The following is a 72,089-nucleotide window of genomic DNA, read 5'->3' as shown; positions in this document are numbered from 1 at the left end:
ACAGTGGAGGTGGTGCTACTGGTTGTAGTGGTGGTGGTGATGGTGGTGATGATAATGGTGGTGGTGGTGTCAATGGTGGTCATGGTGGTGGTGGTGGAGGTGTTGTTGTTGGTGGTGGTGGTGATGGTGTTGGTGGTGATGGTGGTGATAGTGGTGGAGGTGGTGTTGGTGGTGATGATAATGGTGGTGGTGGTGTCAATGGTGGTCATGGTGGTGGTGGTGGAGGTGTTGGTGGTGGTGGTGGTGGTGATGGTGTTGGTGGTGATGGTGGTGATAGTGGTGGAGGTGATGATGGTGGTGATGATAGTGGTGATGGTTGTGTTGTTGGTGTTGATGGTAGTGGAGGTGGTGGTGGTGGTGGTGGTGGTGGTGGTGGTGGCAGCAGCTGGCAAGGTAGGAAGTGGTAATGCAATTGGGCAGGCTCACCTTCTACTCACCTATAGTCTCCGCTCCCCTTTCTGGCATGTGGCTCCTGCCCATTCTGTTGGTTGGGACTCAGTTGCATGGCCACAGCTAAGTGTGAGGAAGGCTGAGAAGGGTAGCCTGGTTTCATGCCCAAGACAAGAAGACAGGCAGGTGAACAGCTAGCCATCCCTGCCCCGGTGGCCATCTGTAATCTGGCCTGGCCTTCACCTACCTTTTCAGGTTTCAATCCCACCACACCACTCCAAGCTCCCTATGCATTTCCCAAATTGGAACAGCTGCTATTATCCCAAAAAGCGTTTTCCTGCCTCTGTGGCTGCCCCTGTTGGAATGTCCCTTTCCTTATCTCCACACATCCAATTTCTGTGTGTTCTTCAAGACCCATACTTTGCCACAAAGGATTCTTTGGGTTGAAATGTATCTCACTCCCTTCCCATTCTTCATCTATGTGTCTTTCAGAGACCATGCCACTTTTACCTTCTTTGTGGGCATGTCCATCACATCCATTAAAAATCAAGCTTCTTGCTGACAGATGGTCATGTCTTAACATCATGCTTAATCAAAGCAGACATGAAAGAAAGATTTGTACCTAATTACATCATTCTCTCTATGTTCCTGTAGAATTGATACAATGCCTGCTATATAGCATATACCAAGTAAACTGATGCCAACTCAGACCCTCAGGTGCCCTCTTCCCCCATCCATGGATGGGCCACGGCACTCCAGCTCCAAGGATGAAATCTACTGCATCTACAGTAACTGAGAGCAGATTTGCCATATCTTTTAGCAGGCATGTCCCCTAACTTTGCCTTTGTCAAGGGCATGGGGAGAAGTACTCTCTCTTACCGCAAAACCAAGATAGAGGGAAATTATTTTCTTTCCTCCTATTTTTCTCTTCCCTTCCTCTTTTTCCCTTTTTTTTTTTCTCTTGGATTTTTTTTTTTCAATCTTACCCTTCCTTCAATCTCACTCCTCTCCTGGACTTTATTTCCTTAAACAAATATTTATTTCTTTGTGTCTATGTGTACAAGACAGATCTGGATCAATAATCGTAATGAAGTACAAAATTACACAAGCATGTTTTTCGCTCTTTGGACTTCTGCAAGCCAGCAGAAAATTTTCCAGAACAGACAGGACAACAGGGAGAGAGACAGTAACCCTGGTCCCCTCCTCCCCACCCTCCATGAATCCAAGGCCCTTTTGCTTACAGATATGCTGCATGGCTCTATTCAGACAAGGTAGTTTGGATCCACCTCAAACAAGCTGCCAACTGACGTTTTGCAGGTTGATGCAGATTATGCTAGAGATGCTGAAATGCAGTTCTGTGAGCAACCAAAATAGAAATAAATTTTCAGTGTCCTCTCACCCGAAGGTCAATAATTGTGCTTGAGGAACATATCATGCTCCACTAGCCAGCTTTTCTTCTTTGACAGATGATCTTGTTAACATTTACTTCAATCAACTTGGGGTATCTGCATTGTCATCCTCGTGGATTGATGTCATCCGGTTGCGGACCTAGACGGTAAGAATTTTGGCTGTTTCATCATTGTCCATTGAGGTGTCCTTGAACAAGTCATTGTGGGGAGAAGAAAGATGAGACCCTTTCCAGAGTGAAGGAAAGAGCATGTCACCCTCTAAGCACTTTGCTCCAGACAAGTCAGTGCCCAGTGATGAGTACGGGTCTGAGAACAGACTAGGGGACGTGTGAGAGAAGGTAACAATTGTGCCCACAAAGACCAACAGCCAGGCATCAGGGCTGCTAGAGTCCTTGTCATAGGAGCTAAAGGCACAGACCCTGAAAACAGTCTGCTCAGATGAAAACAGCAGTTCTCCCATTTACAAATGACATGGGACATTGTTCAGAGGACTCTGTGCTTCTGTTTACTTACCTGGATAACAAAGAGCATCAACCTCAGAAGTTTCTTGTGAGAATTAAGATGATTAAAATGAGATTGTCCTTGCAAAGCCCTTAGCAGGACACCTGGCTCAGAGGAAGTGCTCCCTTGAGTATTAGCCAATGTTGGGGACTGGCCAGATGCCCACCACCCCTGTCTCCTCCCTCTGAGCAAACAGAACAACTATATTTCCCAGGCTCCCTTGCAAATAGAGCTGTACTGTGCAACTAGTTCTGGGAAATGGAATGTGGGTGGACTCTTGTGCCAGTTCTAGGGCTGACAGTAAAACAAACCTTGTGTAGTGCGTTGAAGAGTGGCTCCCAAAAAAGACATATCCAAGTCCCCAACCCCCAGAGCCTGTGAAGATGTCCTTATCTGTGAAAAGGGGTCTTTGCAGATGTAATGAAGTCAAAGATCTTGAGATGAGATAACCTTGAGTCTAGGGTAGGCCCTAAATCAAATGACAGGTATCCTCGTAAGAGGAGAGAAAGAGAAAGAGAGAGAAAGAAAGAACACAGATACACAGTGAAGAGGTTTAAGTGTAGATAGAGGCGGAGATTGGAGTTATGTGTCTACAGCCCAAGAAACTCAAGAATTGTCAGAGGCACAAGACGCTAGGAAAGAGGCATGGAATGGATTCTCCCTCAGTGTCTCCAGAAGGAACCAACCCTGCCAACATCTTGATCTTGAATTCTGGCCTCCAGAGCTGTGAGACAATAAATTTCTGTTGTTTTCAATCCCCAGTTAGTGTCAATTTTTTATGGAAGCCCTAGGAAACTAAGACACCAGGTAAGCACTCAAGCTCTTTCTCTCACAAGCAAATGACCCAAGGAGAGCAGACTCACCCAAGAGATGGAGCCTGAATCCCTGAGTCACCACCTGGGTGGAGAGCTGCCCGGGAGAGCTGACAGTGCTCATCAGATTGTACAGGAGTGAGAAACACGCTTCTTGTATACTGAACTGCTGAGATATGGGGTTGTTTGTTACAGCAGCTAGCATTAATTACCCTGAGCAATACAACTATTATGATGAAGAGAGCAAAAGTAGGAATCCAGGTGAGACAGAAAGGAAGAGCAACCCAAGAGCAGGAAAGTTGAACAGAAGAGGAGGCAAGTGGTTCTCCCTCCTCACCCCCAGTGGTATATCAAGTTCTGGGTCTTGGGGATTCCTTGGCAGTCATTGCCAAAAAAAAAAAAAGTTCTGGGTCTTTCTCGTTCAGTTGCACTCAAAACTCTGCTGGTCCCACCTTAACCCCAAAACCTGCTGGAGCTATTGTTGGCTCAGAGACATAGTCAGACCCCTTATTACAGAACAGGGCTGTCAAGTCCAGGACCCCATGGAGAAACACTGACATGATGTCCTGGGGAGACCTCACATAGAGGAGGAGTGTGGTCTCAGGCCAAAACCAACCCAGGAGCACACACAGGACTGAGCCAACACTGCTCAGGCATCCAGGTTAAAGCAAGATAAAGATGGTATAATCTGTCCAGAAGACAACTCAGTTTGTCAGATCATCCATTAAGAAAACTGGCGAATCATAGCCTGGGGCTTAGAAATTACAGGAAAAGATGAGAGATGGTGTTCAGGAAATTCTGAGGGGCCACAGTGCAATCCGTGTCATCCCAAATGGAACTGATTTTAACTGGAACAGCTTATCATGGTCCTAGGACAGCATAGGTGCAGGGAGACAGGCTCTGTTCTGTGCAGCCAGGATGCCTAGATCTTGGGTCCATCAGAGAATTATTTGTCACAGGCATCAAGGACCCTCCTGGAAAGCAGTAACCCTCTGGCAGAGGGCCTTGAGGCAGCAAGACTGGACCAAATGCAAGGGAACGAGGATCATTTGGAGAGCAGCCTGGAGGGTAAGGGGGCCGAGCGAGACTCCACAAAAACAAGGAAGGGAACATCTGGAAGGAGCAGGGAGAGTGGGCCCTGGGGAGCATCCCTGGGGGGAGGGATGGATGCACACATGCAGAGAGCATTACCCCTGTTCATCCTGAGATGCAGAAGCCATGTCCCAGAGACCTGAGCGCCAAGTCATAACAAATCAATAAAGAAGGCAGCATCCCTGAAACGACCTGAATTTCCTGTTCTCTGACCTGAAAAAGCAGAGGAGCATTCACAGGAAATTCCCAAGGACAAGAGGGAGGGTTTCTTGGCTGAAGTTCCAGTGATGAAGCGCGTGATGTTGCTCCAGAAACATAAGTCAATTCTTCCCATTTTTTAATTCTTAAGAAGCTGATTTCTTCATAAAAGGAGGTTGTAAAACTTATAATATAAACAAAACATATCTTCCATGTGGTCCAGAATTCTTGGAACCTGGACTTTTGGCTAAAAATGCCCACACGTCTCCCTTGTCTCACAGTCTTGGCTTGGATTCCCCCAGAAGCAAACTTTAAGGCAAGGATTTGGATGAAGGTGGTTTGACGGGTTGGTTATCAGAGGGAGCATGGGCGGGGAAGTGCTGACATGAGGCAGGAAGGGAGTAAAGCCAATAAAGAGCATGTAGTCGAGCAGGTCACTACGTGCTATTGGGGGTCACCTCCACCAGGATCTCTGGAAGGCAGGATGGTACAGCCTCGGAGTGACCCCACCTGAGGAGCAAGGGAGCCAGGATGGTTGTCCTCTAGCCCCCCACTGGGCATTGGCCAGGGACTGCCTTGAGTAGCAGTGATGTCCCATCACCACCGAGACCTGCATGCAGGCTGAGACAAGCCCCCGGGGAGTAGCAGAGGCTTGCAGGAGGCCATAAGCATTAACTGGAGTGACCAGGGCCAGGGGACACGGGAGACACGCAGACCATTTGTCTCACCACATCAATCCCAACTCTCCAGACCAGACATACCAAGAGAAGTGGACAGACAGCAACTGTCCAGGGAACTTGGTCCATAGACGATGCCCATCTCCGTAGTTAGACCACCAAAGGTGACCCTTGTGTGGCAGAGAATGTACCACCCCTCTATATCCATCCTCCCAGGTGTCTGTCCCATGTCCCCTTCCTGGAACTGGAATGTGGACATCATGGTGATCCATCTTAAACCAGAAGGGAAAGGGCAGGTCCTCAGGATGGAGTCAAATGAGACAGAAGGAACGTGTTTCTGATCCCAGGAGCTGCTCTCCCAGCCCTGGAAGGCTTCACCCAGACTGTCACAGGTGAGACAAGCCTGTTGTTGGAGCCACTTTTACTGGGGGTCTTGGTTAAAGCAGCTGAGCTCAAATCTTGTCTGCCACCCCCTACCCTCTGCTTTTCTGAGAGCTGGACTGTAATAGCGATGGAGAGGCACCATATTTGTTTGCTTCCGAGCTATCTTCCACTTCCATTCCCAGGGAATTTTAGCAAAAGACTGTGCAGCCTAGCAAGTAGGGGGCCTCCTGAGACCTGGCTGGAGGAAAGCACAGCCTCGTGTCTCTGATGGAAAGTCGGGGATGTGTTGAATCAGCCCTGTTTGTGGGTTGGCCCTTTAGGACTCTGGGCCAGGTCCAGGTGGTGCAGCCATGGACCAACCACTCCATTTCTCGGAGCCTTGCTTTATTTGTTTATGAAATGCGGGGGTGGATGAGATCCCACCTCCGGCCCACCCCCGGTGGCTTGAAGCATTGGACCCTTTTTGATTTATGAACAGGAAGGCACATAAGGGAGCGGTAGATGGGGGTGAGAGGACCGAGTGAGTGAGTGCTGGATTGAGAGCCCGCAAGTTCATTTAGACCCAGACAGTCACAAAACACACTCCACAAACAGCTCCCTGGAATCACCATCACACACCCCCTCGGAGGTTATCACATTAATAAAGGATCCCGAGTCCTGCTTTCCCATCCAACATTCAGCTCCACCAGGAGGATGCACTTGGAGCTACACTGCAGTGGGAGGGCGGTGATGCTGGGGGAAAATTACAAATGCTGCAGAGTCTGCACTGCCCCCTCCCCACTCACAGCTCTGCAGCAGCAAAGCCATTCCCATGGCCACTGTGCTCGTCAGCTTGGCACAGTGCCCTAGTGCTGCAAAGGCTGCCAGCTAGCTGGGTTGCAAACAGATCACGCCCAAAAGAGCCTGAGCAACACCTGAACCACGAGAAGATCTGCGATGACAGCCAGCGCTGGCCCCAGGCCAACCTCTGCAGCAGGACACGCCTATATGTGGTCTTTGCCCACAGTTCTGCGGTCTTGGCAGTTGTTGATGCCATGATGCTGCCAGGTCACTTCAGCCATCAACACCTCCCACCTTGGGGGATCCCACAGAAAATATGGGTGTGACGATGCTATGCAGCTTCCATCCACAGAGACTCACCCTGGTGACACGGTGATCTGCCGGTCATCTCAATGGCCTCATCACTGGGCCACCATCTTGGACCTCAACAGATTTCTACTCGACGCACTGATGTGTCTGCACTGTCCTTATGGAGAGGGGTAAACTGTGGTCTCCCCCTGCCAAGGGATTCTCCATTAGCTAGTGCGATAATAACACATGCATAGCAGGTAAGTTACAAGACCACACCAAGTGCTAAGGTACAAGAGATACAGCACAGAAAACACCACTGTATGAATTTCCTATTGCTGCTGTAACAAAATACAGCAAACCAGTACCTTGAAATAACACAAATTTACTATTACAGCTGTGGAGGTCAGGAGTCCAAATTGCATCTTAAGGATTGAAAATCAAGATTTGGGCAGGGCTGAGTTCCTTTTAGAGGCTCTGGTGGAAGAGCTGTTTCCGCCTTTTCCACCTTCTGAATGCCACCTGCATTCCTTGGCTCACAGCGCCTTCCTCCGTCTTCAAAGGGCATCACTCCAACCTCTATGCCATCATCATATCTTTTTCTAACATGATCCTCCTGCCTCCCTCTGAGAAGGACCCCATGCTTATGTTGGGTTCTCCCAGACAACCAGTATGATCTCCCTACCTCAAGATCCTTAACTTAATCACATCTGCAGAGGCCCTTTTGCCATCTAAGGTAACATATTTATATTTTCTGGGGCTTAGAACATGGGCATCATTGGGGGCCATTATTTTATCTACCACCCCTGTTGGAATTCGGAGGCAAAAGGAACTCCTAAGGGCTTGAATGAATGAGGGAGGCATCATGGGGACCACTAAAGATTGTAGACCCCTAAAGCCACCCTATGTGCATAAGAAATTGGTATTTGATGCCTCGTACTGAGTGATACAGATGTCAAGGACCCCAGGCTCTCAAGTCAGACACAGATGAGAGATTCCACTTCACCCCTCACTAACTGCATGACCCTAAGCATTTCCTGATCCTCTCTGAGCCTTAGTTTTCTCATCTGTAAAATGGGGATAAAGCACCTACTTTATAAGATTAATAAGATTCAATGAGATAATATATGTATAAAGTGCTCAGTGGCTTGCTTCAGCTTGACACACAGAAGGGACTCTGTTCCCTCCCTACCACCCTGGGGACTTTATTATACCCACTTTACAGAGGGGTAAATTGAGGCCAGTGGAAGTTATGGTTCTTGCCCAGGACAACACCAGTGGAAGTAACTGAGTTCGAGCCAAAGCCTGGCTCTGCTGACCACAGGTGCAGGGCAGTCTGCTCCCCTGAGAGGGGAGGTTGAGAGGAGGAGCTTCATTCCACATGGAAGGAATGACAGAAAATATGCTAAGCAGGATCCTGGATTTGCAGTGTACAGACACCTGCTGTCTTTGCAGCCACCACAGGCTTGGGGATTTGTTTGCTTTTTTATTTTCATTTTTTGGAAGGAAGTGTCCTAGAAATGTACATGTCTTGGTGCCCATCTATCCTGATTCTATTGTATGTCTACGCATTGTCAGCTGGGCTGACTTAAAAAATCCACCACATGACTGCCTTTCTAAGACCCTCTTAAGAAAGAAAAATGAAGCATGAAGGCTGATTTTGAACTCTGACCAAATCAAGGTCTTACTTGGCTGTTGACTGAATGAAAACACAGGGTCCCTTTATGTCTCTCAAATATGGATCTTCATGCCCTCAAATACAATGGGAGTTGATTTCTTCAGAGTATATGCAACATAGATATGTATTTATTCATTCACTCTCCCAGCAAATATTTAGCAAGCCAACTTGCCATCAAATGGATGTCCCTGACCTCACGGAGCTGAGCAGAGGATGTGACACTGATCAAAGAAGCACATAAATGCATGTGAAAGTGAAGCTGTAATAAGAGCCTTCAAGAACAGGACCTTATGTGTGGGGTGGGGGTGTGAGGGGAGGAGTTGCACCAGAAACAGTGACGTGTTTCCTCCACCTCCTGAGCACACAAGTGGACGAATTTCCTGCTTCCCTAGAAAATAGGTGTAGCCACGTGCCTGCGTTCAGACCAGTGGAACTGCTTTGAGTCATTTCTGGGCCTGGCCCTTTACAAACTTTTGATGCCATCTTCCATGAGGAGGACTGCCACAGCTCAGAACACCTGCCTCAGGCTCTGCACTGAGTAAGAAATAAGCTTCTACTGGGTGTCGTCTCCTGGATCTGGGGGCTGAGCTCTTCCAGCAGTTAGTTTTACCTCAACTGCTCCAGAAGGTAACTTGTCAGCTCAGAACTAAAGCATGGTAGGAGGTAACCGGATGCAGAGACTGAGGGGCAGACTGAAATATCCAGAAAATGAGGGGAGAGGGCAAGTCAAGGAGATTGACTTTATCCTAAGAGCACAGGGAAGCTGGTGCAAGGCTTTAAGTGTGGGGGCAATAAGACAAGGAAAAGGTGACACAAGCAGATTCACATTCTTAAAAGAATACTCTGGCTGCTACAGGGGAATGTTCTAGAAAGAGAACAGCGGGTGCAAAGTGGAGGAATCAGAGGAACAGTGAAGTGATCCCGGTGTGAGTGGTGAGGCTCTCTCCCAGTTATCAGGTCAACCCAGACCTTTGGACCAGTGGATCATTAGAGAGTGAGGCACAAGCTCTCCCATCTCGAGCTGGATATGCTCCGTGTGTGGCTTCCACAGCACAGTGGATGGTTAGAGGACTAGGGCGCAGGTGGCCGTGGCAGTACCAGAGGGAAACATGTAGTCAGCGTGATGTTTCTGGCATCGGTAAGGTACACATGAGAACATGGAAGGGAAAACTTCTCCCAGTGTAACTGTGCTTTCACCTGCAACCAGGTGTCTCTGTGCAGGAATCCATCTCATAAGTCAATGACAGCCTGGCTTGGGACAAGACCGTCATCTCACTGGAACTCCTCAGGTCATTTCGCAGGTGGGCTAGGAAATGATTCGTTAGTTGAGGGGCTGTAAAAAAAAAACCCTCCCTGAAACCCAAAAGGCACTAACAGAGAAGTCCTTCTCCATCCACCCACCCTTTGTGAGCTGTCACAACTCATGTGATGGCATCTTTCTAAACTCTCAAGCAGCAGAGACCCTGCGACACTGGCACATAGAAATAATGAGAATGGCAGCTTCGGGGATTCAAAATCTTCATATTCACATCTGCTTTACAGGGCAAGGAGCAGAGAGAGGGCTAGTTCAGTGTTGTACTTTTGACAATCCTCTGGTCATTTTATCCATAAACCCTGATGGGGCCCTATGCAAACCCATCATTATCCCTGCCCTGCAGACCCACGCCTGACTCCCAGGGAGGTCACATAAAACAAAGCAACAGTCACCAATATTCAATTAAGCATCTGTTAGCAAAAGAACAAACTATTTCCAAAAGGGCAACGTGGCACTGAGCAGAGTCCACTGTCACAGCTGTGAGGAAAACGTCAAGGCAGCAACTGAGAGGAAACAGTGGCAATGAGAACACATCAGAGCCAGGTGGTCGATCAGTGGGATTGTGGAGCAAGGCCAGTGTGTTATTCAGTCCAATCACATTACGGTAAAGGACTTTTGGGAGAGCTGGTGAGCCCTGCCCCTGAGAAGGTGGATGTTGTGGACTGAATGTTTGTGCCCCCCCAAAATTCATAGGGTGAAACCCTAACTCCTAAAGCAATCATGTTAGGAGATGGTACCTTTAGGAGGTAACAGGGTTTAGAACAGGTCATGAGGGTGGACCCCCATGATGGGATTGGTGCTCTAACAAGAGAAGAAGAGACACCAGAGCTCTCTCTCTCCACCATGTGAGGACACAGCAAGAAGGAGGCCGTCTGCTTAGAGACAGATGGGTGGTTGCCAAGACGGATTGGGAGTGTGGGGTTAGCAGATGCAAACTATTATATAGAGAATGGATCAACAACAAGGTCCTACTGTGTAGCACAGGGAACTATATTCAATATGCTGTGATAAACTGAATGGAAAAGAATATGAAAAAGAATGTATATATATACACACATATATATATGTATATATGTGTATGTGTGTGTGTATATATATGTATAACTGAATCACTTTGCTGTACAATAGAAATTAACACATTGTAAATCAACTGTACTTCAATAAAATAAATTTAAAAAGAACAAGAAGAACAAAAAAAAAAAAAAGAAGAAGGATGCCGTCTTCAAGCCAGGAAGAGAGCCCTCACTGGGGAACCAAATCTGCTGGCACCTTGATCTTGGACTTCCAGACTCCAGAACCATGAGAAATAAATATTTATTGCTTAAGCCCCCCAGCTTATGGTATTATATTATAGCAGCCCAAGCTAGGATATTGGACATTGCACAGTGACTGAGAAACCCCACCTGGATCATCCATGATTTGAATTGGAGTCAAGTGAAAACTCCTTAACATGCCATTAATATGAATCCTCACCTTAAACACAAGTTCTAAATAAACTCTAATCGTAAACTCTTTCCCCTTATCTAATCTTCCCCTACAATTATACTAATTTATCGAGGTTAAACTTCAGGGTATACAAAATGTGTGCATTCAAAGGTACAATACTAGGCTTGCAGGACTTGAGAAAAGACAACCCCATGAAGTTAAAATCAAACAACCCAATTAAATGACCTATGGAGATGCCTACCTCATGCATGAGATGGTCTCTCACTGTCACTTGAGATGGAAAAATCCCTACGCCTCCCTCAAAACACAAGGATGGAGTATAAGGAAGACAAGAAAGAACAAAGAAAGAAGCTAAAAATAATAGAAAAGAAGAGAAAAAATATTGTTAATTACAGATCATAGGTAAGACTGTCTGCTTGGAAATCTTAAAGAATCCACTGAAAAATGATCAGATATTATGTAGTTCAGTAAGATGAGTAGTTAATGAGTTAAATATACAGATATCAGTAGTTTTCCTAGAAAACAGCAAAACCAACTAGAGAACACTTTGGGGAAAGATTCTATTTAGAAGGACAAAAAAACTATGAAATCCCTAGAAATATAACAGAAAGAAATCTGCAAGACCTATATGAAGAAAACTATAAAACTTGACTGAAAGTCATAAAATACTCTAAGGACAATATTATAAAGACATCAATTCTTCCCTCACTGTACCCCAGTTTAGTTATAAATTCCTGTAATTCTGCTTGTCCGTGGCATTTTATTTTTTTCCTGCATGTCTTGAATGTTCTATTCTTGGATGTCTGTGAGACCCGAATAATTCTTTCTTTTTTTATTTCATGTGAGTGGGCTTCTGCTCATTTCAACCAAATGAGTCAACCTAGGCTTCCCTCCCATCTCTTGTGGATCCATATATCTTGGGTCTTGGATCCTCTCATGCATCCCCCTGCATCTCTCTCCACATGAACTTTTGCAGCTTCTTGCAAAAAAAAAAAAGTTTGTTTTAAGATTTTTTCGGGCAGCTTTAAACCTGCCACAATACCAGCTTCAGCCCCTACTCAATATCTCCTTCCCATTAACTGGCTCAGGTCCCATGACTATTGGTTCAAACTCATGAGGAAAAGATTCGGATTGTCAGAGCCCACCTCTTGGGTCAGGTGCCCACCACTGGCCCAGCTGGCTACAGCAAAGAGAAACAGAGTCCCATGAATTGGGTTGACTCAAGAAAAAGCGTGCTGGTGATGGAGGTGATGATTGACTCTTTACCTCATGGTTTATCATTAATAATCTTCCATTTATCACACACCCACAATGATATATTTTAAATCCTTAACATTTTCCCATCTACCTTGCCAAGAAGATTTTATCAACACCTTGATGGTAAGGAAACCACCTGCTCAAGGTAAACTTCTCTGCGGTCACTTGGCCGACTTGTAGGGCAGAGATGAATCCAGTTCCAAGTCCCAAGTGCTGGGGTCCTGTCTCCTGGCCTGACCAAGTTTGGGTAGCAGTACACCGCCCCCCCCCCCAAGCTGGAGTGTGCTAATACATCGTATCTCTAGGTCTGCAAAGTTCAGCACCTCTTTCTCCTGGGCTTTGTCTTGACTCTCCTCCACCAGCCAACAACCCAGGCTATTTAACTACAACTCCCACCGTCTTTCAGATGGCTGCTGAGGGTGGCAATTCCTCAGGAAGACTTGAATGATTCTCCAAGCCTGGATGAGCTGTCTTCTCTCTGTTGCACTGCAGTATGAATCTCCCCATTTTACTGTCTATTTATCGGTGCCTCTTCCCCACCAGCCTGCCAGCACCGTGACAGCACCAAGTACATACATGTAGTAGGAGTTCAATAAACATGCATGAAACGCAACTGACACCATGTGCAGCCCAGCTCGGGTGCACCCTGGAGAGGAAAGTTCCATCCTCTTCTCTGCAATGAGCACTGCAGCCCACGGGAGCAGAAAGGCCCTCCAAAGGCGGGAGCCATGAGCCACTGCTCTTTCCTCTGGCTCCACGAACACATAGACCAAACACACCCAATTCCATGCAGAGGGAGGCACATTTGGAGTCCCCCCCCCCCCCATTGCTGTTGGCTGGAGTTTTAGACTCTCATGAATCCACCTGGGAAGTAAAAAATTAAATTCATCCCTGTGGTTCACAAGAAGTAAGATACACCCTTGTCCTGTGATTGGAATGAAGGTGTATCAGAATCATTGAGGGGTCTCTCCAAACATCACAGCCCTCACCCCACTCCCCTCCTTTTGCTCCCATGGAGATTTGTCAGGGAGGGAGGGAGAGTTTCCTGTCCCTTAGAATATTGGGGAAGAACCCCTCCCTAGGACTCCCTGCTTTGCACGAAAAGTCCCCTCTTGGGGGAGCATCCTCACTATACAACCAGATTTGCTTCCAGATTTGTTGAACTGTGCTGGCCATCAGGTCCAGACACATCCAGCAAGGGGATATCCCACTTCCTTTATGTGAAATATTGGAGAGAATGAGGGAGCAATGGGGTTGCTGTGAGATGGGATGTAGAGGGAATTCATTGGAATTCCTTAAGCACTTGTTTTGTTCCCAACTTTCTTTACATTGGTGCTCCAGGGTACTCCAAAGAAGACTACATCACATTCATACTCCTGCTGTCTAATGAAGCTTTCTATGGAGAGTTCCCTCAACTCACTGTCCTCTTTTCAGTGGGGACCACAGGCCATCAGGAGTCCCAAGGAGCCCTGGCTGCTTGCCAGTGCTGCAATGATCCTAACTAGTGCTTGTCTAATTGGAAACCCATCAGAGGAGCCCGAGTTCACCCTGTCCCTAGCAGCCCCAGAGAACTGTCCAGGAAGAGGAATGAGGACGAAATGCAGCTTCCACATCAGGTTCTCATGTGGCAAAGCTCAAACCAACAACCAGTCTCGGGGGCGGGGGCCTCCTGCCACCTGGGGTCCCAAGGCAGGCACTCACCCCGGCCCCTGGCTCTTGACTCGAGGGAGTGTTCTCTGCATGTGACAGCCCTCTCCTCCCTGCCTACCCTTTAGGGTGTGGGAAGCGATTTACCTACGAGGTTTGCAGAGGAAGAGATGGGATGGGAGAGAACTTGCAGCTTCTCCAAATTGCAGGATGTGCTAAATAATCCTAACAGGTGGCAACTCACTCCCTGAGGGGTGTCAGGAGCTGTGGAGGGGGATGGGAGGGCAGACCAGAGAGCCACCTGGCCCTGGAGCAACCCAGGTACGGAGAGCTGCTGGTGAGCGGCAGACCGGCCCTCAATAGTGGGGGCATCCCCTGCGGAGCTCCGAAATGCAAAATGCATCTGCTGTGTAAACCTGGGTGACTGCCCCTAAACAGATGCATCGCCCTCCCCCTTCTTGTTCTCCTGGAGGAGTCTTAATTCCCCAGGGAACAGTCTGACTCTCTAGCACCCCAGGATCCAGGGCTCTAATCCAATCATAAGAAGAAAATTCACCGCCATCGCCAGTCAGAGGTTAGAACTCTCCAAATGAGACAGGCACAGCTGAGAACGCATCTTCCATTCTCAGCAGGAAAGCTCCTCACAGAAGGCACCCCCCGTGTTTCGGCTCTAACTCTTAGAGGGAGAAGAAAATAGACATCTAGCCTTACTTCTAGCAACGGTAACTTCCCAAGTTAATAGAAAGGGAGAAGTGGAGGCAGACACCTGAATCATGCATCTCAACTCCATTTTATTACAACATCAAGGAAAATAATCAGTTGCAAGAAGAATGATACTGGAGATAAACAGATATTAAGCCGCTCACAATTGCATAGTCTATGCCTTCCTACAAGGGTATAAATATCACGGGTCTCTGTACATGCATTGCGGGACTGCGGTGCACGTGGGTATCATGGGCAGATGATTCCCCTCGAAGGTGTTGTTCTTTTAATTTCTTGACAGGGTGGTTGAAGGTGGTGACTTCTGGCAGACTAGGAAGGGGCTCTCCCGCTAGGACTGGGACCCAGCCTTTTTCTTCTGGAATTTTCTGAACTGAGACTGAATGGCCACTGCTGCGCGTTCTGTCTCTGGCGCATCCATGTCGATGTCGAACTCCTCTTGAACCTTCTTCTGCCCATCTGGAGCAAGAAAAACACAAACATAAGGCAATCACTGAGCTGCAAGCAGGAAGACGGACAGCAGCTCTGGATCAACAAAGCCTCCGGGACACCACGTGTCACCACCCCCAGTACAAGACCTAGTTTGCAAAATACAAGCCCGTGGAGTGCGTCCTGAACCTCCTCCGAGCTCAGAAGAAGCATCTTCTGGCTGCTTGGCCTCTACCCCTGTGAGGGAGGGACGATGAAACTCAAAGACACAGTCGCAACATCGTAGATATTTTCTGTGCATGATTTTCTGTTCTTATGGCCCCATTTAACACTAGGGTTGACAGATACACACTACTATGTATAAAATAGATAAACAACAAGGACCTGCTGTATAGCACAGGGAACTCTACTCAATATCTTGTAATAACCTGTAATGACAAAGAATCTGAAAACGAATATATATATATATATATATATATATATGTTTAACTGAATCTCTTTGCTGTACACTTGAAACTCACACAACACTGTAAATTAACTATACTTCAATCAAAATTTCTTTTTAAATTTTAGCAATGATGTTACTTTCCTCTGGTTTCTCATGTAGATACAATTTAAATAGTGCTACAGATATGGACCCAGTGATACAACCGCTGGAGCTAAAAATGTCGCTAAGTTTCTGTGCACACACCCTTCTATTACCAATGAGATTTACTTATTGAATTAGGGCTTCTGTTTTTATCATCGTCACAGATGGATGACACCATTCGACCTTCACAGTCAAGCTGGACTTTCACAAGTCTTACATTTTGTTCCAACAAGGTAGGCTTTGCATTTTTCGCTAAAGCAGAGGATTGAACTCATTCATGGTTACGATCATTGAAAATAGGTTACAAGCCAAAGCAAAGTGATCACCTGTGCTGATTGTCCCTGTGTGCTGTGACCTTTCCAGCTAAATGCTGAAAACAAACAGATAAATAAAACCCTCTAATCACTCCTTCGGTCTAGTGAAAGTTAATCATTAGAATCATTAAAGGCATTATTTATTTTGCTTTTTTTTTTTTTGGACCAGGGATTAAACCCATGACCCCTGCAGTGGAAGCGCAGAGTCTTAACCACTGGACCGCCAGGAGAGTCCCAAAGGCATTATTTTTTAATACAGACACAAGGACCCACCCCAGACTCAGGGCTGCCTCTTTGTATGGCCACAGCAGAAGAGCTCCTGAGAACAAGACCAAGTTAGATAAATCAGCATCCCTGCAGGTAGGGCCAGACAGCCCTACTTTTAAAAAAAGCCTCTCAGGTGATTCCAAGATGCAGGCAGAGTTGAGATCCAGCTACTTGGCTTCAGATGAAGTAACAAAAAAGGTCCTGAGGTTAATTCCAGGAAGAACTGGGGGCAGAACCCATCTCGGCACCTGGACAGAGAGCAACCCTGCCACCCTGGGCTCACACCTGGAGCAAAGGGGCCGGACAGTGTGAAGAGCACGTCTAGCTTGGGGATGGGAAAATTGGGGGCATTTGAGGCAGGAGAGGAAGCCCAGCCAGGGAGCAGGGACGAGGCTCTATTCCTTGACTTTGTCACCAGGCAGCCTGAGTTCATCACTTAACCTAAATGTGGTCCATCTCCTCAATGCCTGTCTTAGTGCCCTTGGATGAAAGTATTCAGGCAGTGCCCCCAGCATAGAGGGTAGAGGACACTGGGAATATATGCGAGACAGGTTCCTTCTCTCCTGTTTACTCTGTCCTCTTCTCTCTCACACAATCTCTCTCTCTCTCTCTCTCTCTCCCTCTCATAAATAGCTAGCTAGATAGCTAGGTAGTTAGAAAAGATAGATAGATGATAGACAGGTAGATAGATAGATAGATATAGATAGATAGATAGATAGATAGATAGATAGATAGATAGATAGATAGAATGATAGAATAAGTAGATAGATGAGAGAGGGAGAGAGAGAGAGAGAGATGCATCTGGTTGTGTGACATTTCCTTTGTAGGTCCTTGAGCAGGCTCCTCTCAATTTTCCCAGAGATTAAGCAGGTTCTGCCCGGAGCCCTCCAATCCCACCTCCATCTGGGAGGAGAGGATGCTGGCTTTGTAAGCCTTGCCGGACTGATCGGTCCATGACCTAAATCAGCAGAATTGTTTTCCTCTATCCCAGATTGACTGCCGAGCACCCTAAATGCAGAGATTTTGAGTGCACCAATGTCCAGGGACTATTTGGGGCAATCTTTTTTAACCCATGAGAACCCAGATGATACGGAGAATAGTGGGATTGTCTCTTACTGCATCGGGTAGCCATCACATTTTACTCCACACTGCAGGGCCCTTTCTTCAGAGACTCTCTAAGGGACAGGGCCATTAGGAGGGATAGGAGTTTCCTGAACCTCAAGTTCATCCTTTAAAAATGTTTCACTAATGTTATCACATGAGCCCGGGACTAAAGTGCAAATATCTAGCAAACCTGAAATGTGATGGCTCCAGCTCACCTGCCCACAGCAGGGAGGAGAAGCAGCAGCTTCTGTACCAAGATTGTCATAAGATGGTTTGGAGACCCAAGCCCCTGTCCTCCCGGAGGAACCCTTGCATCTACTGTACCGTGATTGCAAAGGGGGAAAATGAGCTCTGACTCAACAGAAGATGGGAGCTTTCTTTTTCAGATTTAAAATGTTGCTGCAGCCTGAAGCTTTTGAATACCCTGGTTTATCTTTTCCCTTTTACAATAATGGAAGAAAACAGCAATATTATTTTTTGACACATGATGAATGAAGATGTGGAAAATTATGTATATTTAGGGAATGTATAATGAGACAGTAAGGGCAGGTCATAAAAATGCATTGCACAATTATATCTTCAACTAATATCTTCAGCCAAAAGTGATTTATCGATTTCTCCCTCGTTTGAAAAGTATTCCAGTGTTTAAAAAAGAAACCACTAATATTTCAGGAATCGTTACTCTCTCTACTTTGTAGCGTCAAGCATTTCTTGGGGAAGGTCTGCCATGGTTACTCCTGCTGAGCCATCCAGGGACGTGCAAAGCAGGAGGGGGACCCAGACTGTGGTGGAGAGGGGACAGCTAATTAGAATCGGTGGCACAGTGTTCAATGCAAATGATGTGAGGGCCTGGAGATGGGTCCATGTGGTCCTGGGAGCTAGAAAAGCAGAGCTCTGAGCACCCCAGACTCTGCAGGAGGGAAGGGATGATGGAGGAGAGCATCTGAGGGACCACTGCCAGTGCCCAGAGCCCCTGGCCCTGCAGAAATCTCAGTCATCAAGCTGCCTGCCAAGGCTCTTCTCCCATGACTTGGGTGATGGTGACCACGGAGGGTGCAGGGTGGCCATACGAAAGCCTCCCTTCCCCGTCACTCCAGGGCAGGGGAGAGATGCCTACCATCAGCAGCAGCTGAGACCCAAAGGTAGGACCTCCTCAGCCATGCCCGCTGGGGACAGGAAGGGCCCCAGGAGGGTGTGCACCCCATCCCCTCCCCCCACCGCATTGTGGCTCTTCTTGGGGCGATCACTATCTTATTCTACTTCCTGCTCTCCTCTCTAGTTTGTGGTCCATTGTCCCACTACAGCATGAGCTCCGTAAGGGCAGGGACATCACCTGCCTTGTTCCAGTGGCTCAGCCAGGGCTCGGCACATAGTAGGTGTTCCATGAGTAACCAATGATTGCAAGTGAGTCCGTTAATCAATAAGGTAGGCGGCTGTCCAGTGCAGGCCTTTCCTGGAGGACTACAACAAGTCACTCACCCTGGGTGGGAACCGTTTCATTTCCACGTGGCAGGGGGTCCTCAGCCCCTCTTCCACCACGTGGCCTCTCGAGGAGGAGACTGGGAGGTGTCACGGCAAAGCCTCCGTGGGGCATTGACCTCAGGTGACATGGTGAGGAAGAGGTGAGATTCCTCTCTCGGATGGAAAATGTGGCCACTTGGAATGACGTCAGGAAGCGTTGTCTAAAGGGTTTTAGGGGATGGTCAGGGCCCTGGTGGGAGAAGGGGTGCCCAGGCGTGCAGAGGTGGGCATCTTCCTATACTCCCACTGTTGGTAGATTCTCATGCCAGGGAGCTCCGGGTGGGCTAAGCCCCTCCATGCCCAGAGCAGTGCCTGCCACCAGAACCATGTCAGAGAATAAACAAAAGGCAAGCCTCACATCAGGCAGAGCCCTCCAGCCCCCTGGTGGATGGAGCTGACTCCTTCCCAACCCTCAGACCCTCCCGGCCCGGATGAGGCCACTGGCAGAAGCAGGGCTGTGGGTCAAGGCGAGGTGGATTGGGGGTGTCTCTGCCTGCTCTGTGGCTCTCAGGAAGGTTCCTAGCTTCTCTGAGTCTCAGTTTGCTCATCTCAAAAATGGAGAAGTAAAAATATTGTTTTAAAAGCCTGCTCCGGGAGTTCCCTGGTGGCCTAGTGGTTAGGATTCTGGGCTTCCACTGCCATGGCCCAGGGACAGTCCCTGCTCTGGGAGCTGAGATCTCACAAGCCGCACAGTAGGGCCAAAAGAATTTTTAAACAAACTTTTTAAAAGCCTGCTGCAACTAGTCACCAGTGTCATGTGCAAATCCAGGCCATGGTGTAAATTGCATGCAGGCCCAGTTGTGACGGGCAGGCCTTGCTACGTCAGAGACGGACGTGGACAGTCACGTGGTTCTCCAGCCCGGCCAGGGCCCTGCATCCGATCAGTGGTGAGACTTATGGATGCTTGGGCCCCAACGCAAAGGGGAAGGGATGCTGTCCAGCAGGGCTGGCCATGCAACCGCCAAACACAGCCCGGCAGGGGCGTCAAGGAATCAGGCCCCTCAGGTGGCCTGTGGCATTTGCTGGGCTTGTGTTTGTTGGGACGGTCCCTGCTCAGCAGCACAAAGCACAGAGACTCCTCCACCTAAAGAGGACTCCCAGGTCCTGTGAATAGACACCTGCGAGAGTGCAGAAGACCCAAAGGTAGTGCCAGTCCCTGCCGCTGGGAGGCCCTGAGGGCACCGGGCTCTGCACAGCTTCTCCATCAGAAGGGACAGTAGACCTCGGTGAGCTGTCCAGGGGACCTGAGCCGTCTTCATTTCCAGATCTCCCTGCAGCCACCCCGCTTGTCCTCTGCTGCCGCTCACATCTGCACTGGGTGGGCTGCACCTGACGTTTTTATTCAAGGTCCCGATGCCTGACGTGGACAAAACACATCCCGCACGGTTCCTGGCAGTGGCTTTTGAGCCTGAGCGCCTTGTAAACTCCCGGGGACTGAGCAGTCCTTATCACCTGTACCTGTCTGGGGTCCTGGAATTTGATCATTTCTGTATGTCCCTCCACGAAGGAGTTCTAAAGCTTACCAGGAGAATGGCCAACAGATTATTTATTCCAATCCACTGGTGTGATACAAAAAGATAGCAATTGCCAACTCCCCTGGAGAATGAGAGGAAAACCCACTTCCTGACCGTAGAGCTCAGGAGGTGTGAGTAGGACCCCAACTGCCATGTTCCGTGGACCAGGGCCCCCCACAGACCTTCAGGCCCATTGCCTGGAGCATCTGGTCTCAGAGACATGAGGCAGACTGAGGAGGTGAGGATTAAAACCTATCAGGCGGGGGCTTCCCTGGTGGCGCAGTGGTTGAGAGTCCACCTGCCGATGCAGGGGACGTGGGTTCGTGCCCTGGTCCGGGAAGATCCCACATGCCGCGGAGCGGTTGGGCCCGTGAGCCATGGCCGCTGAGCCTGAGCGTCCGGAGCCTGTGCTCTGCAACGGGAGAGGCCACAACAGTGAGAGGCCCGCGGACCGCAAAAAAACAAACAAACAAACAAAAAAACCTATCAGGCGGGACAGCTGACTGTTTCCACCACAGTATCCGTCTACCTACCCATTATCCATCTCTCCGTGTCCCCACCTATCTTCTCTCTGAGAACAAAAGGCACAGCTGCAAAAGCGTCCCAAGCAATTAGACTTTCCTCCCTGGGAAGACACTTCATCAAACAACCCAGGCACAACAGAGAGCACTGCCGATGGCCCCAGCCTGATGAAGAAATGGTGCTCCCTGGGGCTTGGGATGTCTCAGGATTCAGCACTGCCATGACCTCCCCACCAGGAAAACATCCAGTCTTATTCAGATTTATACTTTGCACGACTCTAGGTATTCCTTACACCATCTTCCTGAAATATTGCCTTTTCCTTGCAGAAACTGAGACAGGGAATGGCCCTGCTGGTTTTCATTTTATTATGTGATAAGAGAAACGTTGAGGTAGCCCCTCTTAAAGATGTCGTTATGTTAAGAACCAGTCTTCCCTGAGCATTAAATGGATCTTCCTTCCTAGACGTAAGTGGATTTTCTTTTACAGATCATTTGATGGCAAATGGAAAATCGAGAATCATAAATGTAAAAGGAAGGAACTGCTACCGGGTAAAGACAATCCCAAATGGATATGACAAGTCTATGATGTTGTCATGAAAATCCATCCAATGGGAGAACGGTTTGATAGACTACAATCCTCTTTGCATGATAAACACAGAGTGTGAACTGATAAACACGGATCATTCCTACAGCCCATCAAAATTTCTTACTGAGCAGCTGTATTAACCAGTAGGGCTGCCATTATGAAATGCCACAGACTGGGTGCCTGAAACAACAGTTCTGGAGCCTGGAAGCCCGAGACCAAGGTGTCAGGTGCTGTGGTTTCTCCTGAGACCTCCTTCCTTGGCTTGTAGACGGCTGCCTTCTTGTCGTGTTCTCACATGGTCTGGGGTCTCTTCTTCTTCTTATAAGGACACCAGTCAGATTGGATTAGGACCCACCCTGATGACCTCATTTTAACTGAATCACCCCTTCAAAGGCACTATATCCAAACACAGTCACATTCTGAAAGACAATGGCAGTTGGGGGGCGGCAGGGGTCAGGGTTTCAGCATAGGAATTTGGGGAAAGACACAATTCAGACCTAATCTAACTTTGGGGCTCTCTAGGTTTCAAAGTAACTTTGCATTCTGTGCCTTGTCTGGCTTTTGCAAACGTTTATGAGAGCTGCAGGGGATATCCACCGTCCCCATTTTACAAAGGCTCAGAGACCATAAGGTGCCTCACCCAAGAGCACCCAGTGAGTGCTGGCCATGGGCTGATTCAGAATCCAGGTCTTGTTTTTATTCCCCAGGATGTTGTTACTTTCAGGGCCTTAGACAGAGGCCAAGATGACAGCCTTCTGTATGGACCTGTTAATGTTGCTTAGGGGGAAAAAGAAATCTTAAATAGTCCAAGTCTAAACACATGGTACCGTCTACCAGCTAAAATCTGCCTGTTTACTAGGTGGTCCGGGAGAATTTATACCAAATTCTGTCGTTCGGCAAATGACCTGGAAGGCCTCGTACAGGCCCATCACTGTTCTAGGGGCTGTGAGAAAACAGAGCGCAAGCACAAAACCCTGCTCTCCTGGGAAAAGAGAAAATAAAAAGGTAAATTCACGGATAAGTATTAGAATTTCAGAAATTTCAAAAATAAAGCAGGGTGCTGAGTGGGAGAGCGAGTGTGCATGCTTTAAGGTGGCCAGGTAATGTCTCTGGGAAGGGGACAGAGTGGAGGGAGGAGGCCCGAACCCAAAGTGAACCTCACACCCACCTGCCCAGACTGGGGGGGGGGGGGCTTTCACCAATGAGAAAACACTTTTTGAAAAATTATTCTTCACTTGTTGAAAAAGTATTCTTCATCCATGCAGTTACCATCAAAGTGGCAGACTTCAAATAATTAGCATAAATTCTGTAGAAATTAACAGACATGTAGTCATCCAGGTTGTAACAGAGCTACTCCTGGATCCTGCAACAGCTCAGGATATGATTTTAAAAGTTGGAAATTCAGCATCATTCCAAAATATATCATATTAACCACCACGCTTGATCAAAGGAACTCTCACATTTGTTTACAATGAGGCAAAGTCATTGCCTAAAGATACTGGCAGTAATTCGTGAACACAGGGGTTGTGCGCGCACGCGTGCACACACACACACACACACACACAGGTAAAGGTTTTCGTTTACACATTTATAACCCTCCATATTCTAGGATTTATTTTCTAGAAACATATTACTTCCTAAGGCCTAATCCTGTAGATCAGAAATTTGCACATAAGCAGTAAATTGGGATATAATTGTCCTGAGTAGGAGTTTGCCTTGATTAGGAGGCAAAGCATAGAGCGTACTATAAAAGGACCTAAATTTTAGCATGCCATCAAGAAATAACCGTCATTTAACTTAGTACGCCCTGCAAATGGGGTATTTTAATGCCAAATTTCTTAGAATGTCCTATCTTCTTTCAAAGTATAATGTTAACTTGGAAAGAATTAACATCTGTCAGTTGGGTTGCCCTTGATACATATAAGCTAACTGACACATTGTGTTCGGGCTCCTGGGGACTCTGAGAGCTGGCCACTGACCCTCTCCGGACCAGGGCTACCACCGAGTGTCCCAAGGACAGCCAGCATAGCTTCCTTCATAAGGATCCAAACCCAGCCCTCCAGGCAGGAAAAGTAAAGGGACAAATAAGAAAAGCAAGAATTGGAATGTTTATCCTTTAAGCCTCAAATTGGATCAAAATACATCCAGAGAACAAGGTAGCTAGTGTTAGGGAAAAGGTCAATTCCTCCTGGGAAAAAAATAATAATAAAAATAAATTGGTATACCTAGTTCATCACGATGTTGACACAGAGCAGCCATTTCATGAAACGCCAATAAAAACAAAGACAACACATTCTTTAAAAAGCTGGAAGTGAACAGGAAGAGGCCACAGCATCCTCAGCCAGTTGTTCCTGAGTTAAAACAGTGCCTCCCTTGCTGGGCGGGAGCGTGGAATCCCAGCAAGCCAGCTCCGAGCTCCGAGCTCTGGGCGATTTCTCGCTCCTGCCCGCTGGCTCAGGATTTATTGAACGGAGGCTGCTAGTGTGGAGAATTGCAATTTTCCAGTTCTGTGCTAAGCGGCAGAGACTAATGAGCAGGGTCAGGCATTAGCGGCGGCAGGCAAGGGGGTGGCTTTCCACAACTGCAGTGTTCTCTCTCGCATCAAATGAAAACACATTTCCCATTTCTCCTAACTTTGCATTTACCAAGTTAGCGCCCTTTTGGTACTTACAGCTTTTTCCAAGAGAGAGAAATTCTCTTTTGTCCTAAAATAGAGGCATTCTGAAACCCACAGCCTCCACTGTTCACATCAGGCTTTGGTAATATAAAGCCTCTCTCTCTCATAATCCCATTTCTCTGACCCCTACCTGGATGCACCTTGCTCAGATGACTAACCAGCTGTGGCATTTAGGTAATCAGATAAGTGCACATCTGTGGGGATCAATGGAAAAGAATAAGCACTGGTGAGATCAAAAATTTCCCCAAACTCATTAAGTCTAGGAAGAGAACCAAAAAAAGATATAAATATCGTTGGAAAAAGTTTTCCTATTGGAAAGGCAAAATCGGTTTCCTAGTTGTGTTAGTCTGCTAGGGCTGCCTTAACAAACCACCACAGACGGTGCAGCTTACACAGCAGACATTTATTGGCTCCAGTCCTGGAGGTTGGAAGTTCAAGGTCAAGGTGTGGGCAGGCTTGGCTCCTCTGAGGGCTCTCTCCCTGGCATGTAGACGGCCGTCTTCTCACTGTGTCTTCACACGCTCTTCCCTCTATGTGTACCTGTGTCCTGATTTCTTCTTATGACACCAGGCATCTTGGATTAAGGCCCACCCTAATGATCTCATTTTACCTTCATTACCCCTCTGAAGGCCATATTTCTAAATGTCACATTCTGAAACACTAGGGGTTAGGGTTTCAACAGACGAATTTTAGGACATATAATTCAACTCATGACACTAGCCAAAATGCCTCCATTTTCTAGGAAAAAAATAAAGGCCGATGAGGTATGATAAGAAACAGCTTCGCTAGAGAAGCCTCAAATTCAAGCTCCAACTGACTGAGTGTGGTCAGATTTGCCTTTCTGAGGTTCACATCCTCCCCTGTGTTTGAAATGGGCGTGATAATGAATCAAGGCTTGTTTCTGTCTCAAGACATTTACAAGAGAGTGTGCACTGGCTGCTTTGTAATGTGTAAAGAGCAATGACAAATTCAGGGTTATCCCCTGGTGGTAATAGATGGGGGCCTACAGGCTGGGTTGCCCAGTACCCTCTCTTTCCACCTTCTCCCTCCACCACAGGTGTCCTGGGAGCAGAATTCTGCCACCCAGGCGAAGGGCCAGCCCAATAGGTGCAGCATGGCAGGATCTGAGAAAGCAGAAGTGAACCCAGCGGAGGCAACCAAACATAGGAAGAGGCCCCGTCCGGCAGACACAGAGGCAGAGGCATCCACAGAGTTTCGCCAGGGCAGTCGGCAGACATCAAGCATCCTGTGCCCAGTGCCAAGGGCGGGGCAGCAGCAGCAGTAGCAGGGCTTCTGCTGGAAGAACTTGCCGTGTGGTTGAGTGTTTCCGTATGCATTGTTCCTGGCTGTGCACAGCCAGGGCTGGGTTCTCTGCCTCCCAGAAGTTCTGCAAGGTACCGAGAACCTGTAATAAACCCCTTTCAGCTGAATCTAGCAAGAGTGGATTCTGCTGTCTGTGCCACCATCTCCTTCCTAGAGGCACACCTAGCTTATGTGGGGCTGTGGGAGGAGAGGGAAGTTGTGTAAGGAAAGGGATGACATCAGATAGCAGGCTTTCATTTTATTTACATAGAAAATTCTTTAGTATGTGCTGGAGAATAACTTGAATGAAAGTAGGTAAATAAGAACCTGTCGGACACGAGGATCACACGTCAGATGTTTCTTTCCTCTTCGGAGTACGTGGTGAAAATTCCTTCCCAGGAATCAGCAGCTAACTCACTTAATAGCAGACCTCTCAGAAAAGCCACAGTTTTCCCTCCTTCACACTCTGAAGACTTCAAGTTGATTAGGGGTAAGGGGAATGTGGAGAACTTATGAGTCATCTAACACCTTAGACCTGCCCTCCATGCAAGCCAGCCAGGTATGTAAGTGCTCAAGAAACTCCACTAGTAGAAATGTGTTGTGGCCGAGTTGATTTCTTGCCTCTATTGACCCCCTTTTTCTTAGTTATAAAACCCCTGATTTGGTGCTGGGCACATGGTTACCCAGAATAAGCTTTTTATCCTCCTTACTGTTGGGTGACCTAGGTTCTGATCAGTGCAATGTGGTAGAAAGAAAGAAATCTCATTAAAGGAAAGCTAACCCTTTGCCCTTTTTACTTATTCCTATCTGCTTCCTACTAGCTGGAATGCAGATGAAATGGCTAGTGCTCAGGCAACTATTTTGGACCATAAGCCTTATGCTAAGGATAGCAAAACAGTAGTACAGATGCTTGATGTTCCTTGAAATTATCCTGACTGCCCTCAACTACCTACCTCTAGATTCCTTTTGTATGAGAGAGGAATAACCGTTTTTGTTTAAGCCATTGTTGTCTTAGAGTTTCATCTTCTTATAGATAAACCTCATCTACTTACACATATGTCCTTATAAGGGTATAGTTTATTTAAAAGCATTTTGTTTCAAGCTGATAACAAATTCAAATACACATCCCTGTGCATAGTATGGCTTCATTGTCTTCACTTAACTACATGCTTGTTCTTCTGATATATACATCTGTCCAATTTCTGATATGGCTGGCCATTTCTTTATAGCACTTAATACTTTAAAAACCTCAGAGGATGTTTACAGAAATATTGCCTGCATATCCAGTAACCTTTGCCAACCATCACTCGCAGGTTTCCCTGCTTCATCTCTCCTTTTCTCCTCATGGGGCATCAGCTTCTCTCGCCATACCCTTCCCCTTCTAGCTTTTGAAAGTATGTAGCTTTTCAAGTGCTTGAAAATTTAAGAAATGAACATGAGCTAGGTGGAGCTCCTAGGAAGGCATTTTCCCCAACCAGGTTTTGGCCCACTCCTTCCATTCTGCCTCAGGTCCATTTTTTTCTCTTCCTTTCAGAGCTTTGAAATAATTGGAGGGTTTTCCTTTCAGTTATGTTACCTGGTTTTACCACTTCAGAAGGGTGGAACCTTCTCAGACTCACTTTTGCCCCAGCGTCTAAACTTCAAAATACCAGCCTTTAAAGGATTAAACTCTGAAAATTTCACCAATATAGAGAATTTTCTAAAGTTCCCAAGTTTGAAATAGAAAGAAAAGTCAAATGCAATCATAATCACGGGACATGTTCAAGTAGCTTCAAAGCAGCATTAATGCACCTAATTAATACTAAAAAACCTCACTTGACCCCATCGAATTTCTAACTCCCCTCACTGCATCATTCTAGAGAATTTGATTTAAAGGGGGAAGGTAGGTATCACCTCACACAAGTCAGAATGGCTATTATCAAAAAATCCACAAACGATAAATGCTGGAGAGGGTATGAAGAGAAGGGAACCCTTTTGCACTGTTGGTGGGAATGTAAATTGGTACAGCCACTATGGAAAACAGTATGGAGGTTCCTTAAGAAACTAAAAATAGAACTACCATATGACCCTGCAACCCCACTCCTGGGCACATACCCAGAGAAAAACATGGTCCGAAAGGATACATGCACCCCAGTGTTCATTGCAGTGCTGTAAACAGTAGTCGAGACATGGAAGCAACCTTAATGTCCATCGACAGAAGAATGGATAAAGAAGATGTGGTGCATATATACAATGGAATATTACTCAGCCATAAAAAAGAATGAAATAATGCCATCTGCAGCAACATGGATGGACCTAGAAGTTGTCATACTGACTGAAGTTAAGTCAGACAGAGAAAAAGAAACATAGTATGATATCGCTTATATGCAGAATCTAAAAAGGAAAAATTGATACAAATGAACTTATTCACAAAACAGAAACAGACTCACGGACTTAGAGAAGGAACTTATGGTTATCAGGGGATAATGGTGGGGAGAATGGATAGGTAAAGGAGTTTGGAATTGACGTACACACTGCTATATTTAAAATAGATAACCAACAAGGACCTACTTTAGAGCACAGGGAACTCTGCTCAGTATTCTGTAATAACCTAAATGAGAAAAGAATTTAAAAAGGAATAGATACATGGGTATGTATAACTGAATCACTTTGCTGTACACCTGAAGCTAACACAAAATTGTTAATCAACTATACTCCAATATAAAATAAAAAGTGAAAAAAAAAAAAAAGGGTGGGGGGAAGGTAGGTGCTAAGGCAGATGGAATGCATTCCAGAACTCTAAGCCGGAGGAGAAAAGCTGATGAGGACAAAGGCCAGACAAGCCTTAGGGTTCTCGTGAAATTAGCCAAGCTTTGTGAATGATGTGGAAAGCAAACAGCATTGTGGGTTGGAAAATCATCACATGGACGCCAGAGAGGGACCAAAGCTGTTTTCAGACTCTGGACCCGGGGTTCTCTTTTCCTCCCCTTTGCTCTCTGCAGCAGGCACTGACAGATTAGAGAGGCCTTTCTCCAGCAGCGTCACAGGTGCTTCTGCATCCTTCCTGGATCGCCCCCCCCCCCGCCCCCGCCAGCAGCTGAGCAAGGTGGTGCGCTCTCTCCCCTGACACATACCGCTCCAGCTCTTCAGACTTGTGCCTTTAATCCAGGCGGACAGGTGTTTTCCTTGGCAGATTTTCAGGGATTACAAGATTTCTTAGACGCACAAGACCACTGGGCAGATGTGTCCATTGTGTATATAGAATTTGACTTCGGGAGCAAAGCTTTGAAAGCAGGTCTGTGAAGCATAGCCAGAGCTCGGTACCTACCAGGTCCAGCTGCAGCCAGACCGATAAATCCCCATTACAGCTCAACATCTTAAACCCGAGGCTGCCATCAGCATTGATTTCCCCATCTGGTGATGCACCTTGTGCTTCACAAATGTCCTAAGACAGGGACGGGCTCTGCATCGAGTTGCGAGCCTCTGTTCACAAATGCGTCTTTACAAGTCAACAGAGATGCACATTCAGCTCCAGGAACTGCCGGCCCGTGGGTTTAGACTCAACACATTCTGGTCTCTTGATCCCACAGTGTCAGTCTTCCTTCCGCACCCTATTTTGTAGGTTTCAGGCAAAAACACATCACTTCTGTTTGCTTTTTTAAAGTGACACTATCTTAAGAGCCCATGACCAAGTGCTTGCTGATTTGTTGGAAAGAGCTTTTTAGACGTGAGTCATTTTAAGCTTTGGGCTTCGTTATTCTACTTACCAGGAAGATGGGTTCACATATATGTAAAAAGAGAATAAGATCAAACACCCAAGGAAGAATAAAGTGATGTGATTTCTGGGCGAGGTAGTTCAATCACACAGAGCGTCTCAGATTCGGGAGGAATAGCTCACAGTAGAGTTTGGGTTTTAGTTTTAAGCATTGTTTAATGATAACATTCTGACGAGTAATCCCAAGAAGAAATGAATAAGAAGTGCTTTCCCAAGTAAGTGGAAATGTGCTAAAGCTCCAGAGTCCTCTCTACTGGTTCAGGTGAAGAACACCAGGGAAGAATCCAGATGTGGGCTGTGCTCGGTCCCACGAGCCCTGCTTAACCAGGGTTTTATGTGACCCTGTGACAGGAAAGCAAGGCCTTGAACTTTGTACGGAGACCATCTGGCCCCTCTCCCCATCCAGAAGTTCTTACAGACCAAAAATAAAGCAGAATATTTTTCTTACAAGAATTCCAAAAAGAAAACAATTTCCAGTGTCAGGCAACATAATCAAAACAGTATTTAATTTTGAAATAAATTTTTAATAACACATAATTTTTCAAAGGACCAGCATGAAAATATTGTCCCTTGAAGTATTCTAATTATCAACGGATGTAGCAGAAGCATTCCTGTCTAGATTAAAAATGGAAGCAGTGAAAAAATATCCATTTTTGGTGGCAGCAGCTCAAGGGAGCATTAAGTAGAGGCTGATGACAAGAAACTGATGAGAGAAACCAATTTAGATAGAATGCTAGGGGGAGAAAAAGTCTAACAGTCTAATGCTAGGAGGAGAAAAAGTCTAACAGTCTAATGCTAGGGAGAGAAAAAGTCTAACCGTGTGCTCGAGAACAATGTGCTCCCAGAGCCATAGCATCTGACCTTTCACTAAAGTCGTTTTAAGCTGAACTGAAAATCTACACAGCAGGGACTTCTATTCTGCCAGCTGTGAATGGCCAGGGCAACCTAGCAGGCTGCTTCCAGCCCAGATATGGAATTGGCAAAATTTTTGTTTTGTTTTGTTCACCTTTGAGGTGTGTGAACAGAAAAAGACTGAAAGGCTGAACATCTTATCTGCAGCTCGCTCACAATGTCTTCAAAGACCCTACGCTAGCCTTCCCTACGCTAGCCTTCCCTACACTAACCTAGCTCATGATTTCAAAATTATAGTGCCGTTCCTGCACGCCTTGTTGTCATTTAAGATGTCAATGGGCTGGATTGATAGAAAATGCAAGTGAGACATTTTCCAGAAGTAGCTGCAACTCAATATTCAATTGCCATGGGGCTGGGGAGGGTATACCGCTGACAACCTCACATACCATCCCAATGATGCAGGGCAAATGGTGGCATTGCTTGGCCCACAAGGGAAATGGTTATAAAGTTTCAAAAGAAAATTGCAATACCTTCTGGCTGCAAAATCACAGTAACAATTTAATTTCAGGGGTTAAGGGAGTACTGACAGCAGCCTCTTTATGTGCACAGGTGTGCCCATTTTCGCCCTAGGAGGCCACCCACCTCTTTGTGTCCCTTTCATGCATGGACTCTTGTTGTCTACGCCTGTCCTCACCTGGAGGCCAGTCCCCAGCCGGGCAGCCTCATTATCAACCTGAATGAACACCACAGAAACATCCACGGAAATAAGCCACGTTCGGAAATGCAGTTTGTCCAGATAAAAGGCCGTATTTTTCCATTTTAACCCATTTTGTTGAAATAGTTAACGTTAGTTATCACATGTCCACAGCCAGTGACAATCTGATTCAGATTCTGTCCACTGTACCTTCTTTCCCCTCTACTGCTTCCACCAAGAAATAGCATCTCATTTCTTCTTTGGACTCACTGGCAACATTCCCTCGATGCGTACAGAAAAGAGACAGAATCAGAATGCAGCCAAATTAGACAAGAGTCCAAAGAGAACATCGTCCCACAAAGAGGACATGGGGACCAAAAAAGTGAAATGATTCACTGTGAGTGAGCCACCAGCAAATGGCCAAACCATAGAATGGCAGGGACCAGAAACTTTGGGGATTCACCCTTCCCCCGCCCGCTTCACAAGAAAACTGAGACACGGAAGGGGTTTTCAGGCCAGACCATGCTGCCAAGCAGGTTCAGAAGCTCTGCGATCAGGGGAATGGCTAAAAAGTAAAGAACCTTAAAAGCAATCGACTGAAAGGGGAAAAGCCCTGCAGAGGAGGCAGATGTGGTGTCAGCTCTTCCATGGATAGACCCAGCAAAAATTTGATGCTAAACATTTCTCTATTCCTTTTGAAATTCCTAGGAAACAATTACTGAGCGCGACTACCTGGGAGGAACATTTAGAGCAGCCAGAAAATGCACTGTCATCTACAACAGGCATCGCCATGGGCTGTGTCTGATGACCCAGCTCATCTTTAAAGCTCACTATAAAAACAAGGTCTTTATGGGCTGGTGAGAAATTGAATTTTGGTGAGTGCATATCAATTCAAACTGCCAAGAGGTTCATGTTTGCCTTGAAACTCTGAAACCGCGAAGCCTAAGGAAGGCCAGAGACGAGAAGCCTCATCTCGCTGTGATGAGCACGATTGGTGATCACTGTGCTGTGGGAAATGGGCCCTGCCACGTAGGATGCTTGGCTCTGTGAGCTGACTGTGATTGGACGAGTCTAAAGGGAGAGTGACTTCCCTCGCATCAGCACCAAAGCCACGAAAGCATCCCTCTGACATCCGAGGAGATTTTGCTTTCTAAATGAATGCCAGAGCGCAGTTCAATTTTTCAATTATCTTCAGGGTCTGGGACGGGGGAAAGGGTAGAGAGAAAAGAATGTGCTTTGGAAAGACTGAAGAAGCCACTTGCCAAGCACAGAAATAGAGCGAGCTTCCATTTCGCATAATCGTAAGTTCCTGGAAGGAGTGCTCTCATAAATACTGTGAGGAAGGCCATCTCGTCATCTGTCCATTTCCCGTCCTTCCCCTGCGGCCCCCCAGGTCTGGCTCTGTCAAATCAATACGTATTTCAGCTGATCACTGGTCAACTCAATTCCAGATCCCAACAGGAAGAAGGAAAGTGGCAGATGGAACAGGACAGCTGTAGCAAGAACCCAAAAGCATCCCAGAGGGTTGATAAGAAGCATCTATTCTTTAGTTCGCTGTTTGAGAGACAGGGGGTAATCTTCAAGAAAAATATAATTTTTAATGTCTTATTAAATTAAATCTAATAATATGCAAGTAATTGGCCTTCTCACTCTTAAGTGGCAATTTCTGTAAATAATAATAATAAATATTCTTTCACCTTAATGCTGGAAAAAGTGAAGTCTATAAATAATTATCTTTTAAATTCAATGATCCCACAGTCTTGCTTCTTCCCTCTTGAAGTTTCAAAGTCTGGCTTACATTAAAGGGGCTCAAATCCTCATTTCTTTGGGAAATATCTTCACCATGGTGCCCGAAAGAACAATCACCCTGGTTGTGTGGGGAAGGGGAGGGATGAAGATTTGGGTTCTGGTTTATACTTAATTAAAAGAAAGAGATGGTCATTTCTCATATTCTTTTAAGCAGCTGATCTCACAGTCACAAGTTTGAAGTTGAATTCAACGTTCTGGGACCCAGGAATCCAAGAGGGACCAAAATGAAAGCAAATCTGCTCTTTGATGCCTCCCCAGGACAGGGAAGGCAAAGGTTAGCATCTCTAATCGGCAGTGCTGGCTGGGAGAGCACAGTGCCGTCCATCCCAGATCAATACTCCTGCCCCAGGCCAGACGGAAGTTTGTCCAGGTCTCCTGGGGGACACCTGGAGTCCTGGCAGCTCCCCTTCTCCCACCTTTCTGGTGGCAAGGGCGGCTAGCTGAGTTATCCAAAGACACAGTAGATCCCACATGCACACTGAAAGCAGTTTTTCTGGAAACTGGTGTGGCTTCCAGCCCCAGTTCACTGGAGGGGGCCTGGCCATGCCCCATCCCTATTTGGGCCCTGGTGGCCCCAAACCCCAGGAGGCTGTAAGCTGCTGTCCTCTCCCTACTGTCCCAATAACCCTGACTTCAGGGGGGAACCAGGCCTGCTCTGCCTCCCACCCCCATTTCTGGCTGGCCTCTCCATCAGGGTTTCTCTTGAGACTGGACTGAGATGCGTCCAGACTCACCCCCGTCCTGGCTGCATTCCCAGTAAGCACCCCCCATCTCCGGCCACCTCCCTTGACCCTTGAATGACACCTGAGTTGAGCTGGGAGGCTAAAACTGACTGTGTGAACACACATTAACCTTTACAGGGACAGCCTAATTGCTCTAAGAATGTCAAATATGTCACCTTTCCCAAAAGGTCTGACAGTTTTCCTTCTTTTAGAACTATTAAGCCAACCAACAACACCGCAGTTAAAATAAAAGGATGATATTGATGGACTGCTTTTCTTTTCTTTCCTTTTATTTTTGTCCTGAAACCAATCCAGAATTTGGGTACAAAAATCACTCCTACTCTGTCTTTGTAAAGCTTCAATCACTTACAGTATAACAGGCTACATTTTTAATTAGGGAAGACTGAGAGGAGCACGGGTGACCTGGCCCACAGCCCAGTCGGAGAAGTGCAGAGGTAAGATGCAAGGCAGTTCTCACCTCTCGCCCCTCCCGATTCACTCTCCACCGTTTCCCTAACCATTGTGCTGTGGCTTTGGTTGGATTCATCCCAAGGGTGGTCCTAGAGGCAATCAGAAGACAGACAGAACGAGATCTGGGTATTTATTCCCTTGCCTCCTTCCCTGCTAGGGTTGTCAGATACAATACAGACTGTTCAGTTCAATTTGAATTTCAGATAAACAACAAAAAAAAAGTTTAGTGTAAGTTGCTCCAAATATTCCATGGGATATACTTATACTTTTTTTTTCTGCTTTTGCTTATCTGAAATTGAAATTTAACGGGGCATTCTGTATTTTTATTTGCTGAATCTGGCAACCCTAGAAGTTTGCAAAATTGCCCGAGGCTTAGCTATGTCCTTCAGAAGACCACAGCCCCTGTCAGGCTGCTTCTGCACACAGCGCCCTCTCTGGATTCTGTTGCCTCCCTGCAGGCCCTGCGGTTTCTAGTCTGAGGTGCTACGCTGTTCTTTGTGGGTTTCCCTAAACCCTGCACGCACCTTGGCAAATGGTCCCTTGGTAGTTAACTCTCCTCGAATTACTCACATGGAAGGTGCCCTCTAGTTCCTCCCGGGACTATGACTGATACATTCGTTACTAAGGACATCCGACCTCACTCTCCCAGCATTGCTTTTCTAAAGTATCGCATCCCCAGCTCTGAGTACCATCTCCAACATATATTAGGTGCTTAACAAATATTTCCTGAATAAATGGATGAATGAATGAGTGAGCAAAACCAAGCTAGAGTCCAGAGTGTTTTGCAGCATCCCTTTTCTGGTTATTAAGGACCCACAGGTCTGCATCCTGAAGGGATGCTATACTAACCAGCAAAGAAAATGATCCAGGATACACTTGAAGGAGGGTGGAGTGAGTGAAGGAGAAGCAACCGATGGGTTAGCAAAGATGAGTGGGTCACGTGTGTCCCGGTTAACTATTCCCAGGGAATGAATCACTCCAAATTAGCAGCTTAGGCACAAGACCTGAGTATTCTTTGGCCCCAGTTCTGTAGGTTGGCAAGCTCAGCTGAGCTCCTCTTGGACGGAGACTCCCACATGGTTGCAGCCAGAAGGCCCTGGGGCTGGGGTCACCCGAGGACCTTCACCCACACATCTGTCAGCCGGGTGGGGAGAGCTGGCACAGTCACTGGCTGGGTGGGCATCTCTCCAAATGGCTGCCCCACGAACTAGCTGGGCTTCCTCACAGCATGATGGTTTAAGGTAGCAGGACTTCTTAAGTGGCAACTGGCTTCTCCCACAGCAAACGTTCCCAGAGAGAAACTGCCAGTTTCCAAAGGTCCCAGCCCGGAAACTCACAGGCCTCCCCTCTGCTGTGCGCTATTGGCCTGAGGAGTCCCAGCTGCCCCAAAGCAGGAGGAGGGGATTTAGAACTCCCTCTCCACCAGCCGAAGACTCTGTAGCCATCTCTAAATCCTCTTCAAAGCCAGAACCCAAACCAGAAATCCTACAGAGTCACAACCAATATACAAAGTGATCCAGGAATACTCGCCAAGGCCATTAAAAGGTAAGGAAACATAAAGAGAAGGGAAGTTTTACACCCCTTACTTGGAGAATTAATTAGATGCAAACCAGTTTTCATACTAAAAAGTTCCCATTATCTATCTGCTGTGCTTAAACCAGGGTAGCAATTTAGAAAGTGCTGGGGAAAAAACATATTGTGAAATGAATGATACATATTGAATTGTTTTTAAAAAGGAGTTTGTCTGTGGCACCCCTCGGGCTGGCTGCACGGCAGGCAATGTGTGCAGGGACCTTCACTCAGAAGAGTCAGGGCTGGACTGAATGATCTGCTTAATAATTTTTAAGAAGGAGCCCATGCTCTCAATATTCCCTGGACCCTACAACTGATACAGCCAGCCCTGTCCTTTGCAGAGAGCCAAAGATGTAAAGAGGCAGCAATCAGAGAACAGCTGAGGATGAGCTTATAGGAGTTTATCTTCTAGAGCCTGTGGCTGGGTGACACCATGCCAACCTCGAGACAAACTCCACTGTGGTGATTCGCGGCCTTTGTTCTCCTGTCTCCCCCCAAAGTGGGAGGCACCTGCCCTCTGTGAGGCAAAGCCACATTGATGCAGCTGGTCTGCTAGACTAGCTTTTAGAGCAGGGCCAGCTAAACCCACTATCACGTTTTGAAGTCACTCTTAAAAAGAGGATCCCAGGTAAAGAAGATGTGAGATACCCCCCCCCAACACACACACACACACTGGAATACTACTCAGCCATAAAAAAGAATGAAATTTTGCCATTTGCAGCAACAGGGATGGACTCGGAGGGCGTTATGCTGAGTTAAATGAGTCAGACAGAGAAAGACAAATAAATACTCTATGATACCACTTATACATGGAATCTGAAAAATACAACAAACTAGCGAATGTAACAGAAAAGAAGTCACAGATATAGAGAACAAACTAGTGGTAACCAGTGGGGAGAGGAAGGGGGAAGGGGTAATATAGGGATAGGGGAGTAAGAGGTTCAAACTACTAGGTGTAAAAAAAGCTACAAGGGTATACTGTACAGCACGGGGAATACAGCCAACATTTTCTAACAGCTATAAATGGAGTATAACCTTTAAAAATGTCCATTGCTATTGTACACCTGTAATTTATATAATATTGTAGAGTAGTCATCCTTCAATTTAAAAGTTTTTTTAAAAGAGGACTCAGAACCAGTCTGTCCTCAGCTCGCCAAAGTTAGTGAAAAGTGGTCACTTCCTGAGCACGAGGGGACCACTTAGGAGAGAATAAAAAATTGTACTTGGAGTGAAATAGCACCATTTCTTGACTGAATCATCTGAATTCAGGGCCAAATCATGGCAATTAATCAGAATTGATTGGAAACTCCAACTCGTTACTGATTAAGAATGTTGGACGAAACCAATCAATCGTGTAGTGTGGATTTTACAGAAACACACAACATTTCCCCGGGGCTCACCCCACAATGACGTTCTAGAATTGTTGGCAGAGAACTTTCCGGTGAGACCCAGGGAGACTTCTGCCCTCGGGTCTGAGTGAGTTCTGTGGGTGCTCTAAGGATGCCAGGAGATGATCACAGAGACACGGAGATTTCCTTTTCCTGCACAATTCAGATAAGACAGCAGGTCCAGCCTAAGAGGAGGTCCAGTCTTTGAAGACAATTCAGCTCACTCTGTTGCTCAAAAGGATTTCTACATGCCTTTGTAATCACAGATACACCCACTGATAGGAACCCTACAAATTTCAACCATCTTAGGCTGAAATGTAGCTCAGGCTGAAATTCTAGTTGTTTCTCTCTTCTGAAAAGCTGTTTGCTGTGCAAATTAATTCTATAAATAAACTTATGAATGTATCACCTACTTAAAAGAGCAAAACATATTCAAGTACTTGAGATGCATTACGTCCATACAAATAACTGATAAGCAGAATAGGAAATATTCCTATCTCCTGATTGGCGCAAAGGATAGACGGATCATCATTTTCCTGGTACAAGCTACTTCATAGGCTTAAAAAGATCTTGAGTGGCAATTCTTTTAGCATAATTTATAACTTCATTATTTTTGCTAAAGCATATGGGCCTTCTCCATATGATACAAAATTCTATCTTCAGTTGGTCTAAAGCTGTAACATATAATCTCTAAAAGACAGGAAGAGAGGAGGGAAGGGAAGAGGAAATAAAGATAAGTCTACAAATTAGAATATCGCTTCAGTTTTTTAGTTTTGAAAATTAGCAGGGCTGTCCCTGTAATTAGTCTGTGATCACACCTTTTTGCCAGAGAACAGCTAACTAAACTGATGAAATGACGGTGCTGACGAGACTACGGTTTCCAGCCTAGCCAAGGTGTAAGTCTGTTAACTTCCTTCAGTTCTATGGGCTCAGACCACAGCCCACCCCAGCGGCCAGTTTACACCCAAGACTCCCCATCAAGGAGAACTCAGGAGAGAGCGAACTTGGGGACAAGCTGGTGTGTTTAGATGGCAGTCCAGATGACCTGCTGTCTTTCCTGTGATTTAGGTGACCTTGGGGCCTATCACCTGACTTCTCAAGGAACTTGGCCTGACATCACCTCCCCTACCCACCTCCCAAGTCAGCCACGGAACCGGTTGTGTGTGAGAGCATTTTAAACTATGCAAATGCCTAAAGACGTAGGAATTATAACCAAGAGCAGGTAAAAAGCTCCATGTCTATTAACAATGCTTCATGCATGTTTACTCCAAAGACACTGAATTAGAAGCATCGTGTTTGTCCAAGGTATTACTAGCACGTTGACGTTATTATAATGCTCAGCCTGAAGGGGGGAGATCACCCTTGTAACTAAGATTGGCAGTAATAAGTTCCCTGTCAGCACTAATCCCTAAAATAACCTCCACAAAGAATCGACTCACTTGTTGAACGATATTACCCATTGATTAGGTGTGTGTGGATACCCTGATTAAAAGCCAGGCTTCATAAGCAATTCCAGTTTCATTCCTTCCTCATCTGGATCAATATCAGAAGCAAACATGTGTATCCATATCTTCCTTCCAGAACAGAGATTCTTTAGAGAGTTCAGAGCCAATAGCACAAAGGGCACGTCCTGCTAATAGTATTTGGAAGCTGTGTTCGTATTTCATCCATTCTTGTTTCGAATTTCTTTTTCTGGTTACTTCAAATGCAGAAAAAGAAGGGGAGAAAGGGCCAGGCGACCCCCGACAGAGACCAGAGCCGTTTGACTTTTCACCTTGAAAGCTCTGTGTGACTTGGAATTCAGGGCAGTACACACAATACATCAGTCCAGGTGAATTCGAGACTTCATGCAGGTTTTAGCGCTCTAACAGGAAACCGATTTAGAGCTTCTTGGCCTGGGAATCGTTGCACACCCTAGTGATTGATTACTTCAGGGGGGTGCTTTTCCCACAGCCAGACGCAGTCTCTGAAAGTTTAACCTGCACATTTCTGAGACCCGTGGCCGCTCAACATTCGAGGTTACCATTTTCCCTGTTTGAAGAGGCTTAGAGGCTCAGCGCGGTAAGTTTCCACCTAAACTCGTACTGAGATTCATGCAGAATTGGCATATTACATCCTCAGGGTGGAGGAGAGCTTCACAGCCCCCCTGGCTTCCAGAACCCTGAGCAGCCTGCAGAACCGACACACATCCAATTTCTCTCCTTCCAGCCTCAGACTCTGATTTATCCCATCTGGTATTTGAAGCAGAACCGAGTCATGTGTCCACCACAGGCAGTTACAGGAGATGATCCCTCCATGGCCTTTCTGGAAATTGCATTTCCCCCCTTGCCTTCCATCCTAACCTCCCTGGGCCCAGGGAACCAGACCAGCCCGGCAGCACCTCCTGCCAGAACTGAACTTCTCTCTTGGGTGCGGTAGTAAACACACAGTAAGTCCCCTTCTGTTCCCGGCCCCAAAGCAGTCCCTTTCTACTCCAAGCTGATCTTCCATCCTTGCACACAAGACCTTGTCCCACACACTTCCACAGACCAAGGAGAGGTGATAGACTAAATGTACCCCCAGACAATCTTCCCAAGTCGATGTGTAGGCATAGAAAGGTCATCAAGAACACCACAGCGAAAAAATGGGGCGTCTGCTGCGTGCTCTGGAGCCAAGGGGGAGAGGGGGTGGGCGGTGTGTAAAGTGCTCTGGGAATAACTATTTGAATTTTATTTCTTATTTGAAAAGTCAGGCTCAGATAAATGCTAGTGTATCTCTCTCCCTATGAATGCAGGTCCTTCTGAATCAATCTCTCTCTACCTACTTGATAGCAGAAAAACAGAATTACTGTGTGTGTGTGTGTGTGTGTGTGTGTGTGTGTGTGTGTGTGTTCCCTCAAATCCAAAGGTGAGATAAACTTAAATGTGTATGATTTTTAGTTTTATTCAAAGCAAGGAGAGGAGAGTACCCAGTACAACAACATTTGATCTTATTCATTGTTAGTAATTGTATAATCATATCAAAGCAAACCAAATCTTAGGTGCTCCTAGCATAATCCCACACCTACTAGAAATTTCTCAAGCCATGACCTCTTTTCCAAAGAAGAAGCACCTATTCAAGTGGTGCTGAGTTTTTGCTTGGCTACTCACATCTCAAAGAAACTACAATGGCGGTGAGCCCCATTGTATTTCAGAACGATACCTTCCTTCTGGGCATTTACCTACAGCCTGGATTTGGTCGGGGGGTGGGGATTCTCTTATCAAACTCAGGTATGTCCACATGCCTCTCACCTCCAAAGACAGACTTTTGGAAACAAATATATCACAGTTCACTAAGTCAAAAGAAAGCCATTCCAGTTTTAGAAATTCAATTTAGCTTCGGTAAGCCTCCAAGCTCTGAAAGTAAGCTCCATCAGAAGTTTATTACTTATAATCTTTCCTTCGGATTGGAAGTCTCCCAGCAACCACTGTACTTCCAGTATTTTCCTATTTTTGTAGGTCAATAAAGGAATTTAACTCTTAGAGTCTCTCTGAAAGATGACTATCAAGATATAAATCAAGAGACCCAGTGAAATTATTGTCTTACCAAAAAATCTTTTGATTGTGTCCAAACTGGTGATGACTGGTGAATAATCTAGATTCAGATGGTAGTGTCTGTGTTTATAAACATGTTTGAATTTAATGTAGCAGATGAACTGTAACTGGAGGTCTGAACTGTTGTTTCACTCAAGTAGGGCATTATATCTAGAAACAAATTAAGTCCTTAGCCTAAACTACTCAAATCACAAGGGTACTTTGTTCATATAGGAATGAAAATCCCTGAACCAACAAGATCCTAATGAATTTATTTTATTTATTTATTTTTTTTTTGCGGTACGCGGGCCTCTCACTGCTGTGGCCTCTCCCATTGTGGAGCACAGGCTCCGGACGCGCAAGCTCAGCGGTCATGGCTCACGGGCCCAGCCGCTCCGCGGCATGTGGGATCTTCCCGGACCGGGGCACGAACCCGCGTCCCCCGCATTGGCAGGCGGACTCCCAACCACTACGCCACCAGGGAAGCCCTGAATTTATTTTTTAAATTAAAACATAATACAACCCTAATATTTCTGAAAAAAAAAAAATGTCTTCACGCTGCAGGTGAGATGAGGAACATCCGGATTTGCTGGGTTGTGTATCCAGAAGTTGGTGTCCTGGAGAATCAGGACAATTTCAGGGTTGTTCTGGATAGTACGGGGTGGATATGTGTCAAATACCACGGCAACAACAACAGCGACACAAAAATACATCTTAAAAGAATCCAGATCCCCAGCCAATGGCTCTTTTGAGATAATACTCAATATAATAAAATTTCAGCAGAGCCCAAGACTTTAGATCCCGCTGGGGTTTTAATGTATCTGACTTGTGTCTTCTCTGATCCAATTTAGAATTTCAAGTCATCCATAATTCACTACCATAGCCTTCATTGCTTTGTGTTACAGATCTCAAATAAATTCATAATATTTGAAATAAGAACACTTTGGCCTGTAGTCAACTAACAAAATTGAGGGATGTTCATTTTACAATTAATTGACTATTATCCCAACCTTGTAACATTTTGATAGTCTACGCCTTATATTTCTGCTCTCATGGGTCCCTGTTCCTTCCAAATGTGTAGGCAGCTTCATTTGTATTAATAGGAAATATACATTAGATAAAAGATCTCTCTAGATACCCGTGATGACAGAGTAAAATAATCTGAATTTCAATGGAATGTAATATTAGGTTAAAACAGAAATTCCAAGATGATCATCTCATATTATGAATTTAAGAATAAGGAATTACACAACTTAGATTTTTAGGAAAACATATTTTAGACCATTTCTAGAAATCTTTACCCCAGTCTTTGTTGGGTTGTTATTGACTTTTGTCTTTGTCCATCTTTAGAGGCAAAAGCACAAACTTAATATTATAATAAAATACCATGTACGTATATCACACATGAGCAGTTTTATCTGAAATTAAGACAGAACAAGTTAATAACAATTTGAATGTATACAGCACCTTTATTTTATAGCTATCAAATAATCTCTAACTTTTTCTATTCAAAAATGAATATCCTCTAATATCTAGAATTACATAAAGAAAAGTTTTATCCACAGCACTTTGAATATTTTTCTTTCTATTAATTTTTATACCTCCAGAAAAGGCATACGCAATTTTCACTAGAGTGGATCAATTTTTATCTGAAGGAAATTTCATGCCTTAGAATAGCAGAAAGCAGTGTCTTCTATAACAGCTGGTAATTCCCTCTGGTGCAAAGCATAGCGTGTAGACTTGCTTTGAAGGACCCGTGGGGGAAAACAGCGCTGCAGAGGTATCAAGCACAAAGGGCCTAGTCTTGCCTTGGTCACCACTCTGCTTGATCTCAGACTCCATAACTCCTGTATGACCTGGGAGTTACCCAGAGCAGCAGTTCTCAAAGTGTGGATGAGGTACCCTGGGGGCACTTCCTTCCTTTGAGGGAACCCACAAAATCAAAATTATTTTTTAGTGGTACTAAAGTATTAGTAGCTTTTTAAAATCTCATCTGCTCATAGGTGCACATAGAAAATTCTCATAGAATTTTCTAGAGGCTACACAACACATGATATTACAACAGATTGAATGGAGAAGCAGCCATCTTCCATGAAGCCAGACATTAAAGCGATTTGCAAAAATACAAAACTCTTCCACTAAATTTTTTTTCTGTCTTGGAAAATATCATTACTTTTTATTTTTTAAATGTTATTTATGTTAACATGTCTTAGGTTTGTCACTTTATTTTTAATGAATGAATAAGTAAACCCTTTAACAATTTCTCCATTTTAATTTCTAATGTGGGAACCATCAATAGATATAGCCAACAAAAACGGAAGCTCTTAGGGGTCTTTAAGAATTTTTAAGAATGGAAAGAAGTTGTGAGAGGAAAATGTTTGAGAACTGCCGCACAAGGGCATCTCTGGGAAGCCTTTTGACTCTAAATTCAATGATTCCAAGGTTGGCAGATTCCATGGATGTGAACTCCAATGATGAGATGGATATGAATCTGTGAACCCAGCAAACCGGGAAGCACCCGTGTGGCAGTCCTTCCTTCTCTGTTTGAGCAGTTCTCATTTTGCTCCTCTCTGCTTCCTGACCTCCTTGCTAATAACCCACCCCCACCACAACCCACACAGAGAAGATGAGAAAAGCCGTGGGCATCGTGAAAGGCTTATGAAAGAATTTATTTCCTCCCCCACCCTCCTCAATCCCCCAGGTCTGATCAGGACATTCTTGGGCACCAATCCCTCTGCTTATTAATATAATGACCATTTCATCCCAGTGGTCACCGCCACACAGACCCTGTCCAGTACGATGGTGCCAAACAGGCAGCTGAGTCAGCAAGGCCCCAGATGAGTGCACCACAGAGAAAGATTCTAGTACCTTAGTCTTGTTCAGGCCGCACTCAGACTCATGACTGAGGACCCTAAGTTGTTTCCAGGGCTCTAAGGAATTTTTACAGCTGGTATTTGAGATTGGCATTATCCACAATTGGATGGACACCAGCCTAAATTCCATTCAGCAGGAAGCAGGAGTAGTTTTCCATAAAAAGTGTGTTCATTTTGTAACTAAGAAAAAGTAGGAACACCCAGAACCTAACCCCACCAGAACCATAACTAACCCTCGGCACTTACTTGGCGATTTTTATTATGACCAGTCACCCTCTATCACAACCGCTAAAGCTGGGGAGCTGGGCTTCCTCCCAGCTCTGTCTCTTTCCAAGTCCACACTCTTCCCATTCCTGGCCATATCCCAGCTCTTCTGCTCCCAGTCTGTTTCCCCATCCATAAAATTTAATGATCATTCCTACAATTTAAGGCTGAGGTGGAGACTGGAATCCAGGAGGCAAATGCTCTGATCTCTGCTATTATTGTTATCTGCTGGTGAATCCCTGTGGTGACACTGATCCAGGACCTCCCCTGGTCCAGCACCGCGCTCTGTGTATGAGGGAGAGAGAAGCGAGTTTTAACCCTCCTTTCCTGTGAAGTTGAGCCCTTCACAGTTTTCAAAGCGCTTCTCTCATTTGATCTCATTTTATCCTCACAACAACTCGGACGATTCTCACCAACCCTAATGAAGAAAACAGAGAACAATATTTGCATTGTAATCATGTTGCCCAAAATGGGAGTCCTCCTTTGGGAGGGAAAGTGTTCTCATCACCGCATTTAGCTCAGTTTTCTTTATAAAACCAGACCACGGTGCTTACTTTGAGTTGCTAAAATCCACTCCAAACCAAAGTGCAGACGTATATAGTAGCCGATCAGGATGGAAGTTATGATCCGCACCTGCCACATGCCCATGGGACAAAAGTTAAGTAGTTGGACTATTCATGGGGTCTTACCATTTTCACCAGATGTCTTGTCTTTTCCATTGGTTGCCCCAGCTCCTTGTCGCTAAAGGCGTTAAAAAAAAAAAAAGAAAGAAATTGTTATCAGACACTTTCAGGATTATTTTTGTCTCTCTTATTGCTTCAAATACCTCTTGCATTATATCAAGTTCTGTGTCACTTTAGCTCAGATGGTTAAAGCATGATGTTCGTGAGACCAGGAAAAGATCAGCCCATGAAAGGATGCACCGGAACATCACAGACCACCACCCCACCGGACCAGATCCACTGCTCTATGCATGCAGTTCACTAGTCACAAGGAAACCAGAGAGGAGACTGTTGATGGATCAGAACAGCATCAAAAATATGAGGGAAACAGCCAAGAGTTTGTGCCAGCTGTGAGAAGATCAGAGCTGTCCCTTTTGTCAACCACTACACGGCTATAGTTTTGTTCCAGTCACTATGTTCAATGCCTCATCTTCAAATAAATTGGAATCAACTAAAAAATCTTATGTCAAGAGTTTCTCCTATTGTTGAGTTACTTTTCTGTCCGTGTTTATGTTGATAACAGCTGTGTGTTTTCATTTTACCAGGTCGACCAAAAGTATGAATATATTATGGTTAGTCTTGAACCTTTGGGCGTGATTCTCTGGATATGTGGTCTGGGGAGCTATGTGCATTGTATTGTATATGCAAACATATAAGCATGTTTCCTTGAAGCTTACCCAGCGACTGTCTTTAATTAACATGATGTTAATTAAAGATTAACTGTCTTTAATTAATTAACATGATACTTCTCTCCTTAGAGAGAGAAGTATTTCATTAATCCAATTTTCTGGTCATTATCAGAAAATATGCTTCGAGTTGAAAAATAATAAAGTGATTGTAAAGTCTCTAAATTTCAGGTGAAGAAAATGAGGCCAGGCAGGGAGCTTGATTTGTCCAAGGTCATGTAGCTAATTGGATGGAAGTTACCACTGGAGACCGGACTTCCTTGCCAAGGTCAGTGTCTTTCAGGAATTGTCATCGTTATGTAACTATCTGATGGGATCATGGAAAGAGAGGCAAGGTGCTGACCAAGGAGAAAATCAATATAGATGACTTCCACCAGGGATAAGTGTGCCCTTAAAATTTATATTTGGGTCCAAGACTTCAGCCTAAAAACAATATTTAAAAAAAAATCATCAGTTCCCAATATTGCTCTGTGTTGTCATGAGAAATTCCCAGGTCCTTGGCCAACACTTGATTAACAGAAGCCCGATCATCTGGGAAAATCTTGCTTTCAAGTTCTGATTAGTGTAAATAAACAGGGTGAATGAATGATACAGACTTATGTGAACAAAATTAACCATCCCTGTGTACGCTTATTACCTGGTACATTTGATAACTCGAGAGAGAGGCAAAGCCAAGTCTCCCGTTTATTTCCAACCCCACCACACACATAACGCGCACGCACGTGTGCACACACACACACACGCCACACACACACGCCACACACACACACCCCATCTCAGTCAACAAGAAGCTCAAACTCCCACCCACGGGGGAGTTCACGGGGTCACGGGGGTGCTCTGCCTCGTTCTGAGAAGAAAAACCACCTTTCTCTGGCAGGAAGTGGAAGGAAAGGCTAGATAAGTGTGGGTTCTTTCTTCGTATTTCACTTGAAAGTTCTTGAATTTTCAGAATCCAGACCTGCCCATGTTCCCGCAGAGGAAGAAGGCTGCATCTGGCCAAACATGAACTCATCATCAATAAACTCCATTGAGCTCCCCACGTCATGGCATCATTATCTAAAATCTCAACCTGTAATACACATCATCTTGATTTAAACCAAATTACACCTTTCTTAAATACAGTCGATTTGCAAGTAAAAATGCCACTTTCTTCTTGCCTGTGCTTATTCGGTCTCCTCTCTTTAAACACAAAGCTGGTAAGTTCGCTGCTCTATGGAAATCTGATCACCATCGTGAAAGATCAAACTAGACGCACAGCAGCCACCCCTGGGGGCTGAACCGCTCCAGGGTTTAACCCCTCCAGCCTTCCTCACATAATTCACAGATGACTCAGAAAACAAAGTGAATTCCTCGGAATAAAAGGACGGGGTTTTAGAGTTGAATAAAGTCAAATTCAATGGCATAGAAGTACAAAATAGGTGCACACCCAGCCCCACTGTCTTTAAATACCTTAAACACTGACATTTTTCAAATGTTGTGAATACTTTGTTCCATAAAAGATCACCTCTTAGAAACCTAAAGAACACCAAGATGAAGTGTGCACAGGGGAGAAGAGGGGTTCATTTTTAAGGATTTCTAAGATAGGGGTTTTGGATCAGGTCTTATATGATGAAGGTAAAATGAAGCTGATAGATGTCATAAGGAGATGGTGTCGCGGATCAGAAAATGATCCTGACAAAGAAAAATGTAGTCTTTGAAAGCACCTCATTTCAGAATTCTTTGAGACCTGGAGACATTTTTAAGGCAAGGCTGAGAGCAGTGGGGGAACATCCAATAGCTTTCCTGTTCCTGGGGTCTACAGCAGTCAACACACATGATTTTTTTTTTATCACCAGGTGAGGTGGCTGAAATTCCCTTGGATCTGTACCTGGACAGGGTCTGAGTCAGGCTGGATGTCGAGGTGCTAAAGGCAGACATGCCCCAAGTGGTCCTGGGCATCAGTGAATTCTGACGGCATCCCTAACCAGGTAGGTAGCACCACGGTCCTCGTCAGCATCACTCTACACATTGTATCCCCTGGCACAGAGGACTTGCTCAAGGTCACACAGCAGGGAGGTGGCAAAGCCTGAGCTCCAACCCAGAAGCACTGGCTCCAGAGTTGCCCTGGGAACCACTGAGCCTGTGCCTCCCCCAATATCCTCCTGAAGTCCCACCCCAGCAGGTGGGGAGATTTCCACATGGAGGGAAAGAAGACAGCACCACAGAGAAAAATAACTCAAGAGAAAATGCATCACCATTAAAACCCCCTCCTTCTATCTCGCGCCCATTTCACCATCAGGAAATGCTAGGTCCCCATCTAAGGACACGGCCCAAGCAGTTAACGTTACACACAACATTGGAGTCGCCTTCTTCTGCAGCACAAGCTGGAGGCTTGCATGATGCTGGGGAGTCTGCAGAGCGGTTGTGAGGTGATGTGAGGGAATAAGGCAGAACAACGGCCGGGAGAGGCCTTCTCTGGGTCCTCAGCCCTTAAACCCTCACCTGGCAACTCCCACGGGTCTCGGGAGGGAGGTTTCCTTCCTCGGTGATGTTAACTAATACAAGGATAGCATTACAGAGTTTAATAAAAACCCCAATTGAAAGGAGCCCAGGGCTTCCCTGGTGGCGCAGTGGTTGAGAGTCCGCCTGCCGATGCAGGGGACACGGGTTCGTGCCCTGGTCCGGGAGGATCCCGCATGCCGCGGAGCGGCTGGGCCCGTGAGCCATGGCCGCTGAGCCTGTGCGTCCGGAGCCTGTGCTCCGCAACGGGAGAGGCCACAACAGTGAGAGGCCCTCGTACTGAAAAAAAAAAAAAAAAGTATGATTTTAAATCATGCTTTTAAATCATTACAAGTATGACTTTTGAAGTGATTTTTCCTGACAGCCCCCTTGCACCAAGGGCTACAGGAAAATAACAAGGAACATGTCTTAGTTTGGTCAGTTTGGTTTCTCAGAAAGCAGAGCCTGAGGCAAGAGCCGTTTGTGCTACAACTCAGTTGGGGAGGGAGGTGCCAGTAATGAGGCGGGAGTGGGGGAGTGGGGCCCAGACAGCCCACGTGAGGACTCGTCATCCCTCTGGCACCGCCAGGCGCACCCAGACCCCGAGCCTGCACCCTTCGGCAATGCTTGAACTGTGTCCCGGGATCCACCAGCTCCCATCTTGCACTGACCCAAGACATGCGCCACAGAACTTAATTCTTGATGCTTCTAGTCTGGGCCGCGTCTCCAACCTGGCATCTGCTCCGGAACAAGGAGGACGCCCTGGGGAAGGAGGTGGGGACGCACGGTGTGGGCAGGAGGTGACACGTTGTCACTTCAGACCTGCCTGAAGTCTGCGGAGCCCACGCCAGCCGGCCACCCACAGGGGCCTCAAGTGACACGAGAGAGGTGCCTCACTCACATATCAATTTGGCTGGGTGGCTCTTTTCCACCAAGTTGCAAAGTCACGGACGGTCCTTTCATATTAGATGTTTCACTAGTGGAAGAGGCCACGCCTATTTTCCGGCACGTAGACAATAGATCATCTTCAGATCTATTTCCTCCTATACTTTGAGCTCAGAGTAGACGTTACAGTGTGTCTGACCCCGTTGGTGCTACAATTAGGTACATTCACCAATGCACAAAACCATGGGCAGTGAAGGTCACGGATTTAGTGTCAGACAGAGGCCCGGAAGCAACCCGGGGGGTGACTCGCTCCTGGACTAACAATTTACTTTTCCTTCTATGAGGCAGGCACTGGGCCGGGCCCTGAGGGTCCCCAGGAGAAGGGAACGTCCTCTGACTTTGCTTGGCTCACAACCTAGAGGGACAGAGACTAAACCAACCATCTCATATGGTGGGTAAGAGCTTGACCAAAGATGACCAAGATCAGGGGCACGGAAAAGGGTCCCCAACTCACACTGGGGTGGGTGAGGGCAAGGGGAGGGTTCCACATCTTGTGGAGGACCATGAGTCCCAGCGACCCCACCAGCTGGGCATGGCTGGGGAAATCCCTTATCGAGTCTCTGTTCCCTCCTGAGAAGGAAAGATGCTAACCTCTGGCTCCTGCTGTCACAGGTAGGGACCTGACATGCAGCAAGTGTGCTCTTCCCATCTGTCCATCAGTGAAGGAGTTTTCCAGTAGAGGCACTATTTATTGGGCAATATCAAGTAGATGACATCTCTGTATCAAGGGAAAGGAAAATACATGTTTCAAGGCGTCTTTTAACCTTTTATCTTCTGTCCCCAACATCTGGCCTCTGCTGGACTCTGTCTACCAAGGAGTTGCAGAGATCTGGCAAAAGAGGGAAAGAAAAGTCCATCCCCTCCCCAGGGCGGCTTGGAAGCTCTTGTTCAGCAAGTGCTACTTCACACCGTCTATCCCCTGATGATGCATTTCCTCTGAAGTTATTTTTCTGCGTGGCGCTGTTTTCCTTTTGTGCTGTTTCATCCTGATACTCAGATTGCTAATGGGTTCAGGGATTCTGGAGCCCCTGAAATGGCAACATCGTGACAAGCAGAGCCTCAGATGGGTCATAAATAATAGGAAAAACACCTATCTGCATGTCTGGCGTAGAAGGGACACAGGGACCGTGACGGCTCAGATACTACATATTCTTACCAGGGTCAATATCCTTCACAGGAGAGATGACAAGATGGAGAACCAGCCCCAAAGATCTCAGCCCACCCTTCTGAGGTGTTTTTTGATCACTGTGTTTATAAAGAAACAAAAAAGGCATGTTCCTATGGTATTACATTAAGGCGTGTTTCTACAGCATTATATATAATGTTTTATTGACGAAAGATCATGAGTGTCTTAGATGAAATATCAGATTTTAAATGGACAGAGATGGGAAATCACAGCGATCGTGCAGTGAAATAAGATAAACAGCTGGGTCAGCCAGCAGGTAGCTGATGGTGCTCAGAGCCACCACAGTCATTAAACCAGTGGCTTCTCAGTGACTTCAAAGGCACACCATGAAAGGCCCCTTCCAAATCAAAGGCCCTGAATCTGTCTGAAGAGCAGAAGAGTCTTTTCTGCCAGCATTTTGTGATAAGGACAGAATTGATTTAATTTCTTGCCACCAGTATTTTAAAATCATCTATATTTCTCCTGGTAACATTCCAAAAACTGAGTATTCAAAAAATCCACTAATTTAATCCCTAAAGGTGTAGAAACCAATTTCAGAAGAGAACTTCAGCTGCAGGGGTTTCAAAGAAAGCCCAAAAGTTGGTTAAAAAGAAAATGACAGGATCTTGCATGACAAACGCATTAACCTTTATTATTCCTCCTAATTCTTCCGCCCCCTGCTTTCACCTCTGAAAGACAAATAATTCCGCCTTAAATACTATATTCAGCTTCTAGCATTTTCATCCTGACCTTTATGGTAAAAAGATCCCTCATTCTTAGGGATTGGTGGTTTGCCTTATTGAAATTTGCTTTATACTTTATCCTATAGCCATATATTTTAAATTAGTATTTTCTACCCTTAAAAATCTCCTCTGTGCCCATCTTCTTTTCCAAGAAAAGAAAATTTTGGAAAATAAACACACAAGGAGGAAAGCAAAAGACTACCTATAATCTAACTATTCAGAGTTAATCTAGGTAATCTTCCTTGAAATATTGCAGAGTATTTGCTTCCCATTTCTTTCTGTGTGGACATACATAAATATAGCCTCCGTTTTATAAAAATGACATATACCACCCATACAATTTCACAACAGGTAAAGGTTGCAATTTAAAGAATAGTTGCTATGTAACGGCTTCTGTATGGGATCCTCTAATTTTATAGATGCGATGATGAGTCCTATGAGTTCATCGTGGGATGAGTTCATGTCCTATTAAATTCATTTACAGTAAATACCTCTAAATTTTCAAATCCACGTATCTCAAATATGCCAATAAAATCACTTTGCTTCATTTATTCAACTTAGCTCAACAAAGAGTCACGATGACACATGTGTTGCTGTCAATTCTCCTTGAAAATGAAAGGCATGGAAGGTTCCAAATGGTCTTTGAAATTGGGTGGAAGGCACCACCACATTTACAGTGTTATTTGTTGAATTGTGTGGCCCCAGAATTGGAGCCCTAACCCCCAGGACCTCAGAAAGTGGCCTGATTGGGAGATCGGGTCCTTACAGAGGTGATCAAGTTAAAGTGAGGTCATTAAGACAGGTCTTAATCCAATAGGCTGGTGTCCTTATAAAAAGGGGAAATTTGGACACAGACATGCATAGAGGGAGGACAGTATGACGAGACAAAGGGAGAAGATGTCATCTACAAGCCAAGGACAGAAACCCAGAGCAGATTCTCCTTCACAGTCCTCAGCAAAAACCAACCCTGCTGATACCTTGACCTCGGACTCGTGGCCTCCAGGACCAAGAGAAAATATACTTCTACGGTTTAAGGCAGCTGGTCTGTGGGGATTGTTACAGCAGTCCTGGCAAACGAATAAGCAGCACATCAAAGAACAGAGTCCTCCACTTGGGCTGAACTCTAGATGCACATAGAAGAAAGTTCTGCACTGGCCTTGCCCCGCGTGCCCTGGACCCTGGTCCCAGAGAGCACAGGGGCGTCCTCCTTCCGCATCACTTTGGGTGCCTGCTCTCCATGGGTGTGCCATTCTGTGGGAGGGGGCTGAATTCCCTCCTGAACCCCGAAGTGCATGGAGGCAGAATGCTGTCTCGGGCTCGAAAGAAGGTAAGTGTTCTCTTTAAACCACACGGCACGACCCGGAATCAGCCCAGAGCCAGGGCTTTCCCAGCTGCATCGCGGACGTCCTTGTCTGCAGCCACATGGATGCCGACAGTGATGCAGGGCAGAGCGACGGGCAGAGGGTCCCTGCTGGCTGGAAGCTCCTCGCTGGTTTCTGCGTGGTCACAGAAGCCTGGCCAGAGCCAGGCCCCACGAGTGGGATCAGGTAGCGATGCTGAGCGTCAGTTTAAGGGCCAGGACAGACACCCACATGGAGACTGTGCTGAGGCTGCTGTGCCGAAGCTGAGCACCCCCTACTTTACAGCATACCCTGTCTGCTCTGTGAGACCCTGGAGTGATTGACAAGGACCCGGATTGTCACCCCTCCCTGGTCATTTTTTTTTACATTTCTAATACATCAGCTCTCAACTGTAAAGCACCATTTGGAAATTGTTGCAATATACGATTTAAATTATTTTCAACTATGGGATCGTGCTATTCTCTAGACACTGTAAACACCTTGCATAACCAGTTGGGCTTACTTTTATTTAAGGTGTGATACTGCAGAACCTGGGTTCTGGGGCTGAGTAGAGCCAGGGGACTGACTCCAAAGGGAAACAAAAGAACTTCTGGGAGTCTGATAGTCTATATCGCAAGTGTAAGACTGTAAACATGTCAAAACTCATCCACCGTACAACTTTAAAAAGGGTAATTTTACTATATATAAAATATACCTTAATAAACCTGACTTTAAAGAAAAGAAAAGAAAGAGAGCCCTGGAATCAGGCTGTCCAGGCTCTCCAGCCCTGTCACTTAGCAGCTGTGCGACCCTGCTCACAACACTTAACTTCTCTGAGCCTCAGTTTCTGCTTCTATAAAATGGGCGTAACAATACACCGATCTCATCAGGTTGTGAGAATTCAATGAGATAAAAATAGTCACACTACCTAGATGTGGTCCTTAGAAAAAAGTCAGACTGACAAGTAATGGTAAAAGAGGCTTGGAAAGACAAATGCCTCCTTCTTTTCCATCGTATTCAACTTGCAGTAAGTTAAGGTAACGGAGGCATATGGGGCTCAGCAGTTTGAGGAAAGAGGAAACCCAGCTCTCAAATGTGGCTGAAGGACCCTGAACAAGTGATTTCATTCAGCTGCTTCTTCACCTGCTCAGTTTCTTCTTCATGGAGAATTAAAATAAATACGATTAAATTAAGCATGTATTTCACATGGCTGTGATGAGAATCCAAAGACAGGATACTGGTCTGCATGTTCATTTTTTTTCATAAACTATGCAGCCTCTGCCTGTTAGTTGTTGTTAGTTTCACTTGAAGTTCCCTGGGCCTCTGTTTCTGCTGTGGATGCATTTGTGTGTTTGGTATAAATCACTGATTTATTTTCTTTCTAGAAAGAGAAGATGCAGGAGGAGGGTAGACGATGACCAGAGAAGGAAGGTGGAAGGAAGCTGGAAGGACCTAGTGACCCCCTTACATCGTGTGTGCCTCTCACCCAATCGGCAGACTCTCCCCAAGTCTGAGCTTGAATAAAAGGACGTGGAGGTCAATATACAGCCACAGTCAACTCAACCTGCCTGGGCCATCTTTGGAAGCCCCAAGGATCTGTGAGATGCTAGAACAGGGCTCCAGGACCCTGCAGACAGCTCTCTCTCCGTAATTCACTCTGTCTGGGTGTCCCGATTTATTTTCACATGTTTAACTAGCTTCATAAACTCTTGCCTGGACACTCCTCCTAAGAAAAAGCCAAAGCTCGGTCCCTGTACGTTGACTTGTTGTGACGGAGTGCAGACGTTGACTCAGCCCTACTTGCTACTCCGTGGGCTTCTCCAAAAGGGGGCTGCTCCAGGCTTCAGAAGCTAGAGTCTTTCTTTTTTGGTAATAAAGAAGCAGCCAGGGATTTTTTCCCCACTCAAGTAAAACAAAAATAGCTTCAGAACATGGTAGAAGTCTGAGGTTTTATACTTTTGGAAGAGAGGGGAAGGCTTTGTCCTAAATCAGCTGTCACAGCTCAAGAAGTGAATTAGAAATTAGAAGACAGCAGAAAAGCTATACTATATAAAAAATAGATAAACAACAAGGACCTTCCGTAGAGCACAGGGAATTCTATATTTTGTAATAACCTATAAGGGAAAAGAATCTGAAAAAGAATATATATATATATATATATATATATATATGTAAAATGTCTGTATAAATGACTCACTTTGCTGTACACCTGAAACTAACACAACACTGTAAATCAACTATGCTTCAAAAATAAATAAATAAAATGAACAAAAGAAAAAAGCTACATGGGCCATTGAATCAGCTGCCCCCTGGGGAGGTGAAAATTCTAGCACTCTCTCCACTTAAAACAAAACATACACAGGCCCCACCCACCCAGAAGCACTGACCAGCTCAGTCTAATGTCTCTGCCTTCTTCACAAGCAATACTGCTCCAAATTTTATTTTCAAATCCCTCCGAAATCCAGAACAATTTAATTTGCTGGAAAACAAACCCAGCTGTAATTTAGTTGAAGGTTGCCTTCCAGGGACAGGGCTGTTAAAAATGAAGGAAGCTCATGCCACCAACCTGTCTCATACCCGCCCACCTGGTTCTTACTATGGTTAGAGCTTTGTACTTCCCAAGTCCAAAAATGTTCCCTTAATTGGACAAGCATAACACACCTGCCCTCTGTGTCCCCTGACATCACACACACAAGGAGAAAAGGGTGAGGACGGAAGGCTTAAGTGCAGGAAAAGTCTCATGACGAAACGGGCCCCTCAGAGCCAGCAACCTCACTCAGTAAAGACGTTTGAAATCCGACTCGGGGGAATTTTTCACACTGAGGTTATAGCTTAGCATTTATATGGTCTTTAAAAAATATATGCTTTCCAAGTGTTTTTGAATCCGTTTTATGGCTCCAACCTCATGACAGTCTCGCGGGGTCAGACAGCATCATCGATTCCTTGTTCAAGCATGTCCCTGGGTGGGCTTCCTCGAAGCTGGCATGAAAGCTCCATCTGATTTGTGGCTAAGACCCTCAAGCCGCCTTGCTTCCATGGTCAGGCATGGGCCATTCCGGAACCCTCCACTTGGAGAGGGGAAAACCATATATAAAAAGCTCCAGGCATGGCAAAGGGATAATGGAATTATGTTGCAGCACTCTGTCTCTCTCTGTTTTGGTTTTTTTAGGTTTTTTTTAACATTTTTATTGGAGTATAATTGCTTTACAATGGTGTGTTAGTTTCTGCTTTGTAACAAAGTGAATCAGCTATACGTATACATATATCCCCATATATCCTCCTTCCTGCATCTCCCTCCCACCCTCCCTATCCCAACCCTCTAGGTGGTCACAAAGCACCGAGCTGATCTCCCTGTGCTATGCGGCTGCTTCCCACTAGCTATCTATTTTACATTTGGTAGTATTTGTAAGTCCATGCCACTCTCTCACTTGGTCCCAGCTTACCCTTCCCCCTCCCCATGTCCTCGAGTCCATTCTCTACATCTGCATCTTTATCCTGTCCTGCCCCTAGGTTCTTCAGAACCATTTTTTTTTTAGATTCCATATATATATGTATTAGCATACAGTATTCATTTTTCTCTTTCTGACTTACTTCACTCTCTATGACAGACTCTAGGTCCATCCACCTCACTACAAATGACTCAGTTTCGTTTCTTTTTATGGCTGAGTAATATTCCATTGTATCTATGTGCCACATCTTCTTTATCCATTCATCTGTCGATGGGCACTTAGGTTGCTTCCATGTCCTGGCTATTGTAAATAGAGCTGCAATGAACATTGTGGTACATGACTCTTTTCGAATTATGGTTTTCTCAGGGTATATGCCCAGTAGTGGGATTGCTGGGTCGTATGGTAGTTTTATTTTTAGTTTTGTTTTTTTCACTAAAAGGCAATTGGCAGCCCCCATTTCTGCACCTCCCTTCCCCCACCTCACTGGGCCAGCCCTGTGGCCCTGTGACACTTGCAGCCTCCTACAAGGTCCCTCATTTAAAGGGCCCACACTTGGCATCGCGTTCTCGAAATTCTTCATCATGTTCAACATGGAGCACCACATTTCTATTTTTCACTGTCCCCCCCAAATCGTGTCACTGGTCTTCTCCCCACCACCCAGTGGCAGGCTCACTTAGACTGCCCAGCTCTGAGCTCCTGTCACCTGGAAAGAGGTTTATGGCAGAGGTGGACTGGAGCAAAAGATGACAGAGCTGTGGCTTGTTTTTAAGTGGCCTCGTTTCTGATGGGAATCTGCTCTACTCTTCAGCCCCTGTCCTGCTTCCTTGTTGCAATACTGAAGGGACACAGGAGCAGGGCAAGGTCCCCTGAGGCCCCTGCTTGTAACCCTACAGTTATATTACACGGCATATATATTTGTGTCAGGTGAGAATTCCAAATCCTCATCCAATATTCAACTGTGGGGAAGCTCTTGCATGCATTTCAGTCAAATCCGGCTCTCAGCAAGAACTCAGCATAAAAAGGGTGATGTGGAAATTCACAAAACAGTGCCCCACAAAGGAACTGAATCTGCTCTGAAGTTGGGAAAGACAAAATCTAGATGAAAAATAACAGTGAACTTGCAAGAGGTATTTGGTGGAAGTACAGATTGACAAATGGCTACATCTATTTTAAGAAGACATCAAGAGGAAGTAAAATGGCCCACATTTTGGAGGTAGAGAACATTGCCAGAAATAATATTTGCGATGTGACACTGTATTATCTCGGTATTTTGAACAGGACTTATGCATATGTGAGAACTGAGCTATAAATACAGGATGAGCCTATGCCCTGAACGAACTCCAAAGACAAGAAAATAATAAAATGAGTAATAAGCCCCCCGGGGCTCTGAGACACAAAGCGTGCAGTGATATTCTGCCATGGTCAAATGTTAATACCCTCACAGAAGATAGATTACAGGCATATCTAAATTCACTTAGGCATTTCTCACAATTAGAATATGGAACTTTTAAAATAACACAATATGCACAATTCCCAAAATCGTATTGACTGTCCTCATGTAATCTGCTTCCAAAGTACTGAACAGATTTATTTTCACTTAACACTTTTAAAGAAAGATATGACAAGTCAGTAGAACCCAACTATTCATTAATAAGGATGAAGAAAATGTCCAGCATGTTTAAAGCAATTTACATCACTAAACAGGAGTTAGAAATCAACTACAGTCAGCCCTCCGTATCCGACAGTTCTGAATCTGAGATTCAACCAACCGCAGATTTAAAATATTTTTTTAAAATTCCAGAAAGTTCCAAACAGCAAAACTTGAATTTGCTGCATGCTAGCAACTATTAGCACTTACACTGTATTTGCAACTATTGATATAATTTACATTGTATTAGGCATTATAAGTAATCTGGAGATGATTTAAAGTATATGGCAGGATGTGTGTAGGTTATATGCAAATATTATGCCATTTTATATAAGGGACTTGAGCATCTTTGGATTGGTATCCATCCGTGGGCAGGGTGGTCCTGGAACCAACCAATCCCCCTAGGATACCAAGGGATAACTGAATAGTATCCTAATAGATGTGTATCCATTCATTGGACCTGAAGATTGCTAAATTCGCATGAGGTTCTAACATATATGACTTTGAAGATTAACCATTAGTTATGGTGGTTATTCTTCAACCAACATGTACTGAGCCCCTACTTTTGTAAGCATTGACTCTCTGGGAAGGTTTTGCTGGTCACATCCTTCTTCCCCTTTCCAGGTCTGCACAGTGATGTTAACCAACGCTTCCCTGGCACTTGGTCTATACAATGAGTAGCCCCGTACCCTGTATGGACCCTGTCGTCCAGTTAATTTTATGTGAACTCTGTCTCCCCCAGTAGCCTATAAGCTCTTTGAGGGGAGGGGTCCATTCACCCAGCACAATGTCCAACATATGATGGATTCTCCATCAATGTGGGTTGAATGGTATGTGCTGAGGCGATGAAAGGGTGTAGAAGACACAGTCTCTGTCTTTTAAATATTCATAATCTAGAAGGCAAACAGAAATTTGAGAGGGTAAGTAAATACCAATAACAGGCATATCTCGTTTTACTGCACTTTGCAAATATTGCATTTTTTACAAATTGAAGGTTTGTGGCAACAGTGTGTCAAGCAAGTCTACTGCCGCCATTTTTCCAAAAGCATTTACTCACTTTGTGTCTCCGTGTCACATTCTGGTAATTCTCACAATGTTTCAAACCTTTTCGTTATTATATTTGTTATGGTGATCTCTGATCAGTCATCTTTGATGTGACTGTGCAAAATGAGTATGACTCGCCGAAGGCTCAGATGATAGCATCTTTTCAGCGATACAGCATTTTTAATTAAGGTAGGTACTTTTTCTTAGACATAATGCTATTGCACACTTAATAATAGACTGCAGTGCGGTGTAAATGTAAATTTTGTACGCACTGGGAAACAAAAACATTTGCGTGAGTCCCTTTATTGAGATATTCACTTTATTTCAGTTCCATTGGTCTGGAGCTGAACCCAAAATATCTCCAAGGTCTGCCTGTACGTGCAATGGTTTTGCCATAGAAAAGGACTCTGTTGCCCGAGCAAACATTTTCTAAGAGTTTGATTTTGGGGGTTTAGAATGGTCTTGCACTTTCAAACAGAGCCAAGGAGGGTAAGGCAAGGAATGAAGACCACTGGTGTAAACTCAAAGTCAAGGAAACTCTGCTGGACCATGCAGAAGGAAACTTTGTGAACAGAGATCTTTACGAGATATTGTACAAGAGTAGCAATACTGACATTTACCAACTTCATGTGTGATTGGGGTGGGAGGGTGAGGGGGTCGGCTTGGATACGTGAATCTCTAGAAACAAAGTGGAAGCCCTGGTGAAGGAAAGAATAACTTTGTCAAGATTTCTGTGGTTGTTCTTTTTTTACTCGGAAAAAAATAATCCAGGGCAATATTAGTTTTAATATGTTTCATGTCCAAGTCCTAAATGGAATTGGGACAGGTATAAAAGAAATTGGGCTGTATCCAGGATATGTCAGAAAATGAGAAATTTAATAGGATAGGAAATGTGTAAGTGAAACCTAGCCTGACTTTTGCTCAAGAATCTCTGTGATTTTGAACAGGATTAGCCTTGGGGCACTCAGTTCCCTATTTTAAATGACTACCTGGAATGAAATGACAATAGGGCCTCCTTTAATTCTAAGCAGGACGGTAGAAACAATCTTCTTTCTCTGGGTCAATGGTCTTTAAGCAGGCCAGCTGCGCCTCAGGAAGGGGCAGGGCCACCACATTCAGCTGCACAGGTTGTGCACTGCACAACTCCAGAGGGCACCACTGACACAGACTGCAGTATGGATGGCACCTCAGGGATTGCAAGGTGCTCAACTCTTACAACTATGCATGGAAAAGAGAATTTTAGAATGTCTATTTATATCAGTTTAGGATCTAAGATCAGTAAGAAAGAAATTAGATGTTACCAGTAGCTATTATCTGGATTGATATCAACATCATCATCTGGTGGGTGGGAGACAGTGGAAATCCCATGACTGAGGATTGTCCAGAACACCCTCCCTCTTTTTCCCTTTTTTTAAAATTGAAGTATAGTGATTTACAGTATTGTGTTAGTTTCAGGTGTACAGCAAAATGATTCAGTTTTATATATACATATTATATATAATATATATATATACTATTTCAGATTCTTTTCCATTATAGGTTTTTACAAGATACTGAATATAGTTCCCCGTGCTATACAGTTGGACCTTGTTGCTTATCTCTTTTATATACAGTGGTATGTATCCATTAATCCTCCCCCCACCACTTTCCCCTTTGGTAACCATGACTTTGATTTCTATGACTCCCTCACTCTTAAGTTGCTCTTGGAGGATCACCACATGCGGCACTGCAGTGCCTTGTGCTCCAGTAAGAGGATTTATATTTATACACCTACATTTAACCAACCTAATCGCACCACAGTAGGTAAGTGGCTTTAAAAAATTCCTGCCTAGTCACATGCTACAACATGGATGAACCTTGAGGACGTGAAGCAAAGTAATACAAGCCCGTTTAAAAAAAAATGACAAATATTGTATAATTCCACTTATATGAGGTACTTAAAGTAGTCAAATTCATAGAGACAGAAAATAGAAAGGTGGTTAACAGAGGATAGAGGAAGGAGAACAGGGAGTTGTTTAATGGGTAGAATTTCAGTTTTACAAGAGGAAAAATTCTGGAGATCTGTTTCACAACAAAGTAAATAAACCATACGATTGAATTACACACTTAAAAATGAGAAAGATGGTAAATTTTCTGTTTTTTACAGGAATAAAAAAATTCCTGCATAAAATTTTCACAGATATTAATACTTCCAGCAAAAGCAACAGGGAAACAATGGAAATGCTACCTAACACTTCTCCTATTAGAATATCTTCACAAGTGCCAATACAAGCTTAAAAATCACAGTCAACAAATTCAGCTCAAAAAGAAGCACAGGGCTTTCCTTGTGGCACAGTGGTTAAGAATCCGCCTGCCAATGCAGGGGACAAGGGTTTGAGCCCTGGTCCAGGAAGATCCCATATGCCGCAGAGCAAGTAAGCCTGTGCGCCACAACTACTGAGCCTGTGCTCTAGAGCCCATGAGCCACATCTACTAGAGCATGTGCTCTGCAACAAGAGAAGCCACCGCAATGAGAAGTCCGTGCACCACAACGAAGAGTAGGCCCTGCTCGTCGCAACTAGAGAAAGACCGCGCACAGCAACAAAGACCCAAAGCAGCCAAAAATAAACAAAATAAAATAAATAAATAAATAAATAATTTTTTTTTAAAAAAAAGAAGTGCAGTTACCAAGACTATTAGTTACCAAGACTATTTGAACTATAGATTTCCACGTTTTCCATCAACAATTATCTCTCACAAGTATAAAAGCCATCACAATTAGCAAGATATCTCAAGTATAGCTTATTTCATCATTCTCTCATTCTTTTCAATGCTTACTTTTGGTATGTTTCATAACCGCACTTAAGAAATGAGCACATTAGCATGAATAAATAATTTTAAAATAAGTAAATAAAAAATTATTGTGCATGCATGCTCCAATTTTTTCCCTGAGGGGGTACACTATCAAAGGCTTTGAAGATCACTCTTCTTGAGAACTGATACCCACGGTCACTGTGTACACCGTTCCATTGCTCTGTCACGGACCTGCAGGACGACTGAGGAAATGGTTCCCCAAAAGCTGATAAGCTTTGAATGTTAGTTTTTAAGTACTTGTGGATGTTTATTATTGGAATTACCACAGCTAATGGTGAAAAAGTCAAAGAAAGGAAGGGGCAGGATAGCAATGGTTTCACTAGGGAGAGACCAGAATCATTTCAAACCACCTTGAATTGTTTCAGGGATGTGTTCCTACAGCATAATAGTTTGAAGTTTTGCTTGTTGCATCTCCATCTACAGCTCTTTGAGACTCATGAAGAGAGAGGACCTTTATAGAGGGTTCAACACACTCTGCCAACTTGAACGTGGGCAGGTTTGTGTCAACACCTGTGCCTACCGATGACCTCTCAACCCTCCCAGATGAGGAGACCATCACTGTGGATGCTCTCAGGCTCAGAATCTGACCACTTCACGGCCTCAGGGATTCTTCTGCACATCAAACAAGCATGCGGAAATGTGGAAAAGAAAAGCCTAGGTACAATTAGCCATTTTGCCAGGCTCAAGAAAATAAAGTGATATTTTTCTAACAACCCCTAAGGAAACAGTGGATAATACTTAATAAGGAAATTATATATATAAGAATCTTAGGGCTTCCCTGGTGGCACAGTGGTTGAGAGTCCGCCTGCCGATGCAGGGGACATGGGTTCATGCCCCGGTCCGGGAGGATCCCACATGCCGCAGAGCAGCTGGGCCCGTGAGCCATGGCCGCTGAGCCTGCGCGTCCGGAGACTGTGCTCCGCAACAGGAGAGGCCACAACAGTGAGAGGCCCGCGTACCAGAAAAAAAAAAAAAAAAGGAATCTTAATCTTTAAAACAAGTGTAATTTCTTAATTAGTTTTTACATATTGGAATTTAACCACATGACTGACAGAAAAGTGTATTGGCTAAAAAACAAATTTCAAAAAGATCTTGGGAAGAAGAAAGAACGTATTTCCTTGCTATATTTTTACTCTCTTGTTTGGTTAAGACAAATGTTAATGAGTATTATCAATCTCTGGGGTCCTCTTCTCAGGCATCGTATAAAATTAAAATAACTAGTCACTTTGTTAGAACCTTGGCCACGATACAGGTGCAGTGTTATGGGGACAGATGACCATTTCTTTCACCGTGCCACTCCACAACAGTTTCGGATTGTAATAGCCAGCAAAGCGTAATCTCACGTCAATCCAGAAAGAAACTCAGTTATCAAATCGCCATAAACAAGTATTTGAAAACTAACATTCGAAAGACATTCCAGGCCATTTGGTGAAGGATTGCAATATGGATGACTTGAGATATTTCAGTCTTAGGAAATCCACCAGTGTCCTCAAACTGGAGGCTGAAACCTCCCAGAGCAAAGGACCCCCTGTTCTTCCTTATGGCTCCATCATGATATGAAAATTGCCCTATTTGAGTGGGGCAGCTCACACTTTTGGGCTTCTTCCCTTTAGATGTCCTGCAGGGGCGTTTTCAATGTGTGGATGATTACCTTCTTGCTTTATGATTCTAATTTGTCTTCCTTTAATTTAAAAAGTGGCAGATTAAGAGTAAAATATAAAATAATGGCATTTAGTGGGTGCTTGATTTTTCCACTGGCAATGTTATAAATATGGCCAAGTGTTTCCCTTTCAGATATGGAACAAGAAGTCATTTAGTGAGTTTTTGAAGCATAAATTTAGGGCTATTTGCAAGGCACAAACAATATTCAAGCAGATTGATGCCTGGAATGTGTAACTTATACTGAATGGTTCATGTAAAACAGCCCAGAAATGGATGTTGGATTGATGGGTTTGGGCCGTTGCCAGATGTGGCAAGCTTGCTTGGCTTATGACACAAGACAATGAGCTATAGGACATTCTCCTATCTGTACCCAAAGGGCACCTGTACCAAATCGAATGGAAAATGTTTCCCCATTCCTTATTTATACCTCACTTCATTCCAAAGACTGGAAGAATGGTAAGTAGTTTGTGCCTGGGGACAATAAAAAAAAGGGAGACAGACCCCACGAGACTGCACAGCATCCTGGATGCACAATTCAATGTCCTACTTCCCAGGAGGACAAATACGAATTGATGTCTTTTAGCATATGAATTGTCCTGTATTCCTATTTCAAATATAAATGAATTTGAAATATTTAAATATGCACCTATAATTAAAATATTTGTTTTAATTAGTACTAACATTGGTGCTTCATTTTTAAGCATTAATTAAAATATTTAAATACGCAACTTGCCTCCTGTATGCTAGATATATTGCGCCTGCAACAATACCCCAGAATTCACAGTTTGGCTGATGACGATTGGGCATATGGAGCTAACTTACTAAAGATCAGTTTGGACTATTTCTTATTCGCCTCTAATACCAGTCAAATTGGTTTTCTATTTCAATACATCAGCCATTTTTCAAGGTAGTCACGGGTTCTACCCCTCAGGTTACCACCCCTTTTTGTTTGAATTTCACAGAACTTGTCTGAATCAAAATAATCTCAATGAAGAATAACCCCAAACTGAAGGATATTAGAATTCTCCATCCCTCCCACAGCTCCCTATTTTCCTTGACATTTTCCCAAATGTCAAGAGTTCTTTCTATTGAGATTCTTCTAAGTTTTTCTCATTTTCTTTGCCTGCTGTGAAGATATTTATTTTGCATGTATAACAATGCACCCATTTCCAATTTAAAAGGATTTAAATGGCAAACACAGGTTTCAAACCCATAAACAACAAAAGAGAGAACTTTTTTCTCTCCAAACTCACCTGGACCACAAATCTCAACATTTAGAGAAGAGGGTGCTGGTCTGTTGGTCACAGTAACTGATAAATCCACAACCTGAAATCTACTGATTCATCCAGTAGATTAATCTACTGAACATTACAAAGTGCCAAACCAGGAGCCAGGTCTGTGGATGACTCAGGAAGTTCAAAGTCTAGGTAGGATAATTCTAATAAATAAAATGCAACACATAATACTTGCTATGGTCTGGATGTTTGTGTCCCCCCAAATTCACATGCTGAAATCCTAACACCCAAAGGTGATGGCATTAGGAGGTGGGGCCTTTGGGAGGTGATTAAGTCATAAGGGTGGAGCCCTCATGGGTGGGATTAGTGCCTTTATAAAAGAGACCCCAGAAGGCTCCTTCACCCCTTCCACCAGGTGAGGATACAGTGGGGAGTCTGCAACCCGGAAGAGATCCTTCACCCAAGGATGCTGACACCCTTGTCTCAGACGGCCAGCCTCCAGAACCGTGAGCAATAAATTTCTATTGTTTATAAGCCACTCAGTCTGTGGTACTTTGTTATAGCAGCCCAGACAAATCAAGATAATACTTTAACAGCATGATCTTTACTGCTGTGTTTTATAAAAATATCAGTCAAATATAATATATACCTGTGCATATGCATCCCCTAAAATCTTTCTTTTCCCCCACTATGAAGCCCTTTCTGGGAAGTCATTCTAAATTAATGGGAAGCCCCAGGCTTGGGTTCATGATATCATTCAGGTGTTCAAATAGTCCAGTGTGCCCAGTGGACCAAGAACAGAAAGACCCCAAACAAATTGTGAATTCTTTCCACCTATGACAACACCTCTGATAAAGCACTGAGAGCAGAAATTAGAATTTTAAAAAATAATGCAGAGAACGTGTTCATCATAAATTCAAGGCACTTTCCATTACAAAAGCTCATGTTTCCTCTTCATCTTGATCACACTATTCCACTAAACCCTTAATAAAATCAATTGTGAGTCATTTATTCAATTTTTCTCTCTAAAAAAAAAATACGTCTTGCATTCTGTCACTCTTAGAATTCAAAAGAGAAAAACGGTGAGACTTAATCCCACAGCATTCGTTAATGAAATGCAGGATTGGGGAAATCAATCTTATAATAATCCATTACCATCACCAGCCCAGCAAACACAGTTTCTTGCTTCACTGTGGCCTCTTCCCACTTAGGAAATGTTGAAACTCGAACCCAAGTTGCAATTGATGTCTTTCTAGACCTATTGTTCCCAATTAGAGTAGAGAGAGCATCTATCAATGTGTGATCCAGCAAAACCATATGGATTTTGCTGGAGCTTCCTATATCTCCTCTCAGGTATATCCCCAAATGAGGTTAAAATTACACAAGAAATTGCATTTTCATTTGACCTTCTCTTGCTAAGCCTTTGGGGCCAGTTGCAAAATCTACATTGTGCAGAGTTACCCTCAGAATCCGTGCTTAACTGGTCTAAATTATACTGTTCCTTGCAAACCTATTACTCACCAGTCAGCATCTGTTTCAGTTCACTGTTACATCATAGGAAGCACACAACCATACTAATTTTCATTTTAGGCCTGTTTCATCTTACTATTTCTCTCACCAAAGGGTTACCCTGAGAGCCAAGTAGGTGAGCCCTAAACCAGTGTCATATGTGATTTTTAAACCGATGGCTACTTCCGGAAAAAAAATCAAGCCTTTTCCATCCCCCGCCCCCCAATATAAGTGGGCATAGCTCTCCCTTGCAATCTCTGTCCAGAGCAACACCGTTCACTGCTTTCTTCTTGCTTTAGAGATTTAATGTATCAGGCAAGTAGCTTCTGATTCTGTGCTAAGGATACACAGGTGGGTCTAAAGATTTGACCCACAAAATTCCTCGGTGTGTTCAAACCATGCCTTGACAAGTGTGGTCCTTTTGTCGTGGCCAATGTCTGGATGCGAGAAAGGCCCAGAAACCTGGCACCAAATTGCAACATCCCATCCAAGCCGATGCAAGAAAACAGACTGTGAACAGCAACAGGGAAGCGTCAGGAGAGCACTTTCCCAAAGGAGTCTCAAGTCTAATTCACAGCTGTCAACGGATGCATTATGCAACCGGGAACTCCCCCATCCTCTCACAAACAGGGCGATGGTGTGTGTCATTTTTTAAATCAACTCTCCAAATGTGTGCCTTTATGCATTAAAATCTTGATCCTGGCTCTCCTAAATAAGTTCTTTTAAAAAGCAACTTAAAAACAGACACCTGAATGAGAAGATGGAACTGATTTTCATTGTTGGTGGAACTTTTTTTCAAATGGTATTATTAGGTCACTAAAAAAAAGGAGCCTTTCTCTTTCTTGGGCAGGGAAGAGACGAGAATACATTTTGTAAACTTCAACCTTGGTGTTTTGGATTTTTGATCCAGTGAACGTACTGAAGCTTGTATCCTGATCCCGGCTAAATTGTCTTCCAGCTCATCTCGTAGATTGTTCCAGGAGCATCTGACACACTTTAATACTGAAATGCCAATTAGACACCCCTGCAAACCACCTCCACTCTCTCACGTTACCCTAAATTTGTACTTTACTTTCCTTGCTATACTTGAGCTGCTCTTTTCAATCACATGCCATTTACCCCTAAAAAGCGTTGTCAAAGGGGAAAAAGATGTGTTGTCGTAAAGTCACCCAGTTTAAAGCCAGCTCCAGACTCAGTCCCCCCCACCAAAGGTTGCAAGAACTCAAAGACAGAGCTCACCCCAGGGAGCATGTGACCCTTTCGGGACCTCTCCTCCCAGCCCAGCTGTGAGCTAGGGAATTTCTGCAGCCGGCACTATACCCTGACAGCTGGAGCAGCAACTCTGTGCCCATCAGACTCAAATAAATCCTGAGGTCAGGGGAAAGTCTGACAAAATCCATTGCTTTGGCCCTCTGGGGTAATTAGTTACACAGGTAAGTAAATGGTCATCTGAAATCCTTCCCTGCCTGAGAATTATTAAAATTAGAAGCCACATGGAAATCATCCAACTAAAGAAAAGCTTAGGGGTGAGGGGGGAGAGATCGCATCCTCTACCCAGAAAGGAGCTTCTGTTCAACTTTATTAAATGTTTTAAGCAGATTTAAGTCAAGGGACAAATTCCCGCCCTCCGAGGGGCACGTTCCCAGAACGTTGCCGATGAGCCGCAGACCTGGTCACCGGGGCTGCACGTGACGTGGGGGGGTGGGGGGGGGATGGGTGAAGAGGAGGGAGAAAGGCGGAGAGAGCTGGAAGGGAAGCAAAGGGGGGCAAAGGTGTGAGATGTTCATGTTGTGGGATTTTATCAACATTTAAGGAAGAAGGCAGAGAGAGTTCTTGGAAGAGCCCGCAAAGGCCTCTGACGGAATGCTGGGGGGCGGGGCCGCGGCTGCAGAGCTGCCCTAATTACATGTTCAGCAGAAACGAGGTTGTGAACCTCATGATGGGTGAGCTCTGGGAAGTTTGCTGTCTCCCTGGGGACCCACAGTTAAGTGACACTGCCAAGCTGAGGCATTCTCGAAAGCTCATGAGTGTGGCGTGGGACAAGGAGCTTCTGCTGAAGATGGGTGACAGCCAGAGGGGAGAGCCAACGGGGGGATCCCCACTCCCGAAGAGTCCCCTTTAGCTAACTTGATTGAAGACAGGGAGCCCCCTGGGCTACACAGTCTTCTAAGCCCTTCTTCTATCTGAAACTATTAAGTTGTATAAAAAAAAAACCCACCCCACACGGCCATCCCTTCTACTTGCAAGTATGGTGAGCTGATGCAAACAGAGAATATACTGAAATCTCTACAGTCTACAGAAAGCCCCTCACCTGAGCATTCAGGAAAAGAAGGCCTGGCTCTCATTGCCCTGTCTGTTTCAGAGCCCCAGCTTCCTGGCCTCAGCTCCCCACTCTCCACCTCTTTCACTTTCTCTGGCATGCATTGTTCATACGGATCAGAAAATTCCATACGCAATTTGGACATCAAGACCCACCCAAGTTCTGGCTCTGCCCTTCACTAGCTGGTGGCTTTGAGCCAGCTGACCTTGAACTTCTCTGAACCTCAGTTTCCTCATCCGTCAATTGGGAATCATAATAGCACCTACTTCACAGGCTTGTGGGGAAGTTCAAATAAGGTTACTGGATGCCCTGCTTGGTACTGGGGACACTGGGCAAACAGGAGCTGCTGTGGTGGAAGGTTTGCTGCTGCTGGAAGGTTTCTGCCTCCCCATCCTCCATCCACGCTCGCACTCTTTCTTGCCCGATCCCTTAGCTCCAACCCAAACCCTGTTCCTAAATTTTATAACGCTTTGCCTGCTCCGTCTTCCTGTCATGTTTATATCAAAAGTCACCCATCAGAGAGATGAAAGCAGGGAAGAGGCATTTTATTTCTAAAGTTGTTAATTTTACTGTAGATTTCAAAAAAAAAAAGATCACCCGTCTGTCAAAAAAAAAAAAAAAAAAGGCAAAATAAAAGATTTTTTAAAATAATGATTTAAGTGCCAGCCAAAAGGATATGAAAGTGGATTTGTCTCAGCTACCAAGTGGAATTAGCGGGTGTTGGTGTACAACCCCAAAACTGCCTTTTCGGAAAGAAAGACAGAGAATAGGGTCTTTTAAAAAATACAGTGAGCTATCAGTTTGCCCCAACAAACTCTTCTGGATAAACAGATACAGAGCAGTGACTTTCAATTGAAAATTGGAGCCAGAGTTTCTCCCGTCTTAGACCCATACGTGCAGATTTTTTGTGGTTCATACAATTTGCATTTCTCTACTGGTTTTACTCTGATTAACTGCAGATGTAGTTTGTACAGGCAATGCTTCCACATGGCCGCGCAATGCAATCCTTCCCTCACTTCTCTTCTGAGGCTGACTTTCGCCAGCTGGCCTGCCTGCTCACATTCTGACAGGTACCCACCAAGGAAAACACGTGAAGACACACACGCTGCAAGAGTGCAAATCTTCACAAGGGACTAAAAACACTCAGCTTTCTCTCCTGAGGTCTAGACCCCAAAGCACTTTCCAAAGTCACAATTAAATCACAAGCAAAACAATGAATCCCTTTCTCTACCTAAGGTGAATTTTTAAAAGTTGCAAACTTAACCAACGTCTGCACTTGCCATGCAAACCCAGATATGAACAGAGTCAGTCTCCCAAGCAAACGGTTCCAGGGTCGAAGTGTTCTACATTTTCTGAGCCTAAATGAGCCCCTTCTCACCCCCAGGTTTCCCTCCAGGAGTCAAAGCCCCACTCACCTCACTCATGATGCTGTAACAGCAGCTCCGATATCTCTACCAGCCACACGGAGAGCACTGCTCAGGGGTCGCTGCTCCCCGGTCCTGGCTTTTCTCTTAAAAAGGGCTGCCCAGTGGCATCATGCCTCCCGTGAACCAATGAGATTCATTCACCTGTCTGAACGCCTGGCAGATATCTGAGGGCTCCCAGGGCCACCTAGTGGAGCAAAGGAAGAAGGCGGGCTCGGTCACATCTCCAAGTCCTGCCAGGGAGGGAAGGAAACCACAGATGACAAAATAGTCAAAGTCAGAGGCACACGGATCATCACAGGTTTGCCATTGATCATAATTTCAAGGGGTACAGGATTTAGACATGTGGAAAATGCACTTTCAATGTCGGTGGACAGAAGGGTTTTTTTTTCAAAGGAAGACCAGTTCTGACAATGCCGGTGCCGGCCGTTCCACACCCCTCCTGGTTTTCTCAGGAGCTGCCATTTCCTCATCCTCTGTAGCACAGTCTCAGCCTTCAGAGTTGAACATTCCCCACTCCTCCTCCAGCCCCAAATCTGCCAGCCTGCTTGCACCCCAGGAACTCATCCCCTGGTGGGGTCATGGACTTGGAGAGTCACGCTGTGACGTCAGAGGAGAGCAGCTCCCCCAGCTTTGCCTATGGGTGTCATAGCCTCGCAAGAACCAGGAGGAAAATGGCTTTTACCCTGGAATCTGCCCGTCCAACCTGGCTGTGAAGATCCTTTTGCCCAGGTCTGGACTCCTAAGACCCTGAGAAGCATCCGAGTGGGCCCTTGATCTTCACAAGGCAGACGTCACAGATGAGAATGTAGCTGATGCACAGAACTGAGATGCGTGTGACTGCCTGTCTCCTTGGTCCTTCCTGCAACTTGCCGGCTTCAACTGGGCCCAGATTCAAGCACAGGAGCCTCAGAGTGGTAACAACGATGCCTTCTCGTGGCAAATCTTCCGAAGGATAACAGTAACTCCTCACGTGCCAAGGACCTACTGGAAGTACAAACATACCCAAGTGGTGACTATGGAATAGCTCATGTAGATAAATAAATGAGGACCTGGGTACAGCAATATGATCCTCAGATGCCCCACGGGCCTCACCTTTCACCCAGAACACAGACATTCAATCAGCAGCTGCTCTTGGAATCAATGCTAGTCAGAGCCCTGTCTCTGACTCTCCTGCATTGGCTTCCATCACCTCCATCACCTCAGCAGCATCTCCCTTCAACTTCCTCCTCCACGGCTCCTTCCTCCCTCACTTCACGCCCCAGGGGGTTTTCAGGCCACCTCCATGCCCTCCTTGTCCAGGCTTTCTGTTTCCAGTGGGCACCCCCAGCTCTGCACCCCAACAATCATGGCAAATCTTAATTCTCTCCCCATTCCCTGTTCTTTCCTGATTGTCCTTACTGCCTGGGAATGGCCCACGGTGACTGCTCCGGGGTGGAGTCCCACCATCTCTGCCTCGCAGCCACCCTGGGATGCAGATGCCCTGGTGGGACCTGGGAATATTTGGGTGACCTACTGTTTGAAACCCAACCTGTTGGATCCACAGAAGCTACTTCCTGCATTTGGAGGAGGAAGTAAGAAGTGGTGACCGCAGGGCAGGTGCAAGATTTAAGGAGGCACTCACTCTCAGGTCCATGCACATGCTGACGCTGCACTTGCTCAAACCCGAGAATCAGCGCCTCCTTAAATTGTGTGCCCTGGGTGCCGGAATTGTGCCAGCCTGGTCCTGGCCCTGCTGGCAGCTCCCCAGTTCCCAGGAGGGGGTTGATGAGCTTCACACCAAAGAATAAAAGCACAGTGAAAGGAGAGAACAGAACCCCTCTGGACGCCATCAAAGAAGAGGCTTGAACGTGGTTCTTTGGGGAGTGTTCGAACCAGAATGTACATTTCAAGATGGAACCAGAACAGATAAATACAATCAACAGCACGAGCACCGGATGGAAACTTCAAAACCTGTGAGCATAGGCTGCCCGAGGAGGCTGAGGCAGAAGCGCTGGGTCTGAGCCCTCGTCTGTGCCCTGTGAGCACACGTGAGCAGGACCACGAAGCAGCAAGAAACACGAGTCTCCCTCCTATGGCTTGTGGGAACCTATCTTCTTAATTTTTAGCAGCTTTAGGTAGGAATTGTGTCTGTAGAAAGGCCCCTTTCAATGGGAAGATTGGTACATTCATTATAATAAATCCTATTTCACAGAGCAACAGAAATGGACTTAATATATAAATTATGCATACATATACATATCTTAACCACACAAATCATTTGCAAGCTATCAAAGCATCTGCCTGCTGGCACATCCTGACAGTGTGTTCCTTAAATTCTCACCCTCCTTCCTCCCGCCCCCTGTTCCCAATTTCACACGTGGGAGAGCCCAGGTGGGATGCTTTTAGGACTCCCCAGTGGGTTAGAAAGTGGAGTTGGGAAGAGGAAGGTCAAGGTGGAGAAATGGGACTGCAGTGCTATCCGCAAATGTACCACAGACCAGAGGAGGGAGAGCAGGGCTCCATCCTGCCCTTGAGAAGCAGAACCACACCCTCCGAAGGGGAGCCTGTGTGTCTGGGAATTCTGAGCACCCGGTGGCTGGAGGGAGTCGGGGAGCTCTCCCAGCAGCAACCTTGGTGGCATCCCATGGTTTTGCAGGCTGTGCTAGGGCAGAGGACACAAGAGAAGGGACACCAAGAACCAGCCTGTGCTCTGCTGCCCTGGCTCTGGTGCAGACACGGATTTTCTCCTCCCACAGACACACGTATAGAATTGCAACAGCTTGAGATTTAGGGATCAGTAAGTACACTTTAACGGGAGTTCCCAAGGAGAGGGGCCAGGATTGGTGGTGTACAGAGTATGGGCTGTGGCTTTACTGAGTAGAGCATGCAATTGATTGGGACAAGCTGGGAGGGGGGTGTATAAAGGTTATGGATGGATGATGATATAGGCTGAATTGTGTCCCCCACAAAATTCATGTATCAAGGTTCTAACCCATCATAACTCCAAATGTGACTGTATTTGGAAATAGGGTCTTAAAAGAGGTAATTAAGGTAAAATGAGGTCATGTGGACAGTCCCAAGTCCAATAGGACTGGTGTCTTATAAGAAGAGGAAATTTGGACACAGTCCCATTACAGAGGGAAGATGTGGAGACACAGAGAGAAGATGACCTACAAGACAAGGAGAAAGGCCTCAGGAGAAACCAACCCTGCCAACACCTTGATATTGGACTTCCAGCCCCCAGAACTGAGAGAAAGTAACTTTCTATTGGTTAAGCCTCCCATCCTGCAGTGCTTTGTCATGGTGACTCAAGCAAACATATAGAAAACCTAGCAAGCACTTGGAGAGGACCTTTGGGGAAAGGCTAGAAGGACCTTAAAGGGGATTTCGTCAGTGTTTGCCATGTCCCACACAGTTTAACACTATTCATTCCCCAGGGCATCTTTAGTAAAGCAGTTACCTCTTGTTAATAAGTTGTGAGGTTGTGTCTGTTTTAGAAAACACAAGGCAGAGACA

General features: G+C 45.3%; 1 protein-coding gene across 1 annotated transcript; it reads right to left on the bottom strand.

Moving 5' to 3' along the window:
- Positions 1–14,645: 14,645 nt before the first annotated feature.
- Positions 14,646–68,664, bottom strand: PCP4 (Purkinje cell protein 4). Its single transcript, XM_032631122.1, has 3 exons — positions 68,583–68,664; positions 44,058–44,109; positions 14,646–15,053 (listed from the first exon to the last, which is right to left on the bottom strand). The coding sequence occupies exons 1-3, from the start codon at positions 68,589–68,591 to the stop codon at positions 14,926–14,928; spliced, it is 189 nt and encodes a 62-aa protein (XP_032487013.1). The 5' UTR covers positions 68,592–68,664; the 3' UTR covers positions 14,646–14,925.
- Positions 68,665–72,089: the final 3,425 nt, after the last annotated feature.

This window comes from Phocoena sinus, chromosome 4 (assembly GCF_008692025.1).
Source record: "Phocoena sinus isolate mPhoSin1 chromosome 4, mPhoSin1.pri, whole genome shotgun sequence".
NCBI classification, from domain to species: domain Eukaryota; kingdom Metazoa; phylum Chordata; class Mammalia; order Artiodactyla; family Phocoenidae; genus Phocoena; species Phocoena sinus.
This window is presented reverse-complemented; position numbering and strand designations above follow the sequence as displayed.

Bases quoted from the DNA above. Each gene is read 5' to 3' on its own strand.
- PCP4 (XM_032631122.1), bottom strand. The intron at 15,054-44,057 runs GTAAGACCCCAT...TTCTTGCTCCAG, and splicing joins CAAGACATCTGGTGAAAATG to ATGGGCAGAAGAAGGTTCAA.